This window comes from Rhodamnia argentea, chromosome 9, assembly GCF_020921035.1.
Source record: "Rhodamnia argentea isolate NSW1041297 chromosome 9, ASM2092103v1, whole genome shotgun sequence".
NCBI lineage: Eukaryota > Viridiplantae > Streptophyta > Magnoliopsida > Myrtales > Myrtaceae > Rhodamnia > Rhodamnia argentea.
The window spans coordinates 1,929,555-1,994,327 of NC_063158.1; the positions used below are offsets into that span (position 1 = coordinate 1,929,555).

The window sequence follows — 64,773 nt, forward strand, 5'->3', positions numbered from 1 at the left end:
AACTCACATAGTGTAGTTTATGTAGAGGTCGTGGAGATGTCACCGTCCGACTACGGGACTAAGTTTGATAGATTTTATATTTGCTTTGACGCATGCAAATGAGAATTTTTGGCTAGTTGTAGAAGAGTTGTAGGATTGGATGGATGTTTTTTGAAGGGGTTATGCAAGGGGGAGTTGTTGGCTGTCATTGGGAGAGATGCCAATAACCAAATGTATCTCATAGCTTGGGCTATTGTCAAGGTAGAGAACAAGGACACTTGGCCCTGGTTCTTAAAGAATTTGATTAACGATCTTGAGATAACTAATAGAGAAGTTGGGCATTCATGAGTGACCAACAAAAGGTAATGTTTATTGCTTTTGCTGATAGTCTTTTTTTTTTTTTTTAAATTATTACGGGACCGGCTAGTGCACATGGGAGTTCATATTAGACTCTTGTTATTAAATTTCTTTTTGCTTTTGTTGATAATATTTTTTTTAATTATTGCGGGGACTTATGTCGACATTTGCTGAGTTGATGCCATATGCTGAACATAGGATGTGTGCAAGGTACATCTATGCAAATTGGGTAAAGATCTATAAAGGAGACAAGCCACAGAAGTAATTTTGGTAGATAGCAAAGAGTGCCAACATGGCTAAATTTAGAATGGCTAAGAAGGGATTGTTAGAGCTAACAAAGGACAATTTTGAGGCACTATTTCGAACTAATCCTTAGTATTGGTGTAGGGCATTCTTTAGTGAAGAATTCAAGTGCGATATAGTCGACAACAACCTCAACGAAGCATTTAATGGTAGAATATTTGAAGCCAGGTGCAATCCGATCATCGGCATGCTTGAAGACATATGAGTCATGGTTATGAGAAGATTGTAGACACAAAGAGATGAGGGTGCAAAGTGGACAAGATAATGTGGTCCTAGGATTGCGAAAAAATTGGATGACAACTTGTCTGTTGCTAGGTTTTGTCTTCCAACATGGAATGGAGATAATGGTTTTGAGATGGTGAATAATAGCGATACGTATATCATTCACTTAGAGAGAAGAAAGTATTCATGTCGAGCTTGGCAATTAATTGAAATTCCTTATGTACATGTCGTTTGTGCAATCCAGTCGAAGCAACGGAACCCGGAGGAATAGCTACATGAGTATTACAAGAAAAACACATATCTTGGGTCTTACAAATTCATGTTGCACCCTCGCAGATCGAGGAAATTTTGGGAGCCAATAGATCGTGAAGAAGCTAATAGGAAAGCCAAAACGGAAACAAATAATAGATGCGAGGGAGGTCTCAAGTAAGAGAATGAGCATAACTAGTGCAAAGATGAAATGCTTCTATTGCCATATGGAAGGGCACAATAAGAAAGGTTCATCAACAACATCCTAGTGATGGACCAAGTGTAAGGTAGCTGCGGTTAAAGGGCCTATTGATGGGCCAGCTATAGTACCAACAGTTGGGCTTACTCATGGGCTAACACTCGGGCCTACCGAGGGGCCTACTATTGGGCTAACAGTTGGGCTTACTAAAGCGGCATCTACAGGCCTAACCACTGAGTCCACAATTGAACAAAAGAAAAGGAGAAAATATCTAGTAAGTTGTACAATTATTTGTGCTAGTTTTATTTTATGAACTTTACTTTGACTTTGTTACTTTTTTATGTCTTTCTTAGGTGAGAAGAAGACAAGCTACTTAGGTTGCTGAAAGTAAGGCACCACAACGGACAAGAGGGGCTCGTGGGAAAAGGATCAAGCAATGCGGTTATGACATCTATGCGGACTCATGTACTGGAATGACTATTATGTAAATTTTATAGGACTCATGTATTTCAATTATTGTTAATTGTATTTCATATCATTGACCATGTCATTGTTGTTGTAACCTGGGCCGAGGACCGAGCTTCTTATCGCTCAATGCGGCCTAACTCAAGAGTCTAATGATGTGTCAAAAGAGAGTGCTTCAAAGAAGAAAAAAACTGCTGTAGCTCCAAAACAACCACCAACTACTAGAGTTCGTGCGAAGAAGGTGCATGGAAGAACAATGGCAATTGAAGTATATGCACCAGGTTGAAAACCCGTACGTGATGATGATGAACCACTTGCAAGCCCAGCTTAAGAACCTGGACGATGGGTTAGAAAGAGTATAAGGATCACAAATCAAGTCAACAATCCATCAAAAGGAAAACAATATGGGGGGTTGGTGGATGTTGACCGAGTTTGATGTTGTTATGTCTTTTATTGTTGCTTTTTCACATGTTTGATGGGAGGTGAACCTTGAATGATGGTGGAAAACATTTCTGATGGATGTTTTTGTTTGTGAAGGATTAGTTGGCAAAACTGATGGATATTTTTATTTGTGAATTTTCGGTTGAATGTTAAGGGTAATGGAGTTTTTGTCAGTGCCTTACTTTTTCGTTGTTGTGTTGTTCTTGACTAATGTGAGGTTGTTGGCGTTATGTTGCTGGGATGATGTTGCTAGAGTTTTTGTCTGTGCGGGTTGGATTATGCTTACTGTAAGTAGCTGTTGGTGCACGTGCAGCTTCGAGCTGTGCATCAACAGCTGTTGGTGCACGTGAGCGGGAGCGCCTTGCATCACTAGCACCAGCTGTGCATGTGGTACAACTTATAGCAAAAGAAGCTATTAGTGCAATATGCTTGAGCTCTACCACTAGCAACCGCGAGCTGTTGGTGCAAACTATACCAAGTTCGACGGGAAAAGTGCACTAGAAGTGCTATAACTTGTGTACGGCGTTCATTGGTGCATAACTTTAAACATTTTAAGTGCATAACTTTAAATTGTTTCTTGAGTGCTACGCGGAGCAAATCTTTACTTGAGTGCTAGTAACTTTTTGCGTGCCTTAGTTGAGTGCCACGATCTTTCCGGCATTACAGCTTTTGAGCTCTAAGCTTTCCCTGTCGCCACGTCAACTGGCACTCAGTGATATTTTAAAGTTAGACTTAAATGGTTTTGTTATGAGCTCCAAGTTAAGTTTGACGTTCTGTGTACTTCCAAGTTCGATTGGCATTGAATTGATCATTATGTAACCACTAGTGGCACTAAAATGTCCATTTTCACTAAAACTTGGCACTAAATTGATCATTTTAAGAAAAACTTGGCACTTAAGTGATTACTTCAATAAAAATTTGGCACTGAAGTATTAATTTTTTAAGCACAACCGGCACTAAAGTGATCACTTTCAGCAAACCACTATTTCATTTGACAGCGTTTGCTGCAAAAATTGTAGCAATCTAGGAAATTATCAACAACTAACATATCATTCACAAACAAAGCAAATGGAGTTGACAATGCACAACAACTAATATCAGCAAAACTTGTAAATGTGCACATGTAGTGAATTCCAATCTCGACTTCAACCAAAAGTAGAGAGCAAACTCTTGTTCCATACAACAATTAAGGAAAAACATCAAACTAATAACACAACTACAAATTAACTTGTCACAACTTCATGTTTCATTTATTTTCAATTATGATAGATCGAGAAACCTATTCTCATTGGTCTCTTTACATTTACCCATGAAATAGGCTACACAACAAAACAATAAGACAATCAACGCTTGAGAACAAATTCTTTCAAATTTGATGCTTGAAACTTCCTTTTTCAAATGGTTAGCCAAAGATGCTAATGCGTTATTTTTAGCTTGCATTGACTGAATATCAACATCCTCCAACTCGTCCAATAATGTAGGAAATGGTTGATGTCGTTCTTCAAGAAGCTCCAATATCACCTCGGTCGCTTGTCCGGAAAATTTTACATCGACCCATTTGAAATATTTGCACTTCAAGCCTTCTCTATACCTGGTGCATCCATTGAATCGTCTCCCCGGATTCAACCGCGTCCAAGGTATATTTTATTGGACTTGATAACCCACAATAACAATAGCACTCACCTTATTTGTTTCGAAAAGAATTGGGGTTAGGCGGCCGGTGTCGCTCGTGAAATCCCCTCAAGTTTGGCTTTTTTGGCAAACCGAAATTGGGGTCAGGCGGCTGTGAAGTTAGGGATTTTCTTGAAGGTTATGACTCCGTATTTCCATATTTTTTGAACGAAAATCGGTTTTGACAATTTACCCCCAAATTTTTCCAAGTTTGAGTTGTCATTTTTTTTGGCAAACCGAAATTGGGGTGTGTCATCGTAAAAGGTAGGGATTTTCTTGAATTGGCTTATTTAGGGAGATTATGGGGATAACGTAACAATGATAAAAGCCACTTAAGGGTGAAGACCTCTCCATTTGCAAGTATGACAATAGAGGGTTAAACCCCATATTGGTCGCAACTATACATGTACTAAATCACATTTGATAGTTAATTTAATGAAAATTAACGGAGTTAATTGTACATGTTACTTTAGAGTATTTTTTTTTTTTTGGTAAATAATTTTTTTTCTTTTGAATTGGCTTTTTTAGGTTTGTACGCTACTAAAGCCGCTTGGGAAGCGCTATGAGGTTTCTTTGGGGTAAAATTGGGGATTTTTTCTTCAATCGGCTGATTTAGGGTTGTTATTTGGAGAACCCGATCCAAAACGACGTCGTGAAGGCTTTGCGTTGCTAACTGGACTCTCTAGCGGCCATGTCGACTTCACTTATTAATAAAATAAGGCCACGTTAGAATCTGGCAAACCAAATCGGACTTGGCACTAAAACGATTGTTTTTTCAAACACTTGACAGTAAAGAGATCCGATTGAAATCTTTGACATCAAAGTGATTTTCGTACACAACTTTTAACACCAAAAGTGTCCTTTTCCCCTCATAGTTGCTTTCTTTTGCTTGATTTGTTGCAATTGAGGCTGTGCTTTGCTAATGTGCTTTTTTTGTTCAGTTATTTAACTAAAACTACCAAGTTGGCTAATAAAATAAATTTCTCTATCTTAGGAGTAAAATTGCATTTGAAGAAATCCACTTATTAGATACACGGGATTGAGGAAAGACATATACCATAGTTGGTAGATGTGACTCTTCATATATTGCTTTCTTTTGCTTGATTTGTTGCAATTGAGGCTGTACTTTGTTATTGTGTTTTTGTCATTTAGTTATTTAACTAAAACTACTAAGCTGAAAAATAAAATAAATTTCTCTATCTTAGGAGTAGAATTGCATTTGAAGAATATCACTTATAAGATGCTTCGCAAGGACAAATTAGGTCGAGCAAGATTTATACCATGTTTGTCGGCGTGAGTTTTGGAATGGATTATTCCATGTACTCTCGAGCAAGTATTTCATTTGACTCTAATTCCCAATTGTAAGCCCTACGACCCGGAGTTGGGAGTATTACTTAAAAGTAAATTTTTGTTTATTTTTTTTTATCTTTATTGCACAATGACTTAATTAAACGGTGATGCGATTTTGGCTTCAATGTTGGAGATACACAATCAAGCAATTCTTTATTTTCTGTCACCTCGCTTTATTTTCTTGGTCTTGTTGATTTAGATGTTAATGATGGTCTTAGGTGCCTAGCAGAAGAATTCCTATGTTTTGTGGCATTAGAATTTTTAATTTTTTGGCTTAATTGGTTAAATGAATTAGATAGCTCACTTACGTTGCATGGTGAAGTGTGGGGAATGTTGCTAATGAAAAGATTCTAAACCTTCTTACGGGAGGATAGGGTATACTCGCTACTTTTGCCTATTCTAGTTACGTACTCCCACTCACTTTTATCTTCTCTTCTTTTTTTTAATTTTTTTTCTTTTCAAACCACATATGCATCTTAGGTGGAAAAAAATTGTTTATACCAATTTATCTATTCTATATACTAAGGGAGATTTCCATAAGGACAAATCACGTAAGTCACTTCCTCATTTCTTTTTCCCCTCTTTTGGGCTTTCATTCCTCTAAATCTAAGGGGTTTCTCTTTTTACTATACTTCTCCTTTCTGCCACTTCGTTTTGTCGAATTTCTTTTACTTTATTTTTGAAGCTATATTATTGTTATGCACTTCTTTTTCAATAAAATGACTCCTGGAGTGACAATATTTGTGTATACGGCGCCAACTTTGGTGTTGATATTTTCCTCTCCCAATCAAACGACGTCATTCGACTTACATACATGGACGAGATCGCTTCTACATTGATTGCAAAAGCGGCATCGTTCAAAGGAGGTTCATCAAAAAAGGGAAAAATCTTATCCTTGGTCGAACACTTACCCTTCCCATTGCTCTCCTTCTTGACGTCACTCTCCCCGTCGCTTTTTGTCACTTGCTCTTTGTCGGTCAATGCCTGTTGATCACTTGTAGGCCGGCGAGGTCGCTCGCTCACTATAAGTTTTCTTTCTATGATTGCATTGAGTCGTGCGAAATTAGGGCTCCAAATAGGGGTTGTTGCCATGAGTTGCGTAAAATTAGGGCTTGAAAGGGAAATTGGGATTGATGGTGCAGGGGGTGAGTTGCACAAAACTAGGTTTTGAAAGTGCTCATGGGGTCGTTTGTGCAGAGCTTACTGATTAGGATTCAAAAGGGGAGTCCACGATTCTTTGTTTGTACCTTTGTCTATGTGCTGTCATTATTGTCGTTAATGTGGGTTGTGGTCCATATGGGGTGTCCATTGTATTAAAAAATTTGGCTGAGTGTGATTGTCGTGCTTGTAGGTTGTCGACACCTAGTTTTTTATCACCTTTATTTCATTTTTTATTTATTTTATTCTCAAAAAATTATTAAAAAAATAGGTAAAAAATCATAAAAATTGAAAAATTAACTTTGGAAGCCTTGGCCTAGCCTTAGGAACCAATTTTGAACAAAAAATATTTTTCGTAATTTTTAATATTTTTTTGAATATATTTAATTATAAAATGCCCAAAAAAATCAGAAAAAATACCATTCGTGATCATAAAAATACAAAAAATAGTATATATTTTTATTTTAATTTTCTTCACTTGGTACTTATTTTTGAAAATTTGATTCGGGTCACTATGTTCCTTACAGTATAAACGAATCGAGTAAAATCCGCTCAAGTTTTAATTTGTAATTATTTTAATAAACCATGACATTGATATCTAGAGCCTTGAAATGCAATTGTGTATTTGCCTTCCAATTTTTCATTTTAACCAAATGGCTTGTTGAATTCTTTATAATTTAGTCCCGGTTTCAATATTGAAATTAAAATTTTCCTATGGACACCCATGAAACCCAAGACCACTACCTAATGTTTTCATCATTCTGAACAATTGGTGATGGAGCTCGGCTTGATTCGACCGTTTAGGCTTTGAATTATCGAAAATCATTACCGGGTCAAACTTTGAATTTGGGGTTTTGTGTAATCAACAGTTAACCCCGAGATACCTCTCTTAGATGTCAAACATGCTGTAGAAGCCAATTCCAGCTTCAATTTGATGGAAAAATGTCAATTTGGGGGTAAAAATGGTGAAACCGGGTCGAGCGGATCCGACCCGCGCGACCCGGCACTGTTCATCATTCTTCTATCACACACCAACAGCTCGCACACCCGTTTTCCCTCCCAGACACGGCCTTTGGACGACACCGCCCACATCACAGGATCTAATCTTTGTCCGCTAGCGCACCTCATCGATCGTACAGAGCAGCTGGCGTATAGGGATCCGTGAAAAAGGACGACTGTTTTGGGGAATGTCGAGTGTACGGGAGGATGAGCGGAGGTTTTGTATGACTGTTTTAATTTTTGGAGCGTTTTGTTCCGGGGCTTGCCGGCCGTTGGTTCCACCCGGTGCGTTTTTTTTTGCTCCCCTGTTTTGTTTTGTTTTTTTTAGCTTCCTTCCTTTTTTTTTTTTAATCAGTACACATCTTGTCGCTTTCCCCACGCCTACACTGTTCTTCTTTTTTTACTTTTTTATTTCTGGTTTTTTTCTTTTGTTTTTTGATGTTTTGTTTTTTTGGTGTTTTTTTTCCTTTTTTTACCGCGGCGCCGTATACCCCGCTGTCGCTCCTGTTTTACCTCACTTCGTTGCTGGTTGTCGTGGCGCCCGCTCTTTCTTTAAATGTATAATGTATATATATTTATATAAGGGGTTGGTCGACTACCGGGGCTCGGGCGTTCCGCATCTGGGAATTTCTGCATAGAAAATAATTAATAAGAATTTTGACGCAAACTACATCGTTTTAGGTGGTTTTATTGGTTGGACCGGGCCCGGGGGGTGACCGTTCGAATTATTTAAATAAACAATTCGGTATATAAAAATAAAAATTAAATTCTAAAATGGAAAATCATAAAAATTAGTAATATTGGAAAATCTAAAAAATTCCAGAAGGAAGACACATCAACTAGCCGACCTATCTTGGTTGTTTCAACTCAACCTTCAAAAATGATGTCGGCGGTCATCTCCAAAATCGAAATTCCAAAACCCCCCCAAAAGGAAATGGCCACAATCAACCGATCATACCTATCTTGGTTGTTTCACTCCCAAACCTTCGAAAATGACATTTCTTTATGGAATTCCAAAAATCCCAAATAGGAAATGTCCCATCACGCCACGACCTTCTTGGTTGTTTCGTCTGAACCTTTAAAAAAGTTGTTCCTTTCCCAGCTTCTTCCCTCTGCCTCTTAGCCTTGGGGCTATATTAGGGGCCTTCGATTGGAATTGTTGGCCTCTTCGCATTGATTGTGCTTTTTATTGACTATGACTGATAGGATAAGTTCCGACATGCATAAAGATCTTGTTGGAATCACTGTTAGGTACCAAAGGTATTTCGCGTATCGTTCCCCCCTCGCCTCCCCCGGGTCGGCCCCTCCGAAGTCGGTTTGCCTCGGTCCCTTCCGTTACTATTTACCCCCTTTGTTGGCTGCCCCGCCCCCCTTCGGCCCTCTTCCTTTCCTTTTCTTTTTGTCCACTATAAAAAAAATTGGTAGAGATGTCGTGCATGTAAGGGTCTATCCACCTATGTGGGGATCTCCATGTAAATTTATCGTGGATGTGGGTTGCCAAATTTACTGAGTCCATGTTATCGTGTATGTGGTCTCAAAAATTAATAATTTTTTTCTTTGGGTGCAGCTTTGACATTGCAGATGGGGACACAACTTTAACCATCATTTTTAACTATGGTGGGGAGTTCTATGTATATGGATGTAAGTAGGCATCTTATATTACTCTCGTAAGGGAAATAATGCAATAGTACCATTGCAAAGTGGGAAGTTTATATTATTGTGTTCCTAGGGAAAGCTTGAAAGATGATTTGAGATTTTTTTATGATGACAATGGTGTTTGTGTTGTTTTGTGGGCTAAATTAGTCTAAGATTGACCTCATTTTGTCTGATTCACGTGAGAAAAAGACCAACTGCAAAGGGTGCAGAAAGTGAGCCACCACACCGAACAAGAGGGGCTATTGGGAAAAATGATAAGACGATATGGTTATAGCCTTTTCATAGATGAATGTATCGGAATGACCATTTTGAATGTAAGTTTTGTAGGACTTGTCGTTATCGTATATTATTTTGTTGACAATAACTTAATATGGTTTCTTGTTATAGCTTGGCTATTTCTACATAGGTGCTTATCTCTAGAGGTAGTCCAACTCAAGAGTTAACCGCTGCACTAAAGAAACCAGCTTAAAAGAAGATGACAACAAGTGCTACTCCAAATAAGACAGAGGGTCCTCACGCCACCAATGAGCCTACTAAGAAGAAAGTATATGCGATAAGAGGGAACTTGTACTGCCAATTAGAAAGAGTGCAAGGATAATGAATCAAGATAAACTATCAAAATGAAAAAAAGGAACTGGGGGACTTGTGAAAATTGATTAATGGGAGGATGCTGGTTTTAGTTTTTTGTTATTGTTTTTTTGCTAAGAGGCTATGCACCTATGTGGATGGGGATATTTGACTTGATTTTTGTGCTTCACAAATATGTAATGACCAAGTTCTAGACTTGAATGTCAATTTTCTTTTTCCATTTCAATAGTTAGATTTTTTGTTGTGATTATTTTGCTGGTTATGGCTGAGTTGGTAGTTGTTTTGTTGGTTGTGGCTGAGTTGGTGGTGTGGTGTGGTGTTTGAAGGATGGTTATTTTAAAGGAATAAGGTAAGGTTGGTGCTTGTATAGGGTGTAGCAGCTCGCTGAAGCCTAGTGCTTCAGCTAGTGTAGGGCTTGCTAGTGCGGTGGTGTAGCACCAGGAGCGGTTGCTACTAGTTCATGCTACTTTTGTATTAGCTTCTTGAAGCTGTATAATTTTTTTTTAGAAACCAAAATTGCTATTTTTAAAAAGTTTTGGATCACGATTAGTCACTTTTTATAACTTATAGCACTTTAAGTGATCACATTTTATAACTTATGGTACTTAAGTGATTTCTTTCAAAAAAATCTTAGCACTGAAACGATTATAATTTACAACCAAGATTGTTAGAATTCCTTCATTTGGTAATGGTTTACAGTAAAATTTGTAGCAAACTAGTATCATCAAACCAGCAAATATTGTAGCAAAACCATACTTCTAAGACAAAAGCTAAGCAAACCAAGATTCACAATACACAACTAATCAAAACAATTTGTAAGTGCTCAAAACCAATGAATTTCAATTCCAACCTTTTGTTTCCAACCATACATAGCAATAACCCTCATGGTCCATTCAAAATTTCCAGCAAACCAACAAGAACAACCTTCTTGTTCCATTCAAAATTTGTAGCAAATCAACAATAGAACGATAGTTACAAATCACCCAATAAAAATACATATTCCATATAACATCAACTATTATAGATTGAGAAACTTCTTCTCATTGTTAACACTACATTTGACCATAAAATAGGCTACCCAAGACAACACTATCACAATGACCGCTCGATGAAACTTTCTTTCAAATTTCATTCTTGAAACTTCCTTCTTCAAATGGTTGGCCAAAGAAGCTAAACCCTTTATTTTACCTTGCTTGAATCAACATCCTTCAACTCGTCCGTTAACTTAGATAGAGGTTGATATCGTCCTTTAAGTAGTTCCAATATCACCTCTCTCGCTCGACCGGAGATTTTTGCATCGACCCATTTGAAATATTTGCATTTCAAGCCTTCTCTATAATGGCCGCATCCATGGAATCTTCTATCGGGATTCAATCGAGTCCAAGATGTTTTTATTGGACTTGGAAACCCACAAAAATAGTAACATTCAGCTTCTTCGCTTCGTTGGAACAAACTAGAGCCACCGCTAAAGCTCTTGCCCTTCATTTGTGAGCTCCTGCCCTCCATAAAAAGAAAAGAATAATTAGTTTAACCATGATGGAAACACACATACTGAACCTCATGAGCTAAAGATATGGCTACTCCTAACAGGTCACATTTACCACTAGCAGGTGACCCAAAAGGGGTCAAGGCACGTGAAAATTCATATGATATATATCGAAACTTGATCCGGTAACATGGAATGCTGCAGCAAAAATGAAGATAAAGATTAAGCTTGGAAAATAAAATTCGAGTACCTCAAACCTCTCGACAATGATTGCGTCATTGATTAACCTTCACATGCATAGAACCGGTTCCTCTTCCTCAAACAATTTCAACGAAACACAAATTCGAGTAGTTTCCTTATAATTCTAAAACACATAGACATAATTAGTCTATCTGCCAATACTTATCACCCCGCACCGAAATATAATTCAAATCCTCCCTTAATATACGAAGCACACATCCATCCCAAAAGAGACCAACATCATTAAAATGGAAACAAATTTGTGGTGAAGCACACAAGAATCCCGAGTTCACCGACTCTTGGTGAAGCAAATGCATATCTATCCACCATCCTCCGAAATAAGGCTAGAAAACTGTACAATTCATACATTGAGCAAACTAACGGAAGAGAGGATCGAACCATCACCTCGTATTTGGCGGCGACATCCCATTAAATTTGGGGCAACTTGAATTAGGCTATGGATTTGGATTCAATCGCCTTTGGGGTTTGACTTTTCTAACAATTGAACGATTTTAGGGTTCTTGTTTGGGGGAAATTGGATAAATGACATCGCTTGTGTTTTAGAAGCCGACTAGGATCTCCGACGAGCCACATAGGATTAGTTAAGTAATACAAAATCACCACGTATGATTTCTGGCAAGGCTCGCTGAAATTAGCACTGAAATAATCATTTAAAAAAAAAATGACACTGAAGTGATCAAAAAAATATTGGTACCAAAGTGAACGCTGTACACAAATATCATCACTCTAAGTGTCCTTTTGCTCTTCTTTTTCTTTGATCAAATATTTCCGCGATCATAAGGTCGCATAACTTAAACCGCATCTATAAATCTTGACGTTGATTTAAATAAAATAAGTTCGTGCAATTCATACACAACTTTGAGATTTTCATAACAACACAAAAATGTCGTAAATATGACAATGAATTTTCTATTTGCAGAATGAGACACGTGGTTATTTACAAGGTATTTCTTGAGAAATCATTTGAAAAATTTAGTTCTTTGATTTGACGGTGACAAAACATGAATGGCTCGGAATTAATCATTATAATAAGATTTCCAACTCTGAATTTGACAGTTTTCTTACATGTAATGTTGATTTTGGAGTAATTTTTTTATTGGTTGATAGAATAGTCCTCAAATATCTTACTTCAGTACTTTAATAAACTAAGAATAATAGATAGCATTTTAAATGTGGAAAAATTAAAAACGTTTAAGCAAACTACAACATCAATTTTTTCGTGATAAGAAAAGATTGGCCATGTTATGAATGTTTGTTAAATCTTTTTGGCAACCGTGACAACGTGTGGGTTGATGTTATGGTTTTCCAATAAGTAGGAACTACTTTTTCCATCGATAAAATGGTCATCCTTTGGTTTTTCCCATCGATAAAATGGTTATCTTAAGTAACATGTTTCTTGCTCCATTTTTGGGTCTGAAGTGTGCCTTCTACTCCTGTCTTAGTTGGTGATTTTGCGGCGAGGTATTTTGTCTCAATTGCATATTTTACGAGTTTATGGTTTGTTCATACACCATGAGTGGATTTTACAACGAGTCTTTTAAGTTAGGTTCCTCACAAGGCATGCCTAAGGGAAAATTTTGGAAAGATAAGAAAGAGGATACTTTAGTTGAAATCACAAACTTTGCATTCGATAGTTCTGTGCTTTCACCTCCATTTGTCCATGTCTTCCCGCCGTTCATTCGCTGAAAGCCGTTGGTCGGTTTCCTACGATGTTCTATTTTCATGGACATGCCATTCATCATTTGTATGAGCTTGATCGATTATGGCGGATGCACACAAGCTTCAGTGGACCAACAACCAAACCCTTATTAAGCCTTATTTGTGCATTTATCCCTATTAACATCCGCATGAGAGAGTAATTTTTCAAAACAGGAGGGGTGGCCAACAATTTCAGAAAACATTAGCATATTGGAGTAATCTACCCTCTTGTGTTGGTTGCTAAATCATCACCGAATCTCAAACAGTTTGGAAGACGAGGATAAATCCATACACCAAGCGATAAGAGTAATTCCTAATGAAAAAGGATATGATCTTCTTCTTGGAAACAGCTTGTTGTAGTATATGATGCTAAGGCATTTGGAATGTATCAATAACGCGTGTTTATGGAGAATCTCTCTCTTTCTCTATAGGGAATTTTCATCCTGTGACCATATAGACAAATGACAATTATAGATCGGGAGGATTCTTTAACTTATCTTTTGGATGATGAGATTCACTTTTATCTAATGTCTTTAGCACCTACCAAACTACAAGGGGCCGGCAGATCCTCTTCCAAATAATCACTCAAAGGGAGTCATTATCATGTTTGTATTTACATGAAGTCATTTATTTAATTCACCTTTCATATATTACTACGCTTCGATTTCACGGCAAATCTTAGCAGGAGTCTTGCAATATTTAAATATTAGGCTCTATCAGGATTGATTTTTATTTTTATTTTTCCTTTTTGCTTAACTGAAATCTTGCAGCTCACGCACTTCAATTCTTTTTTTTTAGGTTCGAAGCTCCTTAAACTTTTACAACACTCTAATGTTAGCATGTGTTTGATTTTACTTAAATCTCAACAAACACGTTGTTATACTATGTCTTTATATAATAGTTTAAACTTTAGAACTGATGGTGCTAATAACACAAATATTTTACATGGAAAAGCCATATCACATTGGTTAATATTTTAAGAGTTTGAATGAAACTTGTAAACCTTGCTGACCTTGTTCCTTTTCAAAGAAGCATAGAATACTAAATTTCCAAACTGGTCGACTCTAATCATTCCATGCAGTAATTCTTCGTGATATCTCTCTTAGGTAGGCATTATAAGAAGATGATACAGTCTCACTCATATGTTCTAATGAAAAATGAGCCTAATTGTAATCTTTTAGAATCCTTTGATTTGAAGCTAACTCGAGTACACTTTATTAATTGCAAACTGTTCTAATCTTTTTAGAGACGTATTGATCTCTATAATCTCATATTGCTTTGCTACTCTTTTCGAAAGAATTACGAAGAAGATTACACCTCAATTAACCAAATTGAATGAAAAGGAAAAAGTCAGCAAAAAGTGGGGAATACCCTGTCTTAATCCCCAACCTGCCACCTGAAACAAACAAGAAAAGTTCCTAACTTGGCATCCAGCACATCGTGCATTCTTGGATTACATACGGGCTGGCGTACGGTTTTGCTCTTATCTGGGAATCTTTATGAACTAGAGACTATGAACAAGTTGGCTCATTAACTCCTATATATAAATTGATTTGAGTTGTTAATGCTCACCATCACCAAGACACTAAGCAAAAGCACTATGAGGGTGTCTGTAGTGAAATACCCCATCTTCTTGCTTGTCCTAGTTACATTTTCACCTGTTTTTGCTACAAGAACACCATTCAAAAAGGATTAACCCTGCAAGAGACTTGTCCTCTACTACCATGACATCCTCTTTGGAGGCAATGATACGGCCAACGCGACATCTGCGTGGGCGACCAACGGGACCGGGTTAGGCCAATTCATGCTAGGCATGTTGGTCGTGTTCGATGACCCGATCACAAAAGACCAGCACCTACTCTCGACCCCAGTGGCACGGGCTCAGGGTTTCTATTTCTATGACATGAAGACAGCTTACAATGCCTGGTTTGCATGCACATTGGTGTTCAATTCAACTGAGTACGAGGGCACGATAAATATTATGGGGGCAAGACATGATGATGGAGAAGACGAGGGATCTCTCCGTCGTTGGAGGGATGGGCGATTTCTTCATGGCTAGAGGAATTGTTACATTTTAGAGTGGCGCGGTCGAAGGCTTCAAACATTTTCGCCTAAAGATGGATATTAAGTTATATGAATGTTACTAGAATGAAAGATAGCTAGTCCCTTATGCGTCTATTTGGGTGAATCTCATTTCTACTTCTACTTGCTTTTTATGTAACATAGCTAAATCTAGTTAAGAGAAAATTAAGTAGCTATCTGAATTTTGTGTCTCCGATATGATCTTAATTCTGTTAAGATTATCAATCTAAAGTAGCCCTTGTTCTTATTACAATATGATCCTTGAACACCCTCCCCACGCCCAGTTATCACAACACCCCCCTCTTTTATGACAATATGGTCCTCGAGTTCATTAAAAGGAAACTATTGTGGGGCCACAACACACTGCTTCTGCAAATTAAGAAAATTGGAAAAAAGTCCTACATCTATTGTACTTTTGCTAATTCAATCTTAAACCTTTTAAGTTTGTTAATTGAGTCCTAAATATTTTCACTTGTTGTCAATTGTGTCTATTGGCAGGAAATCACCGATGTGGACGTCGGCCGTCTTACATTGCACGATAGATGTTGATATGAATAATTTTAAGAACAATTTAATATGTATTTTCTCTTGGCAAATTCATCTGATATGGACATTCGAAGTCCTCTAGGACACATGTGTTGTCTAGATGGACGTTCTATGTCTTCAACTCGATAAATTATCGCGGATGCACACAAGCTGTCCAGTCCATGTGCATTAATAATTTTACAGTAAGGCTAGAAGCCCTGCAGTAACAGACATCCTCTCTCTCTCTCTCTCTCTCGTTATTTGTGTATAATTGGCTTATCAAATGGACATAGTAACTAAATTATTGTGTATAATTGGCTCAACAAATGCTTCATCAACGATATTTGTAACATGACACTTCTATTGTACAAATGATGGGCATAAGATAATCTTAGAATCGGTCATCTTGATTAAGTATAAAAACGTTGTAAATTTACTTTTACAACGTCAAAATGCGCCAACATAATTAAACAGTAAAAAAGTCGTAAAAACAATATGTGGTACATTGGGTGTACTTAATGAATTTTTCTCATTAACACAGGTTTCTATTAATTACGCGAAAATTACTAAGCATGTGAAAATGACATCTTAACATGTCCGGAGAGCATACTTACCGTAGCTCAATATCTATCCTTAGGCCATTTTCTTATATGACATCAGTTCCTCCTTTGAGTATGTAGTAGCATTTGTTTCTTTGAAAAACAAGAATGCAGTCTATTTTTAAATTCCTCAAAGGAATGTATATGTTAGAGTAATTAAATATTAAACCACGTCTTTATCTAATAACTTAAGCTTTTAGAGCAATTGGTAATGGTCCTGTTGTGCGGAACCAAGCGATCGAACAATAAAATAGGCAGAACAAGAAAATAAATCGGACACTAGATATACGTGGTTCGGTCGTAGAGACCTACGTCCACGGGAAGAGCAGCAATGAATTCCACTGTAGAACGAGCGATACACGGAGATTACAGATCACACTCGAGTTACTCAAACACTCTCGGTGTTTCCCAAGCCCCAATTACATCCAAGAACGCACACAGTGTTTAGTCCTCAATTCCTAGCGAAACAATCTCTCAAACTCGCAAAGGAATTAAAACAAACCTTAAACTTACAAGATTTAATCGGCTTCGACACTTGAATTCTTGATGTAATTCTGCGAACAAAACAAAGTCCCAATGTCAAGCACTCACTTGAAAATGGCGCTTCAAGAACTCTCGTGATCCAACTTGCAGTGAAGGATATATACGAAACCAACTCTGCACCCAAATCTATATCTTCTGGAATATGAATGTCCACCGCCCAAAGAAGTCCCATGTTGGTCAATGATAGAAATCCATACTGATTTGGATTAGGAAATAAAATCCAAATCTTTTCCTTTAATCTTTCCTAACCGATTACCACTTCGCAAGGGTATATTACTTATCCACAAGTTACCAGAATTGCAAAACCTGCAGTTGCTGGTTTTATATCCCAAAAATCACCTTCGTGCTTTACTATTATTCATCCTTGTCAACGGTTTTCTTTTAATTCCACGATCAAGAACTATATTTATTCGAGCTGATTTTTATCTAACGAACTCAAACTCGAGACATATTTTCAACAGGTCCCACAAAATTTCATATGGTATCAGGAGGTCCCAAGTTCAAATCTTTCTAAGACCCTACCTATTTGTCTCCCTAATTAAATATTTCTACGAACAGTCTGGCATAATATCTAATTAGGTGTTGGTTCTTGATCAGTAAACCGTTAGAGTCAACGTCTGTGCACTAGGTATGTTCAGGCAAATATTGGAGCCTATGAAATTTAATGGCTCACATGAGTTGAGTTGCCCATGCATCGGAAGCATGTAAGAATTTTACTAACTTTAGCAAATCTCCATTCTTGTTAGAATTAGGAATGATCCACTAGAATTTGATACATTATCAGTTTATCACACGTGCATATGCCTTTATTTGATGGCCCTTGTCGGCTGATAGTTGAGATTAATTTTATCCCTCTCTTGCAAACTAGGCGAGGGAAAGTTAGGAAAACTACATGTCCTTTTCACTTTTGGCCTATATACTTAAACTTATTGTATTGATACTAATTTAGTCATAAATCTTTCAATTAAACTAATTTAATTATAAACTTTTTCACATTTGTATTATTTCAATTCACCTAACCAATTTCAGACGAAAATTGTTGACGTGAACTTTGTTTTATATTGTTTAAATAATGTTTTTTTTATTTTTTTTCCTTTCCCTTTTGTTTTTTGCCCGTGGCCGTTCATCGGCCACGGGCGAGGGCAAGTGCAAGTGAGGCCCCCTTGGCGAGGCCGACCCTTGCACCGGCCAAGGCGGCCTCGCTGAGCCTCTCCCGTGAGAGGGCCAGCCTCGCGTTGAAGAGATTGACCCTCACTCAAGTCAAGGTGAGGCTCGCTAGGCCTTGCCCTCGCCTAGGCGAGGCTCGTCAGATCCGGGGAGAGGGAAAAGAAAAAAACATTCTTAAATAAAATAAGTTCACACAATTGATACACACCTTTGAGATTTGAATAATATGTGGTTAAAGATGATTATTTGCACAAGAGGTACATAAGTTGTTAATAGAATGTATTTTATTAATCAAGTTGATTCATTTTTCAGGTTTACTTATTTTGTAGGATTTTCATTTTTATTTTGAAGTTTTGCATTTCTCTTTGATATGAAATGAAGATCTTTCTTTCAAAAAAAAAAAACATGAAAAATCATTTGAAAAATTATTCTTTTGATTTGATTGTGACCAGAATTAATGATTTTATAAGGTTCCCAATTTTGAATTTGACACGTCTTCTATATAAAAAGGTAATTTTGGAGTTATTTTTATTAATTGATAGAAGAGTCCTAAAATATGTTGAAATTATAAGTAGAGTTGCAAATGCAGAAAAATAAAAAAATAATTAAGCAAACTACAACATCAAATTTTCCGTAACAAGAAAAGATTAGCAATGTTATGAATGCTAAATCTTTTTGGCACCCGTGACAACTTCTGGGTTGATATTCTGGTGTTCCAATAAATTGGAACTACTTTTTCCATTAAGAATCTTACATAACATGTGTTTTTCCCCCCATTTTTGGGTCCGAAGTAGGGGTGTGCATGGTCCGAGCCGGTCCGGTCCCGATTGGAACCCAGGCGGCCCCCATATTTTCGGGACCAAGGACCGGACGGGACTGCGGTCCGGTCCGGGCGGTCCCGGTCCGACTATCCCGACTCGGGGAGATCGCTAACTATTGAAAATCTAGTCAACTTAATAAACTATGCCATGGTAAAAACATGGCGACTCCCTATGACTTTTATGATAAGACGCCAAAATGTTCGAATTCAATACCAAATCCAGCCATTAAATGATAAAAACATCACCAACCGCACTCAAAAAAACGATGAGAGAAAAGATGACTCAAAAACAAGATGGAAAATAAGACTAAAAAGTTGAGGGGAGACTACCACCGGTGGGTCTTATTTTTTTTTGGCAATTGTATATATTTATATATAAATAATTATATATTATGGCTGGTGTTCCGGTAAATAGGAACTACTTTTTCCATTAAGAATCTTACATAACATGTGTTTTTCCCCCCGTTTTTGGGTCTGAAGTGTGCCTTCTTCCCCTGTCTTGGTTGGTGATTTTGCGACGAGGCATTTTTTCTCAATTGCATATTTTGCGAGCTTGAGATCGGATTGTGGTTTTTTTTAAAAAAAATTATTTAATCCTAAACCGTTGATTGATAAAAATAAAATCGTCCGCTCTTTAATGGACCGACAGCCAAACCCTGATTAAGTTCTATTTCTGCACTTAAAGTAATTTTTCAAAACAGGAGGGGTGACCCAACAACTTCAGAAAACATTAGGGGATTAGAGTGGTCTGCTCTCTTGTGATGGTTTCTAAATCACCATAAAATCTTATACAGTTTGGAAGACGAGGGTAAAACCATAGCATATCAAGCATAAGTTAATGTTCTTCGTGACCTTATTTGATCACTCACTTGAGTTCTAGGAAGTCTATGAGAGTGTTCAGAGTAATTCCGGAAAAATTGTCCAAAAAGTCTTGAATTTATTGCACTTTTGTTAATTGAGTCATAAACCTTTTAATTTTGCCAATTGAGTCCTAAACATTTTCTTGTTTTGCAAATTGAGTCAATTTGGTAAATTTTGGCCAAAAATAGTTGACGCGAATGCCGGCAGTCTTACGTGGCATGACCGGCGTTGATGTTGATATTTTTTAATATATTATTTTGATATTTTTGTTTTTTTTTTTCTTTAAATTTTTTTTAAACTTTGGCCATTTCAAACATTTTGACAACTTGCCAATTGAATCCCAAACTTTTCAATTGTACCAATTTTATCCTAACCCTTTCGAGGATTTGCCAATTTAGTCATAAAATTTTTAACGAACTACTAATGTAGTCTTTCCGACTAATTTTGACTAGAAATCGCAAACATAGTGGTCTAGTCAGCGTTATCCATCTTGCATGGTGCGGCCAGCACCGACGTATAAATTTTTAATTATTATATAATTTTTTTAATTTTCTATTAATTTCTTTTATTGATTTCTTCTTTTTTCGTCTCCTCATAGGACTAGCGGGCCCATTAGCAAATGGGCGAGGGCCGGTGAACCGGGCGAGGGCCTCAAAGCCCTCGCCGGATCTAGGCTAGGCGAGGGCTCACGAGCCTTGCTTAGAGCATCGCGTCCCTCGCCCATACTTATTGTGGTTGGCGAGGGCCTAGGGTTCCATGATGCCCTTTCTTTGCCATATCTAGCAAGGGCTTGCAAGCCTTAGCTCGAGCTGGCAAGGGCGTCACAAGCACTCGTTGCCCTCATCTTGGGGTCGGCAGCCCTGCTTACCTTGTGAAGAATACAAGAAAAGAAATATAAGAAAAATAATAAAGTTAATAAAAATTTTATCAAATAAAAAATTATCCATATTAATACCGGCCATGCGATATAGGAAGGTCGACGCTAATTGGAGCACCACATTAGCGATTTTCAATCGAAATTAATCGGAAGGACTACAATGGTAATTCTTTAAAATGTTTATTACTGAATTAGCTAATCCTCAAAATATTTAGAACGAAATTGACACAATTGAAAGGTTTAGGACTGAATCGGCAAATTGTCAAAAGGTTTAGGAAAAAATTGACAAAATTGAAAAAATAGAACTTAATTGGCCACCGTATAGTAGGCTTAGGATTTTTGGAACAGTTTTCCTCCATTATTAACACCCACAAAACTTAGTTTCTTCCGCCGACCCACCACAACCCTTTCGTTCGGACTCTGCAGTACCACCTCCGACCGCTCCTATCGTGGAGTCCCCTTGCATTACCTTCTTTGTCGCCCCAACGACTGAGCTTGACAACGGCATCAAGCTCATTGCCAACGGTGGATGCACCGCCTCTGGACGTTGATGTTGGACCTCCAGCAATAGGATGGATGCCAATAGACCTGGAAATGAAGTGAGCCGGAAGAAGGGCCCTTTGGGTATCGCCGGCAAATGCCAAGCTGTGACGAGCAACACAAAGGAGGGATGGCCGAATTTTTTTCAAGTTATTTCTCATCTCAGCGGGCTGTAAAATAGAGGATGAAATGTGGTATGAGCCTAATATTAGGATTAGACAAACAAACACAACGAAATAGAGAGTAAATGCAGAAAACAAAAGAAATTGAGATATACGATTTATTCATGGTTTATCCTTGAATTAGGGCTACAAATGATTTCACTATAATTAGCACTTCGTATAACTCTCAATCACAAGATAAATAGATTATATAATCACTCAGTAGCTATTCATGGGCCCAAACCAAAACTACCAATAACATATGGGCTAAAACTATGAAAGCTAGACCGCCCCTTGTGACCCCTGAGGCGGTCCCTTGCCGTTTATCGGAGAGCAGGACTCTTGTTCTTTCATGGGTATGAATCACATTCTAACACTTGAAAATTAATGATGATTTTTAGTGTATTTTCCAAAAAAACTATATAATTTGGAATATATATGCAAGCGTCTACCAAAAGAAAATCCGAAACAGGCCACGAGGGCGGGTTGTTGGGGGCATTCAAAGTTGCCGCCAAACGTCATAATGATGATAAATACACGTGGGATTTCATTCACATGGGGCATCAAAGAGGGTATTGAAGCAAAGCAATATAAATTAAACTCGTAGTGTCGCAAGTGATGTAAATTATTGTATTGTAATTTGTAAGCTCAGTATAAACTAATCATCGTTGCCTTTGTTCTCTGTCGCCTCGCAAACTTCGCTGGCCGCTAGTTCGATTTTGTCTGTGTCTTACAAGTTATATTTTATGTGCTAACGTCTAATAATGCCCAATGTCGGAACAAGCCCCACTAGACAGGAAGGAGAGGAAAGAGAGGGGGGGGGGGCAGAGGAGGGGAGGAGAGAGAGAGAGAGGGAATTGCACTATATTAATGTCGCTAAAAATGTGCCCTCAGGGACGGCCCACGAGGATATCTTATAAGATAGGAATATACAATCTGACAAAGAAAATTATCAAAAAAGTTTTAAATTTATTGTGATTATGCAAATTCAGTCATTCCGGCTAATTTTAGGCAAAAATCGTTGACGTGGCTCAATCAAGATTGACGTGCTCAATTTTTAATAATATTTTAATATTTTCGAAATTTTCTATTTTTCTCTTTTGTTTTTCTCTTCTTCTTCTTCTTCTTCTTCTTCTTCTTCTTCTTCTTCCTCAAGCCAACTAGCGAAGCTCGTCCCCGCAAGCCATTGGAGAGAGTTAGCCGTGCCCGCCCCTAGGAGGCCGGCCTCGCTGTCATTGGGGAGGTCGAGCCTCACCTAGATCTCTAAAAAAGAAATAAAAAGAATATAAAAATTGAAAAGATATTAAAATCTTATTAAACATTGGCCACGTAGGTGCCGGCCGCGCCATGTCAACGATTTTCGATCGGAAAGACTGAATTGACATAAATATAAAAAGTTTATGATTGAATTAACAAACAAAAAAACTTAGGATTGAATTGGCACAATTCTAATAGGTTTAGAAACTTTTTTTGTTACTCTCCCCAATCTGACATAATACTAGTGGCTTATTTTTGCAAGGTAAGCTCTATGTAAGCTGATTTACTGATGAAACAATCATCAAATGCATGCTCGGGCTCGGGGGTTCTATTTTTACCTTATAACGACTGCTTCGACCATGTGGTTAGCTTGTACCTTGGTGTTCAACTTGACTGAATAAAAGGGCACTATAAACGTCATGTTGCCGGAACCGGAGATTTCTTCATGGCAGGAGAGATTATTGATCTTGAGACAGACGATTTGGTTCTATTTGAATATTTTGGACTGAAGATGGATGTGCGAGTGCCATTACGAGCAAAAAATACAACTACTTAAGTTATGCTTTGGAATTGTAGGACTTAGTAGGAAGTGCGTGACTAGGGTTTAGGAATAGCAGAGAGGATATCTCTTAAGTTGCAATGCTAGTCAGTAGGTTTCCAAGTAATGCTTATCAAATTGTCATCTTCAAATAAGATGAGAATTCTGAAAAAAAAATTGAAAGAAAAAAGATGAGAATAATGGGGAAGAGAAAAATCGTAATTTTTTTAAATATCTAGATAATTAAATAATAAAGAGTACATGTGCATAGATTTTATTAGATGATTATCTAAAGTAACATATCAATGAAGGACATGCACAATCAAAGAGAAAGATCTATGCCTCCATCAAGCCTATTTTAGCCAAAAATCGCGGACGTGAACGCCGGTCTTCATACTTGGCGCAGCCGATGACTCGACATGATCATTTTAATGATTTAAAAAATAAAATTTTAATGATTTTTTTTCTTTTTTGTGTATCCTTTTTTTCCTTTCATTTTGGCTAGCAAGGGCCAACAAGCCCTCGCCGGATCTTGGCGAGGGCCACATTGCCCATGGCCGGCGAGGCCATGAAGGCCCCGGACGAGAGCCACGAACCTTGCTACAAGCCGGCGAGGGCTTGCTTGCCTTGCCTAGTGGTTGGCCAAATTGAAAGGAAAAAAAGTAAGAAAAATAAGCAAAATTCAATTTTTTTAAAGAAATTACTTAAAATGTCCATGAGTAGGTTGGTTGGCATCCACTCCAATGATTTCTGGCTTAAATTGCCGGGATGGACTCAATTAACACAAATGTAAAAGGTTTAGAACTAAATCGATACAATTGAAATATCTAAATTGGCATCAATTTAATATGTTTATGATTTTTTTGGTATTTTTCCTTTCAAAAAGTGACAATGGTTTTTAGCGTGATTTCGGAAAAAGCTATAAAGTCCAGATGATGTGTTTCTGAAAAAAAAAAATCTGAAACAAGCAACGATGGACGATTCTTAGGGGTATGTAAAGTTGTTGCTTAACCTTATAATGGTGCTAAATACCTATCGGATTTATCGAGAGGAGGCATCACGAGTATATATTTTAGCCAAAAAATATTACATATTTTCTGTTGGAGTTGGCGAAAACGGGGCTCTTTTTTTTTCTCACCCCAAACCCCAAAATGATTTGTTATCCAACGAAACTTGTCAAACTTACAATTAGGGTTTTTATTTAAGTCCGTATGGTTGGGATTAAGGATTTAGGTTTTTTAGCCTGTTTTTAGGAATTCGGTTTTATTATCTGTATGTAAACTAAACCGAATCAAAGTCTTTCAATTTTTTTTCTGTGTCTCTCGGTTTCGATAAATCCCTTCATTTTCATGTTGTAATCTCTATTTAAACTAAACCATCAAACCATCGCGATACCATCTTTTGACTTGGGGCTATCCGGTGGTAGGTGAAGTGATTAGAAAATGTATCAATAATGAGCATCTTCATAGAGCCTCTCTCTTTAAGGGGAATTCTCATATTAACCACGGACAGATATAGTCGATAGTAGGGACGTTTTTAGACTCTATTTGTTTCATAGAAAATAACTTCTCAAAAGACGTTTTTCATATTTTTTTTATGTTTGGCTCACGGAAAATAAACAAGTCAAGAAAAAAATTATCAAAAAACACATTCAAAAGTGAGGAAAATGTTTTCTTCTTTTTGAGATGAGGAAAACATTTTCCTCATCTTTCCCTCCCTTTACTCTTTCACATTTATTTTCTTTTTAATTATTTTCTTTTCCTTATTTTTTGTTTTCTTCTTCTGCCGGTAGCCGGCCACGACAACGGCCGGCAACTAGCCACTAGTGAAGATGAGCCTCACTAGCCTTAGGTGAGGCCGAGCCTTGCTAGAGAATGGCGACACCGAGGCTCGAGCTCCCTAGAGAAAGGCGACGCCGAGGCCTCGCCCAATCAGCAAGGCTCGAGCTCACCAGATCGGTGAGGCCCGAGGCTCCACCTCGCTTGGGACCGGTCATCGGCTATTGTTGTGGCAAGCAACCAACCAAAGCAGAAGGAAAACGAGAAAGAAAAATAAAAAATAAAAATACAAAAAAAGAAAAGATAAAATAAAAATAAAAATGATTGCAAGCTCAAAATCAAATCGAATTTGTCATTACCAAATGATGGAAAATCTTTTCTAGTTATTTTTAGAGTTTAGCCAATCATTGGAATATCATCATTTCTTGGAAAATATTTTCCAGAAATGCGATATTTTTCACGAAACAAACGAAGCCTTAGACCGGGAATGTTGGTATAAATCTCAGCCCACATACATGGACCGAGTGTTGCAACATTTAAATTACTAGGTTATGTCCTGATTGCCTTTTATTTTTCTTTAATTTAATGTAATTTGGATCTTGCAGCTCACGCAGACTGACATTTTCTAGATGGAAAAAAACATCCCACTTTGGTTTTGTAGGCAATTTAGTCATCTTTCAGCATAATTTAGGATTTTGCATTAAAACTTTTGAACCTTGGGGCCTTATTATTTTAGTTATGAAATCAGAAGAACAAGATGCATTTCTTCTAAAGAAAATGACCCTAATTGTAATCTTTTCAAAAGCCTTTGGTTTTGAAGCTAACTTGAGTATATTGAAAAGCCGGGAAAAGTGTCAAAAAAGTCACAAACCTATTGCATTAGTGCCAATTTATTCCTAAAACTATTTTTGGTGCCAATTCAGTCCTAAACCTTTTGCATTAGTACCAATTCAGTCCTAAACATTTTATTGGTGCCAATTCAGTCTTAAACCTTTTGCATTAGTGCCAATTTAGTCCTAATTTTTTGTATATATGCCAATTGAGCCAATTTGGACAATTTTGATCCGAAATCACTGGAAGTGGGCGTCAATTATCCTATGTGGCACAACCGACGCTAACGTGGACATTTTAAATGGATATTTTTTAATATTTTAAATAATTTTTAAGAATAATTTTTAAAAAAAACCAAAAAATGCTTTAAAAAATTATTAAAAATATTTAAAATAATATTTAAAAATGTCAAAGTCAATGCTAACCATGCCATGTAGGACAATCCACGTCCACATCAGCGATTTTCGGTCAAAATTAGCCCGATTAACTCAATTGGCATAAATACAAAAGTTTTAGGACTGAATTGGCACAAATGCAAAAGGTTTATGACTGAATTGTCATTAATAAAAGTTTGAGGACTGAATTTGCACAATTGCAAAAGGTTTAGGACTAAATTGGCACCAAAAATAGGTTTATTACTTTTTTGACACTTTTCCCGAGAAAAGCCGACTAGAAGTATTGATCTCTATAATCTCGCATTGCTTTGCCACTCTTTTTCGATTGAATCATCAAAAAGTTAAAACCTTAATCGGCCAAATTGAAGAGGGAAGGAAAGAGTTAGCAAAAAGTGGGGAATTAAACTGCCACCCTGTCTTAATCCCCTACCTAACACCTAAAACAAACACTAAAAGAACCTTTGTGCATTCTTGGATTATGTACAAGCGGATATCTAAGTTCTTATTCGGGAATATTTATGAAATATAGACAATAAACAAGTTGGCTCATTAACTCTTATATAAGTTGAATTGAGGTGCTAACGCTTATCATCACCGAGACATAAAGCAAAAGCACTATGAGGATGTTCTCAGCCAAATATCCCGTCTTCCTCCTTGTCCTAATTGCCTTTTCGCCTGTTTTTACCACAAGAACGTTCAAAGAGAGCAAACCATGCAAGAGACTCGTCCTCTACTACCACGACATCCTCTTCGGAGGCGACAATGTGGCCAACGCGACATCCTCACGGGTGACCAACGCAACTGGGCTCGGCCAATTTGTGCACGGCATGATGATCGTGTTCGACGACCCGATGACGAAAGACCAGAACCTACTCTCGACTCCAGTGGCACGGGCTCAGGGTTTCTATTTCTACGACATGAAGACAGCTTACAATGCCTGGTTTGCATACACACTGGTGTTCAATTCGACCGAGTATAAGGGCACGATCAACATTATGGGAGCAGACTTGATGATGGAGGAGACTAGGGATCTCTCCGTCGTCGGAGGGACGGGCGATTTTTTCATGGCTAGAGGCATTGCGACATTTCGGACCATGGCGACTGAAGGGATCAAATATTTTCGCGTGCAGATGGATATCAAGTTATATGAATGTTACTAGAATGAAAAATAGTCAGCCCCTTATGCGTCTAAAATTATGAATCTTATTTGTACTCAGTACTTGCTTTTCTTCTCACGGATCTATCTCTATTTAAGAGCAATTTAAGTACCGTCGTCTTTATGGGAACACTGCAAACTTTTACCTTGTGTTAAGATCGTCAGAACATCTTAAGTAGCACTTTTTCTTTATCACAGTATGATCCTCGAACTCATCTTTTTATCACAACGTGCCCCTCTTTTATCACAATGTGGTCCTCGAATTCGTTAAAAGGGAGCAATTGTGGGGCCAAAACACACTTTTTCAGCAAGTTTCTCTTGCATGGACATTCGAATTCTCCTCCAGGACTCATGGGTTATCTAGATGGACCTTCTATGTATTCTGAAGTAAGCAATTTGACATAAGCCTTTGTAACTTGATCAATTATCGCAATGGACACTGTCCGTACCTAAATTTCGGCTATCATAATAAATCACTTATCACATAGAAAATTAGCAGTCGGCCCTGATCCCTGAACAAAAATATCATCAACATAGCATTGATTTGCAGTATAGGCACTAGGAAAATTTTTCATATAAATTGCATTTAAGTCAGTCCGGCCATAAACTACTTTGGGTTTAGCTCAGAATGCTGAAAAAATCACATTGCGATAACTCAAATATTTTCATTCATGCATGTTTCCTAATTTACAATTTCGTATGTTATGTGCATTAGGACTCAAGTTCATTATCATGAAAAGTTTTAGGACATATTATGTTTGTCTCAAAAGATATAAAATTATACATGGATTTTTGTAATCGTTCTTATTGATCAAACAAAATGATTACAATAATTGGGAAAATTGTCCAAAAAGTCCTAAACCTATTGCACTTTTGCCAATTCAAACCTAAAACTCTTAAGACTACCAATTCAGTCCTAAACTTTTTCACTTTTTGCAATTGAGTCCATCCGGTCAATTTTTATCAAAATCACTAATGTGTACACTATCTTTTTTCCATGACACGACCGGTGCTGAAGTGGACAATTTTTAATAATTTATCTATTTTTAATATTTTTTTGTTTTCTTTTTCCTTTTTTTTTCTTTTCTAGTTTTTTTCCTCAATGGTTGGTGAGGGTCATCACGCCCTCTCCGACCATGGACGAGGGCCGTGACGCCTCACCAACCACGGGTGAGGCTAGCCTTGCCCAAACCATCGTGGCCGCGAGGGCTTCACCCAAGGGCCGTGACCCTCACCTACGGTTGGTGAGGCATCGTGGCCCTCGCCCTCGACTAGCGTGGATCGGGCGACCATTGCTGGTCGCTGAGGAAAAAAAATAGAAAAGAAAAAACAAAGGAAAAAAGGAAAAAGAAAAGAATAAAATATTAAATTATAATTAAAAATTATTCATGTTAGCGCCGACCGTGCCATGTAGAACGACTGACGTTCACATTAGCAATTTTCTGCTAAAATTAGCTGGATGAACTCAATCGACTAAAAATGAAAATATTTATGACTGAATTGGCAAACTTAAAAGATTTAGAAATGAATTGGCAAAAGTACAATAAGTTTAGGAATTTTTCGACAATTTTCCCACAATAATCCATGTATAATTTTATACATTTTGAGACAATCATAATATAAGTCCAAAAAATTCTCGTGATAATGAACTTGAGTCGCTAAATTTTCATTTGTGCATCTAAATTCTAAAGCTTGCGATTTTGATGGGCTTGAATGCTTAGTAAGTTTTAAGTAGACGCAGAGTGCCACGTTGCTGTTTCTATTATTCTTTTCAATCTTACATGGCCGTTCATGAAAAAATGACATCTATGACAAGCCGTTCATTTAAACCTAGCGGAGCTAACGGAAAGGATTAAATTGGACATTATGACAAGTTTCAAATTTTAATGCACAAGATAAAGAGTTTTAGGATGGACATGTTTAAGACTAAAAATGCATCATTAAGACAAGTTTTAAATTTTATCTGTGTCTTACAAACTGTATTTTATATGCTAACGCCTAATAATGCCCAAGAGAAACCAGCCACAAAGGTGGGTTGTTGGGGAATATTAAAATATATGATTAATGTACTATAATAATGTCGCTAAGTATGTCGGATTTCATTCAGAGACGCACCACGAGGATACATCTTGGCAAAGAAATATACAATTTAACATGACTCACGTGATCTATTTTTGCACGGTAAGTTCTATATATGCTGATCCCTGAGCAATCGTAAGTCTACTCACCTCAACCATCACTACCTTGCAAAAAGAAACACCAAATGGCAGAGCTCTCAAAAAACTATGATGTCTTCTTCTTCCTCATCCTTCTCTTGCTGTCACTTACCTCACAACTTTCACTAGCTAGGCCTTCCAAAGAACCCAAACCGTGTAAGCACATTGTGCTCCACATGCATGACGTAATCTTCAATGGCAATGACTCGGCCAATGCGACTGGGGCTGCCGTGACTGGTCCGGTTGGGCTTGGCCCTTTTGGCTTTGGCCAGGTATTCATCTTTGACAATCCGATGACCAAGGATCAAAACCTGTTGTCTCCACCGGCGGCCCGAGCTCAGGGTTTCTATTTTTACCAGATGAAGACTGCTCCGAGCACCTGGATGGCGTTTACCTTGGTTTTCAACTCAACCGAGTATAAGGGGACTTTGAACGTCATGGGGTCCAATTTTATCCCGGCAAAGACTAGGTATCTCTCGGTTGTCGGTGGAACTGGAGATTTCTTCATGGCGAGAGGGATTCTTGAGCTTGAGACGGATGATTTTGTCCTGTCTGTGTATTTTCGAGTGAAGATGGATGTTAAGTTGTACGAGTGCTATTAGGAACTGAAAAACTCAGTGGCCACAAATGCTATGTAATTTTAGGATTTATAAGGAAGGGCGTGGCTAGAGTTTAGGAGTAGCAGAGGATGTCTCTTCAAGTTGTAATGTTGGTCAGTAGCTTTCCAAGCAATGCTTGTTGTTGTTGTTGTTGTTTTTTTTTTTTTTATCTTCATAAATATGATGAAATAAAGATGCTTCAATTGGTCAAGCATTTAACTCGGTCTCATTGTTTCGCGACTGTCCACTACATACTGTTATAGATAAGGAAATACTTTCGCAAGATTATTTGATGCACAAAGAGATGTGATATATTATTGTGGGGTGTTTTAGTACTACTTATATGTTTAAATGCGCCTACTCTATGGACATTAGTTCGAAATGTCGCCTCACAAAATTATTTGAGTTAGTTTGCACCTAAATCTACTAACCGTTGAATTTTATACCAGTTGGGACAATTGCAGAATAAGTCCTAAAACTTGTCACAATAATATCCTAGATCATATAACTTTTCTTTCCTATATTTAAATCCTAAATATTGCAATTTCGATGTACTTAAACCTTTCATTAATTAACTTAAAATGTTGCAAATAGATTAAAAGTGCCATGTGACCTTTCTTTTTTTTTCTATCATTCTTTTCAATCATATGCGGCCATTGTAAAAAATGACATGTAGGCTCCATCCATTTCACGAGAAAAAAAAATTTAGGAAAATATTTTCTGAATTTTGTAGTGTTCGGTTTACGGAACATAAATTAGTCAAGGAAAATATTTTCCATCCATAAAGTGTGGAAAATGAATGCTTCTTTTCAGAAAGAAGAAATTATTCTCCCTTCTCTTTCATCCCTACACAACTTTACATTCATTTTATTTTTAATTATTTTTATTTTATTTATCTTTGGGTTTTTATTTTTATAATTTGTTTTATTTCTTCCTCAATTTGCCACCAGCGGCACGATGGTCGGGACGACCGCTGGTGGAGCAATACGAAACGACAACTGAAGTTGGGCTGGGCAGTAAAGATTAGGATTCTCTAATGGGAGACTATTTTATGGAGTTCGAAGGCGTTGAAAAGATGTTTTTTTTTTTCCTGAATGAATTTAAGATGTTAGCTAATGGAAGGTGCAGTTTGTTGTCCAACATGAAAACTCAGCATGCAAAAGTGTAATGTACTAACAGAATTATTGTTAGGTCCTCCGTAGAGACGAGAGATTACTTGCACGTTATCGTTGGATGAATGACATTTGTGTATGGAGATAATACTGTAATCGAATTCTTCCACTGTGAACCATCCAATGGTGAGTGCGTAACATCGCCAGTGAATTTAACCCGAATCCTTCGGGTAATAGAGGATGCAACGGGGTCTGAGGTTAAAAAGTAACACGTGATTCTTAGTGTATTTTCTCAAGAGGCTACAAAATGGAGAATATTAAACTAGATCCCACTAAAAATTCTGAAACAGGCCAAGTGGGTGGGTTGGTGGGGGCATTTCAAATTTTTGCTTAACCTTATAATGGTGTATGAAACCTTATAATAGTGCTAAGTAGCCCTGGGATTTCATTCAGAGGAGGCGTCACGAGTCACAAACAGGATGATAAAAGACTCTTATCTTAAATGCTGGCAGCTAGTAAAGCCAAAAGCGAAACAAGCCCCAAGGCCAAGGGGCGGTTGTTGGGAGATTATACATAAATCTGACATGACTCACGTGACCACTTTTTGCATGGTAAGTTCTATATAAGCCGATTGCTGAGCAATTGTGTTCACCACAACCATCACTGCCTTTTAAAAGAAACACGAGATGGTGGAGCTTTTGAAAAACAATCATGTCTTCTTCTTCCCCATGTTTCTCTTGCTCTCACTTGCCTCACAACTTTCATTAGCTAGGCCTTCCAAAGAACTCAAACCGTGCAAGCACATTGTGCTCCACATGCACGACGTGATGTTCAATGGCAAAAACTCGGCCAATGCGACCGAGGCCGCCGTAACGAGCCCGGCCGGGCTTGGGCCTTTTGACTTTGGCCAGGTAACCATCTTTGACAATGTCATGACCAAGGATCAAAACCTGTTGTCTCCCCCGGCGGCCCGGGCTCGGGGTTTCTATTTTTACTATATGAAGGCCAGTCCGGGCGCCTAGATGGCTTTCACCTTGGTTTTCAACTCGTCCGAGTATAAGGGTACTATCAACGTCATGGGGACCAATTTTGTCCCGGCACAGACAAGGTATCTCTCGATTGTCGGTGGAACCGGAGATTTCTTCATTGCGAGAGGGATTCTTGAGCTTGGGTCAGAGGCTAATATCTTACATGAGTATTTTCGAGTGAAGATGGATGTCAAGTTGTACGAGTGCTATTAGGATTTAAATAAGTCACTAGCCACATGTGGTTTGTATTTTTGGGATTTAGGAGGAAGTGCGTGACTAGGGTTTAGGAATAGCAGAGGATGTCTCATGAAGTTGCGGTGTCGGTCAGTAGCTTTCCAAGTAAGGCTTGTCGAATTGTCATCTTCAGATAATATGATGAAACAAAGACGCTTCAAATGGTCAGGCCTTTAACTCGGAGTCATTGTTCTGTCAACGTCCATTTTACATGCTGCTATAATAAGTACACGACTCGTTTACAAGATTGATTTATTCACCAAGAGATGTGTACCACGTGGTTGTTAGTTTATATATATATTCGATCCATTAAAACTTAACTGGTCTAACGAAAGGATTAAAGTGAACACTATGGCAAGTTTTTAACATTTAAATACACGAAATAAGAAGTTTTTAGGACTAAAATCATCATTAAGACACGTTTTAGAACTCGTGTGCAAGTATCTCCTACCATTTTGCACTGTGGATATACATTCTCAACTAGCGATGTCGAGATGGATCGACGTCTTGATATCAAATGGCCAGCATAAAGACTGATCCAATAGAAATTTGACACCGATCGACGATCACAATGGTCGATCAAAGATGACCAAGGACTGATCGACGATGGTTGATAGTTGACAAAAGGCAATCAATTATTGCCTGACACTTTGAGACCGATCGTAACAACATGAGAGACTAACACTCCATTTTTTTCGCAAAAAACGTTATGTTTCATAAAAATATTTTCTAATAAATTATTTTTCGGGAAAATAGACAATATTTTTCGATGTTCGGTTAAAACCTGAAAAATGAATTGAAAAATATTCTTTGTTGTTTGGTATGAAAATAAATTTGATTTTCCTCCATGCACTATTTTAACAATTCCTTAATTTTATTTTTTATTTTATTCTTATTTTATTATTATATTATTTTTCTATTATTTATTTTAAAAATCAAATTTTTAATTACTTTTAATTTTTTTCTTTTCTCTTTTCTTTTCCTTTTGCTTTTCTTTCCTTTTCTTTCTTCCCTTCCTCCACTGCAATCCGTCGACAACGGCCGTTGGCGAGCTCAAGCTCATCGGGAGGCTCGCCCGGAAGAAAAGAAAAAAGAAGAAAAGGAAAGAAAAGAAAAGAAAAATGATTAAAAATAAAAAAAAATTATTTACATAAAAATATAAAATCATTAAAAAAAATTCAAAAGCATGCTGATAGAGAGAAGAGAGATATAGGTCTCCACGAAAAATAATTTTTTCTTTTCTAAAAGAGAAAATAATTCTCCCCACTTTTTAAAGGTGTTTTTTTTCATTGATGGAAGATATTTTCTTTGATTTATTTATTTTCCGTGGACCAAACGCCAAAAATTTTGAAAATGTTTTTTTGAAAGTTATTTTTCGTGAAACAAACAAAGTCCAAATATAGTGTAGGAATTAGCCAAATGTGGACTAATGACTAGTCATCGAGGTCATTAGATACACTTTTAACACATCTATAGAGGAATATGAGGCAAAAAGTGTTCTTGGGAGAAATTTTAGACTTCATTCGTTTCGCGAAAAATAACTTATGAGAAAATATTTTTCGGATTTTCTAGCGTTTGGTTTATGGAAAATAAACAAGTTAAGGAAAATATTTTTCACTCATGAAAATATCACCACAAAAGTGGGGAAAATAATTTTCTCTTTTAGAAAAGAGGAAATCAATTTTCCCTCATCTTTCGTTCCTCCACTCTTTCACACTCCTTTCCTTTTTAATTATTTTTTTATTTTCTCTTTCTTTGTCTTTTTTTTTCTTTTTCTTTTTTTATTTTTTCTTCTTCTTTGAACAGCGACCTCGACCTCGTCGGCTTGTGGCGAGGCAAGCCGTGCATTGCTCAAGGTTGACGAGTGAGGCCAAGCCTCGCCGGATCTAGCATGGCAAGGCTCAAGCTCATCTATGGCCGGTGACCAGCCAAAGAAGAGGGGAAAAGATAAAAAAAAAAAAAATTGAAAAAACAAAGAAAAGTGGATAAAACTATAAAGAAGAATTAGAATTAAAAAAAATTAAAAAGGAAAAAATAAAAATGAAATTTATTTGAAAGAGTATAAGGAGGAAAATCAAATTCGATTTGCTACGCCGAACCGCAGGAAACATTTTTCATATCATTTACACGTTTTAGTTGCGAAACGAACTGATCCTCGGTCTTCAAAACGTCTCCCAAGGAATAAGAGACATTTTGAATGTCAGCTCTTTGCTTTCGAAATCTGAAGCCCAAAGCCCAAAAATATAAGGGTGACATTGTAATTGCATCAAAAATTGAAAAGGGAAAACCAGACGGTTGAAACTGAAGCAGATAAAGGCAGAGGACGTATACTGGCGCTACATTCGGATAACTTATCTCCTTCCTTCTCTTTACTTCATCACTTCATCGACTTTTAACGTCTCTCAGACCCCGGAGACCAGCCGAGCAACAACGGGGACAATGCGAAGCATCACGCTCTCCGACAGCGTCCTCAAGTCACGATCACTGCCTCCATCTCCGCAACCTCCGAAGCTCGCGACCTGTTACCTCTTCTCCCTCAATTCTCGCTTCAAGAATCAAGCTTTCAGGCGCCCTCCTCGCGACCCAGTACCCATTTTCTGCAGGTAATCCGGGAAATTTTTGTTTTTGTTTTTTTTGTTATGATTTTGGATGCCTCTCTTCGGGAATGTGCTTCATGGGCGTGGCATGGCATCTTGGAAATTTATGCCAAGTGTTTGTGATCTTTCTGCTATAGTGAGCTCCTAGGAAAAATGATGGTGCTTCTTCCTGTATGCTCAGAGTGACCGAGCGAAATCAGTTCAATCTGATGGTTGGCTATACTAAGTTGTAATGATTTTTGAGATATTTGCTTGTTTCTTTTCGTTTGAAATGGACTGATTGGCATGCCTTTCGTTGGTGCAGGAGAGGTTGGACCGCCAGGAATTGTGAAGAATGGTCTGGTCACTTTCGGCTAAGAACGTCTGAGAACTGTGATGACTTGGTAAGAATCTTCAGGACCTGAACTGCGAATTTATATGCTTTTTCCTTGCTGCATTTGATAGAATTAGTTATTAAGTGCAATATGTAGTAAATCATGCTAACAAGTTCTCCCTTGCTCATCCATCTTTCATCACATTTTTCCTGCATTGGAACGATGTGTTTCGTGCTTGGGGCATAATTGTTTACTCTGGAGTTGGGATGTCAGCTGATTTTTCTCAGTGGACATGCTTAACAAATAAAAATGTGTTTTCTTGGCCGTCTTTAAATTTTAATCCAAAATGGTCCTGTCGATACAGACCACAGGGTCCGTTGGTGATGAGAACGGTGGCGCATTAGAAGAGTCATTGCATAACATGGGCAATTCTTGTGTTGCGCCTATATTTTCGGGAATGAGTAACTCGAACAGACGAGATCTTACAGCCAGAGATTTTCTGTTGAGTAGTGCATCATTTGAAAATTTGGGAAAGTTTATGTTCCTCTTCGGCTTGCTCACGCTTCAAGGCTCCCAACCAGCTATTGCCGGAGACATTGCCAGTGGTTTGCAGTCACTCCCTTACTTTCAGGACCTTGGTGATATTAGCACAGGTTTTGCCTCAGTTAGGGAAATCTCCCTTTAACTTTTGAATTTCAATATCAAAAAGCTCCATCTTTATGCGTAGTTATTAATAAGGAGATGCTTGGTGGCTCAAAAGGTTCAGAAAATGAGTTGCATCTTGGGATTCTTAAGCATACAAACTGATTCCAGAGCCTTATCAAATTTCAGATCAGTTCTATGACTGATATCACAGCTGCTGCAATAAGGATGACTGTCACTTTTCAGGATGTGTTCCTACTCGACAATTTTGTGCAACATTATACTTTTAGCTAAAAAATACGTAGTAACAGTTCCCTTTAGAACATGCATAGATTTCCCTTTTAATTCAGTGATCTGATTAGTAATTGGATCAATCATCTTAACCCACCATCCAATAATCTCCTATTTGGCATTACCCACTATGTTTTACTAGACTTAATTCTTTGGATAAAATTACATCATCTACATTAATGGAGCGCTCTTATACATTTTCCCTTCATGCAGGCATTCTTGCTTATCTTTTTCTCAGAGCTGGGAGATAAAACCTTCTTTATTGCGGTGAGACCAAGATCTTATCTCTTCACTGGCTGAGTTACTAACAAATGGTACTGATTTGCTTGTCATAGTTTGAAGCCAAATCCTATCCTCAGAAAAGCCCTTCTTTCTTAGGATTTAGGAAGAGAAGTGACCTGATTAGGGTGCTTGTTTAAATAAGCCAATGAAAATATTTTCCGTGAACAGCATCGTGGGAATTCCCGTAAGGCATTCTCATGTGTCTTTCTTCAGTCTGTGAACCCGAGAAAGAGGTATGTCTAAAACAAACCAGAGATTTTAAGTTGCCCTTTTTTTTTTTTTTTGGTCGGAACAAGCTGCCCTTGTTAGGCCTACAGGCCTAACATAATTTTTGTGCAACTATTAGTAGTTGATGGATTAGTAATCAATTAAGGGAAGCTTTGTTGGGATTTACATTTCTGCTGAAAAGAACATTTTGCTCAGATATGCGATACCTAATATAGGAATCTGGACTAAGCTTGAAAGTAAAATGGTAAACAAATTAGTCATGGGACAACTAATCCTGCTTCTGGGTGGCATGAACCTAAGAACTAACTGGATTGATATGTTCCAGAAATGATAAAATCTGCCAATTTCAGGTATTGTCTAGGTTAGCCTCTCTCTTCTCTCTCTCTCTCTCTCTCTCTCTCTCACACACACACACACACACACTTGCACGCATGCGCATGCATATGCATGTGCATATGCACACAACATCTCTCCCACATCTCTCCCATCTCACTTTCAGTTAATAATCTGTTCTTTTTCCACTGATCTCTTTGTAAGTGCTTACTCCTGTGTAGCTTTGGTGGAGTGCAGTACCTCTTAATTTGTCTTCTGGCTTTCTGCAGGCTCTTTTAGCAGCTAGGAACTCTGCGGGCATTGTTTTCACTGGGACATTCGGTGCACTTGCGTATGTTACTCTGCTTCTGCATGGTGATTTAGATGTCTTTTGCATTTTCTTTTGCTTTTTGTGATTCTTATTTGAGATATACAGAGTAAACTCAAGAAACAGCAAGTTAGAAAAGCAGCCGTCTCTAACTAAATAGTTTTCTCCCATCTGCACAAGACCTAAATCGGCCACCCTCTATCCAAACCATTTGAAGTTGGTGATATTCTCATTTTCCATCTCTTATCTGTCTTATAGGTGTAGTATCTGTACAAACTTACTTAACTTGTTCCTGCCCTTAGTAACATTGGCAAAGCAGAAGTGTCTTTGTTGATCCATGCTACTAATTTGCAGTAAATAGATCATATCTTGAGATAAATAGCCATGACTTACATTAGAAGGTGACAGCTGCATCTTATTTATCTAAAGCAGTTGGTTGCCAGCACTACCAAAGTCCATGTCAATTGTGTTTTATGTCGAAGAGACCATAGAAATTCACTATTTTGGGATTAAAAGAAGTGCTTATTCTTCTGGACAGGATAATGACTATTATATCTGTTGTTCTTGGAAGAACCTTTCACTATGTTGATGAAATCCTTCCGTTCAGGTACTTCAGTTTCTGCTTCTCAATCCATTTCCACAACACATGATGACTTGTCTCTTTTCCATTTAGCTTTTGTGTGAAGTTGATTATGTTGCTGGAGAAGTATAATGTGTAGTAACGGCATCACAGGTTCGGTGAGAATGATTTGCCTGTTGATGACATTGCTGCAGTTTGTCTCTTGGTAAGTTTTGGATTGCTGCTGATATCATGAAATTTATACTATGTTCCTGCTAGTTTGCATGCCTTCTGTTAATAAAAAGGGACTGTTTTTGTTGAGAAATGAGCTGCATCTGTGCCCTAATTTCTGCATATCAGGTATATTTTGGTGTTTCCACTCTTATTGACACCTCCTCTGGTGATGGTCTTAGGGCAGACGATGAGCAGAAAGAGGTGAATTGAATGTCGGTTTCCCAGTTTGTCGAGCCTTTTTCTGATGTTGCACCTATAAATATGCTCTTTTACTTTGTGTTACTTTCTCTAAAGGTGATATCACTTTGTTCTTTTGAACCAGGCCGAATTAGCAGTTTCGAAATTTTCTGGAAATGGTGCTGGGATAATAGCAGCTGCTAGTACCATTGTTAGTACTTTTGTTTTAGTCTTTGTCGCTGAATGGGGCGACAAGTCGTTTTTCTCCACAATAGGTGAGTGCAAAGTTTGAACTGTATATAAATTTGACCGGTCACTCTCATCGACCCAACATATGAATGCATACTTCAAGGCTTTAGTTCCCAATGATACTGTGTATTAGGCTAGTCCAGTTCATCTATTTCTTGTCTCTCTTACTATTCACTTGTAGCTTGCCATGATCTGATACATAACATTGCGATGTCAGCTGCCTTCAAACTCTAGCCTTTCCAACTCATTCTATTGTCTCATCCTCAGAGTCGTTTTCTGCTTCATTTGAAGTTTAGAATCTTGACTTTCTCTTTAGTAATTCGACATTTCTCTTGCAATATAGCCCTTGCTGCAGCTTCTTCGCCTCTTGGAGTCATTGGGGGAGCTTTGGCCGGACATGGGGTTGCAACTTTGGTAAATTTTTTTCCTAATGGAAATCATGTCTTCTACTTACTAGCTTCTGGGTCAACTCGATGTCTTATCTGTTTAAGAAATGATAAGAAAGATCGTTCTAAAACATGACTGAAGAAAACAGTGAAAATGCTAGTGTTCAGTTCACTGGTAACTGAGTATGCGGGACTTGTCGGCAGTTTGTTCAATCTGATGATTCTGAATGCAATTCTTGCAAATCAGAAGTGCTATGCATGTTCATGGTCAGATGTAACTTTGAGGCAAGGTTATATGCGACTATGGAGACAATATTGATTCTCGTATGTTTGCAAAATTCATTCAACCACTTGCAAGATTATAATGAATCTAAAGATCGCGAATTTGTTTCACAAACTTTGTGCAGATCGCTGTACTCGGAGGTTCATTGCTGGGAACATTCTTGTCTGAGAAGGTATGAAAACTAAAATCACTTCTCACTCAATTTACTTAATCCCTTTGCTGCTAAAGCAATATTTTTTGGAGGGGGTTCATCTCTTACTCGATTCGCCGTCCTCTATTCACTGTACCAGGCCATCGCCTACATCGGAGGTACTCTTTTCCTGGTCTTCGCCGCGGTGACATTTTTCGAGATCGTGAGTTAGAGATTCTGGCATGTTGCACCCAAGCAAATTAGCAAACGGTTATCAGTTCGAGGAAGTTGTCGGAGACACCCTTGCATGGCTATTGGTAGGGCAAATTGCTTAGTGAAAGAGTGGACTACCATTTCTTGGTTAGACATCACTTCTTGTTGGGACAAGGATTCTGATCATTCTTTTGCCAGAATAGTTTCGCCGGGATTTTCTGCCTCGCAATTTTAACGTCGAAATTCAAGCACTTCATCTTTGCCGTGTGACTAATTGCACCTTCAAAACTTTCTAATAAATCTTTTTCATTTGAGCCAATTCAATCCTTTTAGCCAATTTTGATCGAAAATTGCTAATGTGGCAAGATCGGCGGTGATGTAACCAATTTCTAACAATAATTTAATATTTTTTTGGATTTTTTTAATTTTTAATTCTTTTCCTTTTTTCTCTGGTTTTCTTTGTGGCATTAGCCAACGAGGGTCGTGATGAGGCTTACCTAGCCCTCGCCAATGCCAGGCGAGGGCCGCAACGCCTCGCCTAGTCTCCCCTAGACCATTGCGGCCCCGGCCCGTTGCCCAACAGAAAACCAAAGAAAAAAAAAAAAGGAAAAAAGGACAATTCTAAAAAAAAAGATAAAAATTACCAAAATATTATTGTAAGTTAGCTATGCTAGCGCATGCCGCATCACTTCAGCCACGGTCGCGTCACTTCAGCGATTTTCGTCCAAAATTGGGCGGAATGACTGAATTTGCACAAATGCAAATGTTTAAGGCTGAATTGGCAAACTTAAAAAGTTTATAATTGAATTAGCAAAAATACAAAAGATTTATAAGTTTTTGGACAATTTTTCCCGCACAGTTCAAATAAACCTATGGTAAGTTTTGAGTTTCCGGGTCTTTTCACTTCCATGTTCATCTATGTATCGATCCGAGAAAGTGCATGAAACATTCGTATCAACTATCAATACCCAAATCCCATCTTTCCTAGTAAGGAATAAAGATCGAAGAAGAAGAATCTCAAGATGCAGAAAAACAAAAAACAAAAAAATAATAATAATAATTGGGAGGTTGGCAAGATCGAAACCGACGTGGAGCAACTCGCCACCATCCATCCACGACGTTTTTGGCATATTGGAAGAATAACGAAGATTGGGTCTCGATTAGAAAGAAGATTCAAAGAAGAATAATTTAAAAGATCGGAATTTTTTGGACCGCCTCACGTTATTATTCTCCTTTTCATCTTTGGGTCGTCTTCTTCTTCTTCTTCTTCCCACCACCATCCAATTTGGGTCCGTACATTCCTCATCGGTCCTCCGGAAAAAGATACTTTCTCTCTCTCTATCCTTTGCTCCCATCATGCCACAAATTGCGTCATGCGGTAGCATTAGTCAATTGGACTACTCTCCTCGATCACCTTAAGAGATGATGTCCTTTGAGTGATTGATTAAAAACATCCACCGCAAAATCAATTATGACATAGCCAATCGGAACAAATGCCGTCGAATCGCGTCGTTCCGGCCCGGGGTAGCATCTAGCGCGTTGAAATCTTGCGACGAAGCTGCTCGAGTTCTGAGTCGGTTTTCAATTTTCGGGAGAAGCTCTAAGAGGGTCGGAACCTTGGTTTTTCCAGATTGGTTGTCCTCTCAGCATTCTTTTTGGTATGACAACGGGGAGATCGATAAATATGTGATTGTACCTTGATTTAGAGATCTACAGCTCAAAAATTGTGGGAAAATTGTCTAAAAAGTCCTAAATTTATTGTATGGCTGCCAATTAGTCCTAAATCTTTCAATTGTGCCATTATAATCCTAAACATTTTGATAATTTGTTAATTTAGTTCTAAATCTTCTTAAGCTTTGTCAATTTAGTCATAAACCTATCTTGCCGTAAAGGGCTACATTAACAAGTAATTAACGAATAAATCGGCAAATCGTCAAAAGATTCATGTATGTATTAACACAATTAAAAGGTTTAGAGTTGAATTAGCCGGCGTACAATAGGTTTCGGACTTTTTCGATAATCATCCCCTCAAGCTAGTCGGAACTCTATAAAACCTAGACCAGGCTCAGGTGGTTCTCGATGATGAGAGCTCGGATTTCTTCGCGGATAGATTAATTCAGGGTTCGGTTTTAGCTCCAGGACATGCTATGGTGGTAAATAATGCAAGTTTTTCACCTCGATCCTTATAACCTAAAAACAAACGAGATAAATATGGGCAGCGCCCAAGACACATCACACGTGCGGTCCGAACGAAGATGAATATTACAAGGCATATTCTTTCTCAAGAAGTACAAGGAAAGCACACGGTCCTTGTCCCCTGCCTACTTTCGTTGTCCCAAAAGTCGACCATGCGTTATGGGACGGGATTCAGATAATGGCAAATATCGTAGAAAGTGAAGAGGAAGAGGGGGAGGTAAAAAAAAAAAATGCCACCAAGGATATAAAGTAGCCAGCATGGGCGTAAAAGAATCGGGAACCACCTGGACCGCCCAAAATCGAATCGGACCGGCCTAGAATCAATGGGTCCCAAGGAAATCGATCTTGTTCCCAATACCCAATAAACTGGAACCGGTGGGTATTGATCTGCTTTTCGGTTCTAGATGTGGATCCGCCCACCTACTCACCCGGACCAAACCGGTAAATATGTATGTAATATTCAAGAAAAATTGAAATCGAAAACCGCATGCTGGTTCAATGGATCTACTCGGGAAATGGTCCCACCAAACTTCACGCAATTGGTGGCTTGTTTTCCAGCAAGCCATGAACAGGTCCAACCAAGCTTCATTTTTTTTTTCTAGCTAAAAAGAATGTCGTGTTTGGAAAAAAGTCAAAGCAATGAATACTTTACTTTCCCCTAAGTACTTCGAACAATGAGTAGATTGAAGAAACTAAAAAGGGGCAAATGGCAGCAATTAGGATTTATAACTTACAACAAATGAAGGCGATCGAGAGCGAGAGAGGGAGACGAGGTCGTGAGTTGTGTCTACGAGGGAGGGTTCGGAAGCGTGACCGTGAGTCGATGGGAGTTGAGATGGGAGAGACCGATATGAGACGGGAAGCTTTCTCCCCCTCGACACTTTCCGAGTAATGTTAATACTTTTCTATCTCTTTACAGGGAAAAATTATTTGGGCGAGAAAATCCTGGTACGGCATGCGTTCCAAAGGAGGGAGAGACCATGAGTCGATGGAAGCGCGACCGTGAGTCGATGAGAGTTGAGAGGTGTGAAGCCGGACGTAGCTCACCTATGAAGAACTCGCCGGCCATGGGGCTCGTGGCGAGCCATCGGCGGTTGCGGTGAGGTGGCGGATTTTGTAAGTGAACTTTGAGCACACCGGTATTAGGATTTCGATTATGACACTCAAAATAGAAAAAGGAAGATAATTTCAGGGCCATCCATTTGAAAGGAAAAGAGTGGTGCAAAACCAAAGCTGAACCGGAAGTTGGACTTCCTTGCACGTCTCAAAATCTCAAATCACAGGCAAAAAAAAAAAAAGAGAGAGAGAGAGTGAGAGAATAAATACCCTTATGGTTTGATCTCCATATGCCATTGAATCGCGATGCCCTAGACAATCAGCATGAGAACATTTGACCCGATAAAAAGAGAATATGATGTCTTTCGCTCATAGACAATCGCACTTCAATTTGCCTGCGAAGGAGGGATGAATGCGGCTGACGCCGTCGGATGGAGGTTACTTTCTCGACTTGATTGGATCACCGTGCGCTTGATCTCGGCCGACGTGTATCCATAAGATGTGCCGATTTCATGTGGATTTGCTCAAGTTTTGTCAAATCGAAAAGTTTAAAATATGAGCCAAGCCATATAGGATATTTTAACAAAAAATGGACAATTACGTTTTTTTTTTCTTTCTTTTTTCTGTGCAAAATATCCGATGTCATGCCACGTCGACATTGTACGAAACATTGCGTTAGGGTTTTGCTAATCCACGCGCGAGCGTAAATCTGGGGGGTTGAAAAAATCCGACCGACAACGATCGAACGATCCTTAAATCGCGAAAGCTTTGATTGAATTTAGCCTCACCGGGGAATGTTCATGGGGGGAGGGGAGGGAGGGCCACGTGCACGCGACAGCGCACCACCATGGACGGTGGCGAGGCGCTGCCCGCGCCCGCCCCACAGAACAGGAAACTCGAAAAGTCGGCGTTGACGATGACGACGAGGATGACGTGTCGAGGTACGGGTCGTTTGAGGCTTCTCGCGGTCGTTTCGCCACGCCACCAAACTTGACCTTCCGAACCCGACGAAGCTGCCCTCGAATATCTCTTTCTTTTCTTCTCCTTTTACTTTTTTTTTATAATAAATTTTAAAAATTGAATTGCAATTTTAATTTTTGGCTTTTCTGACTGCCTAGGACCACTTCGTCCTTTTCGGCATCTCATCATGTGCCCGATGCGAGATCACGCGTATTTCTTCCAAAATGACATCGATTCGCTCAACTTTGGACGTGGCTAAAACGCATGTAATTTACATCATAAGGTCTGCCAAAAAAAAAAAAAAAAAATAGACCGAGATAGACGGAACTCGAGACGCGATTTGTTCAATTGAAGGGATGTCAATGTTGTGCCCCAAGTAATGGAACCGGTGAATCGATCAAGATGATTAGGATTCACAATTTTATGACGGCGTCGCTTTAGATATATCATAAGGAATAAATTGCTCGTGATTTGAGATTTTTAACATATAGGTATCAAATGTTCTACAAAAAATATAAAAAAGTAGCTTATATAGCTAATACAAAGAAACAAAAGAAGGTATATATTTTACTTAAGTTTATTAAAATGTGATTAACATATCATTCGCTGCTAAATGTATTGACCCGACATTGTAATTAGTCCGTAATGACCGCATTACTAGCTTCCTTCATCAGTATCTAGTATTGTACAATCATAAGTTTATTTTAAATCAACTGTTGTAATCGGCTTATTTAATTGTGTTCATGCGAAATAATCTGCGAAATACATTATTAGGAAGTAACGAAAGATGGAAAGTAATTGATGTTGTAATACTAAGTTGGGAAGATCTATGTCCTTATCACATGTCGTGCGATTCGAAAGTTTCCGACTCATTGCGAGAACTTCCGCCGCTCTCTTCTCTCTTCTCTCTCTGCCATCGGTGCCGGGGCGCCATAAAAATCGCTGAAACCTGATTTTGGCAGCGCGAAACAGTCTCGGGTCGTCATCATCGTTTTTTGGGTCTACCCTGTTTTCCCCGAAGGAGCCGAATTCGATCCGTGGCAAATCCATTCTTCTGAGGTCTTTCTGCTAAAGCTCTCATCGTCTCTTAGTATCGCGCCCCTAGTGTTCTTCGAACTCCCTAGCGATCAATCGCTTCTCGTTTCATTTCTTTTCGTTTTTGGGTGAGTGCTTGGTTCTATTTGGAAGAGAGAAAGGACATCCCAACTCGACGGAGTTTGGGCAGCAGCTTGGTTTCGGCTTTGCAGCGAGTTTGACGAAAGTTTCCTGCTTTTAAGCACTTCTTTGTGGTTGGTGCTGATCATTTTGTCTGTGGGTTTTTGGTGTGCGTTTTGTTCTTGAGATGCTTCTGTATGAACCCTTTTATGCGTGTGCTTGGGCAATCCAAAGATCATGGCTTTTGCTTCTCTTTCTCTTTCCCCGTTTTCTGAGAATTCTGAAGAAAGATTTTTTTCCCCAGTCCGTGGGTTAACGACCAAGAAAGAGTTATTATGTCTCTGAGAGAAGTTTGATAAAATTCATGCTGAATAGAATGCTATCGGTTGCTCAATAGATTTGCTCTGTATTGGTGCATTACCTGGACAAGAGAGATCTATGTCTAGCAGTTATGTTTTTATCTGATTTGGTTCTTTCTTGCTTGCTTTGTTGTGCTTTCTGGGCGGTCATCACAAAGCGCTTCCTGTCTGAGTACCTTTGACATGCCATATCAATGTGCCAATTCTCTTATGTGCGACTGATGGCGATTTGCATGTTTGTAGACATAGTCGTAGAGATCAGTTTGGAACCTTATGAGGACATCTCCGAGTTCATCTAATTTACTAAGGAGGTCATCTTTTGCATTTTTTTGAAGATCTTTGGATCGCTGCTTTACCTTTTATTTTGTTATTAGTGGGCCATGTGGGTTTGAGATCTTAAACTGGAAGACTATGGAAAGGCTGCCACAATTTATTATTTCCATCTCAAAGCTATGTAGCGTTCATTTTAGTTGAGGCAGTGAACTATTCACTCCCATGTGGTTCGTGGCTTAAGATAAATGTTTCGTGTGTAAGATGCCTTTCCTTTTTCTTATTCTAAATGCATTGATTTTTATTCTAATTTGCAGATTGATTGAATCGGCTCATGCATTGCGATCTCAGCCTGATACTCTTTTTTTTTTTAAATTGGCTAGCGAAAATCTTTAGAAAGTTTGGAGCTTGATCTTGTTGTGCTGACTTTGGAGTCAGATGGCAGATTGGTTGGTTTAATATTTGTATGAAACTCTTTGCATTGCCTTGCCTTGCCTTGTTTCCTTGTGTGTTTTCTGTACCATGATGCAGTTGAAGTTCCTTAGGCTGTACGGCGCATGCTAGTGGTTGGTCTTATTTTTGAGATTTTAAAAGGGGAGTCCGTTCCTTCTGGCAATGTAATCATATTCCTTCGTTTGCTCATTCATGGCTTCTCACTTTTTGTGGATATACTGAATGCTCAAAGGTGGCCTTGCCCATTTTCTTTGGCATATGGAGTTTCTTCGAATGAACTGCTGGGATTTGAAAATTGTATAAGATGTGACAAGGAGTTGGAGTCTGCCTGTTAATCCATAACATGTTACCTTTGTTCTCATTAATGCTTTTAGTTTTTCTAGAGTGATTTTAAACACTGAACTTCTTAAATTTGCTAGTTGCTGTGAACTAATTAAAGCCTTCCAAAATTCTCCCGATCAATGTGTCTAGAACTCAAGAGGATGAATGAGCAACATTGTGCTTGGTTCTTTGTTACTTGATGTCTCAATGTGGTAACCATCCTAATGTTACCTTACCAATCTTGCTCTGTCTCTCGACTTTTTGCTTATAGGATGATCTACGGATTGGGTTTCATTTCGCAACCTCAGCTCTCCTTTGAAGGATCTTGGCTGGTCTGAAGTGCTCATCAATAGCGTAGATTCTTATCCGAGGAAATGGATCGCTGTGATACTTCAGGTTTCGTTAGCGGAGGAGGAATGCACTACTTGATGGACATGTAATGTAGATAGATTTTTTCTTTTTTTCTTTTTTGCTAATTTAGACATTACCAGAAATCAGGCAGGCTGCCACACACTGTTTAGATCAGACACGTCAATAGTCATCTCATGGACCCTAGATTTCAGCACTTGAGGTTTGCTGCTAATTCTTCTTCAAATGCGTTCAAGACATTGGGCAATTTACCTCATTCCCGAGGAACGGGGGTTGAATATGGTACTGACACCATTTTACAACTTGATTCCCCTGCTTCACTTTGTCTCTTGTCTGCCTCAAAGGGAGTCAAACGCAAGTGGAAAATGATTGATGGCTCCATCAACCGGCAAGTTGGCTGTCCCTTGTCTCTTGGGCTAGGTCGGCCTTCAAGTTCCTCGGACAGCAAGGGAAGTTCACGAACTGCCTGCACTACAACATCTTCAGCTAAGGAAACTGACGAGGAATCGTCCATGAATCTTGATCTGGATTTCACTCTGAGTATTGGCAATGATAAAGCACCTTCCAGGAAGAAAGTTGCTAGTCCTGGAACGAAAGATTTGGAGTTGCAACCTAAGGTTGACCTGGAGTTGAGTCTTTCTACTGGGCCTTCTGAGTCTGATATAACCTGCATCCATCCAAATTCTTCTCAAATATGTTCTGGCCTGGAGATTCCCTTATGCATTGGTAGGTACACAAATGTGGATGAAAGATCCACATCGGGTTGCTGGAAATCAGTGATATATTTGGATCCTCTTCACAAGGTGATCACAGATAATAGCTTATTTCAGAACCAGGTTTCTGAAAAGACAGATTTGGTCCCTGCTGTTCCAGACCTATCTTCAAGCGTAATATCTACTCCAAAGAGTTCAATCACCTGTACCTCTGCCCAGGGAAGTAGTACTTCAAAAATTTGCCAGGTTGAGGGATGTGGCAAGGGGGCAAGAGGTGCCTCAGGGCGTTGTATATCCCATGGTGGTGGTAGAAGGTGTCAAAAACCTGGTTGTCACAAGGGGGCTGAGGGCCGAACTGTGTATTGCAAGGCCCACGGAGGGGGTCGGCGTTGTGAGTTTCTGGGATGCACCAAGAGTGCGGAAGGGCGCACAGATTTCTGCATTGCCCACGGCGGTGGTCGGAGATGCACCCATGATGGGTGCACTCGAGCTGCACGAGGGAAATCGGGCTTGTGTATCCGGCATGGTGGAGGCAAAAGATGCCAGAAAGAGAACTGCACAAAGAGTGCCGAAGGTCTGTCAGGTCTTTGCATCTCGCATGGAGGCGGCCGCCGCTGCCAGAATGCAGGGTGCACGAAAGGGGCACAGGGGAGCACTATGTTTTGTAAGGCTCATGGTGGGGGTAAGCGGTGCACGTTTGTGGGTTGCAACAAGGGTGCTGAAGGGAGCACCCCCTTTTGCAAAGGTCATGGTGGGGGAAAGAGGTGTGCCTTCCGAGGTGGGGGAGTTTGTTCCAAGAGTGTGCATGGTGGCACCAATTTCTGTGTGGCTCATGGGGGTGGGAAACGTTGCGCTGTGCCTGAGTGCACAAGAAGTGCGAGGGGTAGGACCGATTTTTGTGTACGTCATGGTGGGGGCAAAAGATGTAAATTTCACGGGTGCAGCAAGAGTGCTCAAGGAAGCACGGATTTTTGCAAGGCGCATGGTGGTGGGAAGAGGTGCTCTTGGGGACAGCCAGGGTCCGAGTTCGGGGATCAAAATACTGGTTCATGCAACTCTTTTGCTAGGGGAAAGACAGGTCTCTGTGCACTCCACAGTGGATTGGTGCAGGATAAAAGAGTCCATGGTGGTTTCAGCTTGGGGCCTATATTACATGGCCAGAAAAAAGTAATGCTGCCTGAAGAGATGGACGAGGATGCGAATGCTGAGGATATGAATGTCGATGTTGGAAATTTCTGCGATTTGGACTTGAACCAATATGGGCCCGGTAGTTCGAAATCACCCATTGCGCAAGGCCTTTCTGCCACGCCGGCCATTGCTTCGGAAGGTAGGGTACATGGTGGTAGTCTGATGGCAATGCTCGGTGGTGGCATGGCTCTTGGCTCGGACAAGGACTAAGCTTAGAGACTGATGCCACCCGAAAGGGGATAGTCATTGATGGTGCCACAAAGGTGGATGTAAGCACATTATCCACTCCCCCCTCCGTATTATAGTTGCTGAAGTTCCCCTGCATGTTTTCCATCTCCATCTGCCAGTTCTGGTTTGTCTGCATTAGGTCATAAGTTTGGTCATAATGATTGAAACCCTGGAGCAAAACTAAGGGTTATGAGCTTTGTATGTAGGCAATAGCGTCTGGAAATTGTGGTCTTCATGAACTCTCTTGTACATATATGTCATTGTCCTCAGGTCCTTATGTGTAGTGTTTCGCAATAACAGGTATGGCATTTTCACGATAAGATGGCTCTTTCTCACTGTCCGGATTCACTGCTTGCGAATTAGTGTTTCGGTTATTTTTAATTGCTTCATTGTATGTTACGAAAAGTTCAGTAAAGTTGGCTCCAGGTATACTCTGTTTCTATGGTGGTCCTGTTTCTGCTGGTTTTGGAATTTGTTTCTTCATTTGTAAGTTTCAAATTTGAGCATTGAAATTCGTGACGAAGCTGCAAATTACATAGACTATTGTCTGTCGTAAACGGTGAATGTGGCTTTACCCTCTCCAGTTACACAATCGGAAGGCTATAGTTTCAGCTGTTCACGAGCTTCATGAGGACATGCTTGATGAAACTGAAGACTTTCTGTGAAGGTTTGACGATTAATCTTGTGTTATTGTATCGTTGTGACCAATACGTTGAGAATATGTTCATCTGTCTGAGACACTAAAACGGGGCGATTCATGCCGAGCCCCATCGGTATGAAAATCTGCTCATCTGTATAAAACCGGTCAAACCATGTCGAGCCCTGTCGGTTTTGAGTTGATCGGCCACCCCTAAGGAACCGGCGGAAAGTGACCAACAATTGCGTACAGACTAGAGAGGGAGCCGGCGTCCTACGGCAGTCCGCTATAACTTCAGTTTCTTCACTTGTATCGTTCGGTTTGATAAGAATGCGTAATATGCAATTGTTTTATGGGTTTCTATATAGCTAGACGTTTGAATTAGTATTCTGTGGTCTCTTTTATTTTGTTTGCACACAGATCATTTGAGTCTTAAACTTTTCAACATTTGGCCAATTGAGTCCATTCGACTAATTTTTATCCAAAATCACTTACGTGGATACTAGTCGTCGTACGTGGCATGATCGGTATCGGCATGATCGGTGCTGGCATAAATATCTTTTTATAATATATATATATATTTGTTATCCTTCTTCACTTTTTACTTTTTTTCCTTTTTCTTTTTTCCCCTTCTTTCTTTCCTCTAGCCTCAGGCGAGGGCGAGAGATCAACGTATCTTAAACTTATTATATTTTTTATTAATTCAGTCATAACCCTTTTAAGTTTGCCAATTGAGTCTTAAACCTTTCAACCTTTTGCTAATTAAATCCACCCGACTAATTTTTGCTCGAAATTATTGACGTCGTAGTCGACTGTTCTATGTGGCATGTCCGATGCCGATGTGGATAACTTTTGATAATACTTTTATATTATCTTTTTTCATCTGTTATCCTTCTTTACTTTTTACTTTTACTTTTTTTCCTTTTTCTTTTTTCCCCTTTTTTACTTCCGCCGACCTTAGGCGAGGGCAGCCATTCTCCGGATCGGCGAGGACGAGGGCAACCCTCGCCTAAGATGGATTTATATGATCATATTTCTAATGAGTTTACTCACGTTCCCTTATTTATTTTATTTTATTTTTGGATAAGTGCACTAGAAGTCCTAACTTGTCATGTAATTGCAAATGAGTCCTAAAACTTTAAAAAAGTTCAATCAAGTCCTAAAACTTGTCACGAAAGTGCATTCAAGTCCTAAATCTTTCAAAAAGTGCATTGAAGTCCTAAAACTAGTCACGAAGGTGCAATTGAATCCTAAAATTTTCAAAAAATGCAATCAATGAAAGGACTTGATTGAACTAATATGACTAGTTTTAGAACTTAATTATACTTTTTGAAATTTTTAGGACTCGAATGCACTTTCTTGACAAGTTTTAGGACTTCCAATGCACTTTTCCTTTTTTTTTTTCTTTTAAATGTAGAAATTCTCACTCAATGGAATATGAGGAAATCCCACCAAGCGACAGCTTCCAGTTTCTCGAATTTTCCCAAATTAGAGGTGGAGAAGCTACTGTTTCTGTTTGAAGTATCCCGGCACCATTAGCTAAACATTTCCCTTTGGACTTACCGCATCTTACTCATCAACTATGGTTGGCAAGTGGGCATACTTTTAACTTCAAATGGTATTACCAGATTCTGGATTCTGCACCCATGATCATCCGTACTTAGGAAAAACACTACATAGATTGTATTAAGCAAGTGAAAAAAATAAAATAAAAATCAGAACTTGTTCCATCCGTCGGCTCTTGTACTCTGATTTTTACATAGTATATGTATTATGTTCCTGAAGGCTCGTGGTTCTGGTTTACAAGAAACTTCATCTGTAACCCATCCTCGTTCAGTATTATGTGAAGTCAACATTTGTTTAGTAAGTCGTCTCAGTCTCTCCCAGTTACAGGGCCTCGGACTTGAACCTGGCCATCTTAGAGAGCTCTTCAACTGCTTCAACCAAATGATCCAACCTTGCCACGAACTCGATGAGGAGTGACGTGAACGTCACGAGCGAAAGCGATGCAGTGCTCTCGAGGGCATTCATTCTCGGCGAGAAATCCATGTTCAACGCACCCTCTTCTTCGAAAGCGTCGACTTCTCTCGATGGCCACGAATAGAGCCTCCTCGACTGCTTCCTCATCATCTCATGGTACGTCTCGGGCTGCTGCACTGCAGGCCCCGAGTTCTGCTCGCCAGAGCTTTCATCAGGCTTCAGATTGAGCGGCTTGCTGATGGATGGTCTTTCGGGCGTGTTGATGTGGGATGTGAGGAGATAAGAGTGCAGGTCTATAGCGCCCTGCAGCTTCTCGGCAGAGGAGTGAACTCTTTTTAGGAGAGAAGTCTTGAGTGTTCTCTTCATGGTGCTAATGTCCTTCCCCAAGCTCCTCATCAGCTCCGCCGCTTGACTGGCGACGTCTTGAATCTCTGAACGGAAGGCAATCCGGAGATTGTATGGAGCCTGGATTAATTAATGGATATCAAATTATACATAGGTCAGAAATGAGTTGCCTAAGCTGTAACTAACAGACGTCTTAATACGTGCAAGGCTTCAAACAGGTTAGTTTATCAGACAGTATTACCTTAAATTATGCTTTAACTGTGCTCATATGATGTGGTTTTGAGATTCCCAGGCTTCATGATGCTATGACTAGTGACTACCCAATTTTGGATTGGAGAATTACTTACAGGGTCATGTTGAGCAATGGAAGCCAAACTTCTTTACTCTATGATCTCTCCTTTTCAGGGAATAGACTTTGTGTGCAGGTCAGAGGAATCTTTGCATAACTACAACAGTTGCAGCAGAATACCGTCGATGATGCTGAGACTATAGAATATATGCGGCGAACGCGATCACAATGCGAAGCAAATCTTTTGGTCCCTTTTGATGACTCAAGTCACAATCCAATATTCTTCTCTCTCTCTCTCAACCGAGACAAACAACAGAAACAAATACATGTTGTGTTGCACTAAGTATAGTAAAGAGCATATTCCTTCCTGTTAATTTCCTGAGAATTCTTGAAGTCCTGAATACTAAAACCAGTAAAGCCGAGGTTTTTCTTCACCGATTCCTAGTTGTCAGCCACTCGACGGACAATTAGACCTTAGGACGATGGTTATGTTCTGATTCCTCCCTAGTGGATGGTGTATATTCCATTTCCATCTGATAACATGTAATCGAGACACCAATGCTGGAAAGCGAAAGGAAAAAAGAGAAAGCCGACGCGGTATGCACACACAAACCATACCTGAATCTCTGAGTGCAGAACACCATGAAGAGCCATCACCTCGTAAGCGCAGTACCTCAAGACTGCCCCGACTTTGACATACTCTGACCACGGGTAGAAGAAGTGTCGGAATCTTCCATGAGGTGGCTCCCATTTTGCCGAAATTGCCTAGAACATTGGAGCGACAAAACATCTTGTGTTAATATATGTTAAAGATCGCAAAGATCAATTTGAGAAATGGATTAGGTTAGGAAGGTAGTACCAAAGAATCAAGCTTCGCTGAGGAGTTCAACGTTGCACGGCATTTCCGGTAAGCAGGCTCATCGGGAAATTCGTCCATGACTGTCTTGGAAAACTCTGGATGGTCTGAACCGTCGTCTTCCAAATACTTCTTCACGCACTCTAAACAAAGAGTACAACGCCATGTCACTTTCGAAGACGATGATTCAGTTCGCAACATAGTATCAGCGATATTCAAAGTAAAGCGAGGCCTAAGAGGATATTAAAACAGGTCCAGAACAAGGCCAATGCCCTCTAGATCAACAGATAGAAAGTTCTTGGTCCATGTAATTCACCTTCTAGCGAGTCAGCGACCGAGTTGAAGCTCTTGACCAGTTCCTTGTGCAGCTGCTCTCCGGCCCAGATAGGATGAACAAGCACATTGACTATGACCGCCACAAACCCTCCAATGGCAATTGAGTAGAGCCTGTTCATCGCCGTCCTTATCGGGCTTCCCATTCTATAACCGGATACTATTATCAAGCAGAAGGTGAAGAGTATGACCCTGAATCCGTACTCATACGGAACGAGTGACGGCCACAGTTTCAGGAGCGATGTAGTAGTTCCTGTACCGAGAAATAGGCCACAAAATGTTTCAATAAATTGGACATCTGATTCATTTGATGTCGCAAACCAGAGATGCATACCAACGAGGAAAATGCTGATGCCAATTATAAAAGGTTCGGCAACCTGGCCGGCACAGAAAGCGAGCTGACCAGCCATGATGGCCAGAATCCCCGCGAGCAAGCTGCCGAGCGCTCGGTTGAATCCTCGGTTAAAAGTAGCACCTTGAAAAATTTAGAAGAAAAATTCATACATCAGAAACTCGTTATATGTATGATCAACACCTCGGCTACTTAGCGCGTACCAAATCAGTATAATTAATCTGTTTGTTTCAGTTAAGCAAAGGATGTCTACTTTGTCCTTGGAAAATCTGTTGTGCGGATTTAAATTTAGTCATAAACCTTTCAATATGATCCTAAACATTGTAGTGAAAATGAGATCAAGCCCTCTTGCCTGAATTTTCTAACTATTGATCCAGTCATCATAATCAAGTCCCCTCAGCCCGAAGGCAGGCGACCCTACATGGACAATTTTAGACGAATGCTTAATTTTCTAAGTTTTCTGTTTTTTTCTTTTCTTTTCTTTCCTTCTTTTCGACAGATCCTCTTCAAGCTCAAGATCATCTTCTACCTTTGGATCGTCCATCGCCCGTTACCTTTGTGCGCTTGTGGCAACGGTCGAACTCTTTGAGGACCCCCGCCACGGTCGGTCAGCATCGGATTCAAGTTTTGTGAGCTCGGATTCAAGGGTGCGGCATCGTGTTCTTTTTTCTACGATAACCTCAATTCATAAAAGCTATAAGGTAGATGTCATTGTCAATGGAGCGAAGGTTTTCAAGGCACGACAAGTTGAGAATGTGGCCAAGATGATTGGTCATGCCACGAACCTTCTAGGATTCGAGAGTTTCATGAGTAGTGGAATACTCTCAAGAATAAAATCGGTAAAGTACAGTTGTATCCATTCTTGTAATTAATGGGTTTCTTCATGACTACTCTAAAAAAACTTTCAAGGTGGTAATGGGTACGGTACACTTGTATTCATTATTGTACTTAATCGGGCCACTCGTTAGATACAGAACCGCTAGATTGAGAAAAGATCTGTGGCTGTAGTTAGAGGTGCTAAGGTATAAAAAGGGGGAAGGTTCTCACAAATCCAAAAAGTGCTGCACGGTCGCGATTTGCGGGGTACGTTGGCCCGTGACAGATTTCACGGCATAAACGTACATTAGGCAATCTTTCCAATAGCTTAATTACCATTTATTTGGTGAGCAGCAAGAGGATGAAATATAAGGAGTTGCATGCATGCATGATTTGTGGCTTACCAACTGTATATTCGAACATGATGGCGACGGTGAGGATCGACCAAATAATGTTGGTGCCGAAAATTTCATAGGGTGCGCGGAACAATATCAGCAAGGACACAAGCAGAACAGCTAGGCCAACTTTGAGAGCAAATATCACTCTGTTGCTATCTTCCTTGCAAAACTCCAAGACACTCTGCAACCACGCTTTGCATGAGAACCCATGGTCGTACGCGAACTCCTTCCCGCTTCCTGGCTGGTTATTACTCTTGGTAGCCAAAGGAATGTCGATTTCGACACTACCCTTTTTCCCTTTCATCCTTCCGAAAGTTTCCAGATGATCGTGCTTCAAAATCCTGGCAATTTGCAGTTGACTTAAGTCCAATACTGAGAGTCCTAGATGAATGAAGAGACCTCAGTTGCCTTGCCCCAAGAAGTAAACTTCGTTTTTATAGATGAATGAACGTGAGCTAGCAGCAGTAGTAGGAGATAGGCATTAGAAGATTTGTGCATGACATAGATTTGGAAAGGACAATCTGATTTAAAGGAGTGGGTTGTAGCTGAGTTGTTGGGCAACTAGGGGAGTGAAAGCATGTCTAGTCAGGAGTAGATGCATAGCGGAAGAAGAATAATGCTACAATAATAGAAGAGACAACGAAGTAAGAGAAAGAAGGCAGAAAAAAGGGCAAAAACATCTCCAGATAAGGAGATGCTTAACCTCAATAATGCTGCGATGGATGGAGAATTAGAATCTCGGAAGCATGTCTCGATCGCCGGGTTTGCTTTGCCGAAATAGCTTTGTTGCTGTAACTTTCATTTTTGGGTGAAACAGATTGATATGGTGGGGAGATGCGCAATTTCGCCATGCATGAATACATGGACGACTTATACGATTTTTCGAGTCCCAACTTTTCGGTCCGATAAATAGTCTAGTGTACGGACATAAGTTCGGAGTTTGGTTGTCGTAATTAACCATATGTCACTAAATAATTTGAGTTAATGGCGGAAAAAACCTAAACTTTCTTTAGATGATCCCTCACAATGCCTGGAAAAGGAAAGGAGACTGAGCAAGAATGATGGAGAAAACAAGAAGGCCAGGACTCTTCCTTGCAGTAGCAAGAAGCGACCTTTTTAAACTTTCTTCATGTGAGAATTCAAACCACTGACTCTCTCACACCTATTGTTAGGATTTGGTGAGCAATCAGAACGAAAGATTTGGTGAGCAATCGAACGAAAGAGAGCGTAAAAGTGAGAATGAGAAATCGAGATACAATATTCATCTTGATTCACCATTAAATTAGGACTACATCCAGCAGAAGATTCTACTATGATTAGCACATCGCCTATCTCTATTACATCAATTAATTACAAACGAAAAGGAGTATCAATAACAATAACTGTTTATGAACTCAAACCCAAACTACTAATAAAAGAGGGGTTAAACTATAAAAAGCCTTTGGTGTTCAGGATATGCTGTCCCCTTGAGACCTCCGCTCGCTCATCGGAAAGCGAGATCCCGTGCTTTCCTATCGATGGAGGGTATGAACCTCGCCCCAATAGTGATCGGCAAATTGATTAATTTCATCACTTTGTACAACAAAAATGTTAGGATAGGTGCACAATCGCAGCGAAGTAAAACGAGCAAGAAAGAGAAAATTAAGACACGAGATTTTAACTAGGGTTACGTTTAGCAGAGGATTCCACTACAATTAGCACCTCGCACCTCCCGTTATATCACTCAATTACAAGCAAAAAAAGTATGTATAACAGTAGCTATTCATGAGTCCAAGCCCAAACTACTAATGAAAAATTATGAGCTTAAATCATAAAAGCATGTTGGTGTCCAAGGGGCGCCGCCCCCTTGAGACCCTAGCCATGGCGGCTCCCCCGGACCTCCGTGCGGGACCCACGTGTTGTCCTGTGGCGGAGGAGTATGAACCACACCCCAACATTCTCCTGGTTTGTGAATACTTCCTATGCTTCTTTAGACCCAACATAGTTGTACACTATTTAAACTTTTCTAGATTCACCGCCTTGGTAAAAAAAATCTGTACTATTCACCTGTGTGCCAACTTTTTCTAGCACTACAACTTTTTGTTCTACTTTCTCTCGGATGAAGTGATATTGTATGTCGATGTACTTTGTTCTTGCATGAAATGTGGGTTTCTTGTGTAAAGCCAAGCTCTTTACATGATTTGTGCATCCAGATCACTTCTTTAGCAGTATGAGTAAGAACCATATACTCGCTCTCGGTAGTAGATAAAACAACCGTGCTCTGTTTTTTGCTCATCCAACTCACAGCTTCATCGAATAAGGAAAGAATGTAACCGATGGTCGACCTCCCGCTATCAATATCACATCCCCAATTAGCATCAACAAAACACTTTAGTTCTAACGCTTGATGTCCCTTTGAGCTTTTCATGCTTTCATAACATAACTCAAAGTCGGATGTACCACGAAGATAACAAAAAACCCGTTTTGTTGCTATCCAATGTTGTTTACCCAAATTGGACATATATATGCTCAATACTCGCAATGTTTGAGCAATATTTGGACGAGTACATGTCATAGCATACATCAAGCTCCCAACTACACTTGCATATGGAACTAATGTCATCTCTTCAACTTCCTCTTCGGTTTTGGGACACTGGACCGCCGATAACTTGGAACTCGTGGACAGGGGGGTCTTCACCGGTTTACAATCTATCACGTTGAACTTTAATACGCTTTCAACATTGTTCTTCCGATCGAGCCACAACTTCCCATTCTCACGCTCCCTTTTTATCCGCATGTCCAAGATGAAGTTTGTTGGGCCTAGATCTTTCATTTCAAACTGTTTTGCTAATAGTCCTTTCACAGTGCTAATTATTCTCATATTATTCCCAACTAGCAGCATATCATCAACATATAAGGTTAAGATAACAAAATCATCATTTAACCTATTCACATAAACACAATGATCAGCATTATAACGAACAAAGCCAAGGTTCAAGGCATATGAATCGAACTTCTAGTACCACATTCTTAGAGATTGCTTTAGGCCATACAAAGATTTGTTCAATTTGCAAACAAAATCTTCTTTTCCTCCGACTACAAACCCATCTGGTTGTTTTATGTAAATATCCTCCTCCAAATCACCATGTAGGAATGCTATTTTTACATCAAGCTGCTCTACTTCCGGATTGTATGCAGCTACTACAAATAAGACAAGTTTTATGGAATTTAATTTAGCAACAGGAGAAAAAATTTCACTATAATCGACTCCCTCTATTTGTGAGTACCCCTTCGCAACCAAACAAGCTTTGCATCATTCTGGGAAAAGTACACTAAAAGTACTATAACTTGTGTATAGCGTTTACTTGAGTGCCATAACTTTTAAAACGTTCACTTAAATGCCATAACTTTCAAAAATCGTTCACTTGAGTGCTATGTCGAAGCAAAATCGTTTCACTTGAGTGCTACAATAACTTTTTCAGCATACCACGTTAGCTTTCCAACGTGCTACAATAACTTTCCCGGAGTGCCACGTCAGCTTTTCCAGCTGCCACGTCAACATGGCACTCAAGTGAACGATTTTTGAAAGTTATGGTACTTAAGTGAACGTTTTGAAAGTTAAGGAATTCAAATGAACGCCATACAAAAGTTATGGCACTTCTAGTGTACTTTTCCCCATCATTCTCTATCTCCATTTGTTGACATCTTCTTCTTGAATGCCCACTTGCAACCAATTACCTTCCAATCTGTAGGTAATTTTAGCGGACTCCATGCTCTATTTTTATCTAATGAGTTCATTTCATCTTTCATGGCTTTCTCCCACTGTTTGGCATCTTCCACGCTTCTTGCTTTCTTAACAATATTTGGATCATCACCTGTAACAGTGTGAGTACAATTTTCATTATCGGCAAATAAGGTATACCTCTCGTGTGGCCTTCTCTACTGTGTGGACCTTCTTAAGACCGGTTTAGGTGGTGCTTCAACTTCAAACTCAGTATCAAAATCTGCAATATCATCCTCCACATCAGGCTCATCAACTTCAAAATCTGAATTTTCGGTTTCAGCTTGTGTAGCCTCTGTCTCTTCTTGCAAATCAACATATAACTCAACCGTCTATGGCTCTTCAAGAGCCCGTGAAACAATCCGATTTACCATAGATTATCTGAACACGACATTACTGCGTTGTAGATAATACGTTTAGTATCAAAATTCCACAGCTTATACCCTTTAATACCATCCTTGTACCCAATGATTGTTCACTTCTCCGACTTGTTCTCAAGCTTATTTCTCTTTTCGTTTGACAAATGTACGTATGCTTCGTAGCCAAACACTTTAACATGGGATATGTTTGGTTTCTTCTCGAACAGTGCCTCAAACGGTGTCTGATCCTTCAAAGCCGATGTGGGAGACCTGTTCTTCGGATAAAATGCAGTAGTCACCGCTTTTGCCCAAAATTTAGCTACTAAGCTTGCACCACTCAAGATACTCCTTGCCTTCTCCATGAGAGATCGATTAAGCTTTTTTGCCACGTCATTTTGCTGAGGTGAATACGGCGTTGTTTTCTGCTTTGCAATGCCACCGGTAACATAGAATTGATCAAATTTCGCTAAACAGAAGTCTCCTCCATTATCAGTCCGTAAAACTTTGATTTTCCTATCAAACTAATTTTCCACCAAAGCTTTGAACTCACGAGATTTTTCAAACACATCATATTTTCTCTGCAAAAAATATATCCACACATGTCCGGAAAAGTCATCAGTAAAAGAAACATAATATCTTGATTTTCCAAACAATGCTATAGGTGTAAACCCGAAGACGTCACTATGGATTAAATTCGTAATCCCTTTCTCTCTCTCTCCTACTGATTCAAAAGATACCCTATTCTGTTTCCCATGTAGACAATAGTTACAAAATTCAAAACCCATAAAGCAGCTTGGGATTCCATCCACCACCTTCTTTGAAGTAAGGGTCACCAATCCTTTCTCACCGATATGACCCAATCTCCGATGCCAAAGCATTGCGGGATCTTCTTTGACCTACTTCGTGATATAGCTCTCACCATTGATCATTGTGCTTCCCAGTAATTTCCACAGTTTTCCTTCTTGTTCCCCTCTAGCGATTACCATAGAACCACGAGTTAGCTTGCATGAGTATTTATCGTTGGTGAAAGTAATACCAGCATCCGCCATAGTTCCCACGTAAATAAGATTCCTGGTAAGACCAAGGATATGCATCACATCTAAAAGATTTTTTGACTATCCCATCTTTCATCTTCAGCTTTACCATTTTGCGACCAATAATATCAAGCGTCGTACCATCTCCCATCCGCATTGTACCTCCCCGATATAGCTCATAATAGTAGAACCGGTCTCTATGATGCATCCGTGAAAAGACGGTCCAGTATCAATTATCCATGCAACATGAGATGAGTTGCAAATGAGAGACATGTCTCCTCCATTATTGTCATCGTCCTTCTTTGTATTAGAGGATGGTGCCTCATATCGCTTCTCTGGACCCACACTTCTTCTTCTACAATTCTTTTTCAAGTGTCCAGCTTTTCCGCACTTCCAATACTTAATTTCTGATAGATCACGGCTTTTAGATCTTCCTCTGGACTTATTCCCGTCAACAAATCTGGATTTAGATTGTTCAGTGTTCCTTCCTCTTACGAAAAGAGTCTCATTTGTTGCATTATCAAAACTTGCTCTCCTTACCTCTTCAGACAATAATGCAGATACAACGTTCTCAAAGGATAGCGCACTAACACCAATGCCAATAGAAACAATTATATGTTCCCATAAATTCGACAGTGAAGAGAGGAACAGAGCAAAGTACATGCTTTATCTTCTTCATCCGGATTAACATCAATCGATGCAAGTTGTCCACATATAGTATTAAAATCGTTCAAGTGTGCAAAAAAAAAAATCACCTTCACTCATCCGAAGATTATAAAGTCGTTTCCGCAAAAACAACCTATTCACGAGTGACTTGCTCTGATAAAGAGTCCCCAGCTTCATCCATAGATCTTTCGTCGTCTTCTTAGAGGTCACATTCACCAAGACGTTATTAGTGAGACATAGCCTTCCGATCGCTGCTAATCCATGCCTTCAATTGATTTGATGCGGACACAATCTCATCCTCCTTCGCTTTCTCCTTGGTAATCACCTCATGTTTATCTTCTTCGATCACACACCACATATCCCCGTCCACTAGCAAAGCCTCCATCTTCAATTTTTCATAACTCGAAACCCTTTCCTACGAACGTCTCCACTTCAATTTGCGATTGACCAGCCGCCATCTTCCCAAGATTCGATTTTTTGGATCTCTCTTCACCAAGAAAACCCTAACCTCAAACCTATGACCTATGTAGGACAACCCAAAAGCTTCGGAATTAGAATCTAGCTCAAAGGTTGAGTGGTCTTGGGTTCTCTCATCATAAAAGTTAGATTAAAGGTTAAGGCTTTTCCTCACACTTATAAATCGACCACCAGCTCCTTCCACAATCGATGTGAGGCAACCCGAACAATCTCCCCCTCACACATCGGGCCGGGGGTCGAAGCGGTGGACAACTTGCATCTCTCCCGTGTGACTGTTGGGTCTAGACTTGTTGGTAACCTAGGCTCTGATACCAAATGTTAGGATCGGCTCACAATCGTAGCGACGTAAAACGAGCAAGAAAGAGAAAATTGAGACACGAGATTTTATCCTGGTTCACATTTAAATTAGGGCTATGTCTAGCAGAGGATTCCACTATAATTAGCACATTGCACATCTCATTACTTCACTCAATTACAAGCGAAAAAGAGTATATATAGCAGTAGCTATTCATGAACTCAAGCCTAAACTACTAATGAAAAATTACGGGCTCAAATCGTAAAAGCCATCTGGTGTCCAGGGGGCGCTGCCCCCTTGAGACCCCTACCGAGGTGGCTCTCTTGGATCTCCACCCCTCAACGTGGAGTGAGACCTACGTGCTTTCCTGTCGCAGGGAAATATGAACCACACTCCAATCAAAAAATCCCCATCCAACATTCGCTTTATGGGAAGCTCTCTGCTTCTGATGTCACATGAATGATTAAAACTTCAAAGCATATCATTCCTTCTATTGATTTTTTTTCGTTATCTTTGGTTCCAATCCCTGAGGTCTCTACACATTCCTACTTATTCCTGTCATGGCATCTATGCTTTTATTCTTCCTTTTTTTTTTTTTTTTTTGGGGTCCTTTCAACATGTCATTATAATCTTTACAAGGCTTTTAGTTATTCTTGTTCTTGGCAGGAATGGATAGATGCCCATGATATTATTTTTATTTTTATTTTGTCCTTTCTCTATTTTGGGGGTAAACCTGGTCTTACCCGAATGATGTTTTGCTCTAACATGTCTGAACTTGATCTCAGATTTATGGACTCTACGTCAGCAAAATTCAAGCTAAAGGATCCTGTAGATTGAATATATTCATCTGGTCGGTTTAAACTTATGGATTTCTCCACCTTATGCAGCTAATGGCCCCTGTAGTTCTTGAAATCAAGAATATATTCTGAATACAGACGAAGATGATATGTCCATTGCTTAGCTGTTTTCTCTTTTCCTTCTTTTTTTCCTTTTTTTTTTCCTCTTTTAGTTTTCCCTTTCTTCTGTGAGAATGTTTAGTTGACGTTGATATGGAGGTGAACGCGAAGAGAACATTGCTGACCATCATCAAAAGTGCGATGTCAACTGTCGCACTATAGCCAATCAGAATCTACACTCCCCGGTTAAGACCTGCCTAAACGATGAAGATTCCACAAAATAAGCAAATGACCAGAGAAAAAGAACCAATTGCATCTTACAATCCGTTTGTTTAAACGATTTCAAAAGAAATTGTTTTTCGACATTCTGGTATTTGGATAACGAAAAATTAATCGATCTACTAAAAACAATTTCTATTGGCTGAAAACAACTAAGTTAAATTGGGGAAAAACGACTTCCTCTTCTCGCAAGAAGAAAAAGACTATCCCTAAATTATCCAATCAATGAAAATTAACCGTTTTCCTTTAAAATGATTTCCCTAAGAAATCTTATACATTATCATAAAGTTTTCTTGAAACAAATGGACCTTTTTAGATCATTTCTTGCTATAAGCAATCGAGGGAAAAGTTTAAGATACCGTTAGCAGTAAAATCTATTTTTTTTTTTTGTCAAACAGTTAAATCTAATTTGATAGGCATTAGAATGGCATATGTTCATGTAATAACTAGGACCCTATTTGATCCTTGGGGAACCGACCACCGTCGTAAGATGTCATACTAAAAAAAGAAAAAAAATCGTCGTAACTCTTATGCGAGATATCGGCACACAAAAACTTAAAAGTTTTTAATTAATAATCATTTATGTGGTACGGAATTTGGTATAAGAGTTACGACAAAAGTGAACTTGAGTATGGCAAGTTACGACGATGGATCGGTTTCTTTTGAGGGGCAGTAAAAAAACTATGTCGGTAGTGCATTAAAATTCATAAGATTGATGGTAGATGAGCAACGGTCCAGATTCAATTTGGAAACTTGATGCGGGAGCATAGGACACTGTCGAGAAGTTTACAGTGAAGACGCTGATTGCGCAAGAGAGTTGCCGATTCAATGATCAAGTTATCGATTTCATGGTCGACGATGGGCTATCGAGATACCGATACTCCCTATCGACTACCTAATGACTAGAGGATGTTCTCATTGATTTTTATCGCTCTTGATGATCTTCAATGGTGACTATTCCGCTTCCAAGGATGACAAACCAATTTAGAGTCTAAGTCTAATTACTTTGCAATTGGTGAAGTGCCTTTAGTCCTAGTTTTAAGAGTCCTAAATATATTGTATGTTTCAAGAGTCAAAGTTCAAGTTTCTAGGTGTTTTAATGTTTGTCTATTTCTTATGTAATTATCCCTCTATATAGAGAGAGGCAAAATCTCAAATGTAAGATAACAACTTGAATATTTAGAATATATAAAATTTGTCTCTCTGTGAGCAAATATCTATTCCGGCTTCAGTATCATTGGAAGTTGGATTCCTTGGTGGTGAGCCAAAAAAGCACTATATCAGTGATATTCTATAAGCCTTTGGTGATAAACTTCTCCTACCCGAAGTCATATCTCCTCGGGTGGTGATATTATGTAGGCTTGGTGGCAAACTTCATCAATCCCGATCGTTATCATCGGTTGGTGGCACCTGTTGTATGTCTTGGTTCTAATCGTATTCCATCAAACATTTGCATTTGCCCATTGACATCCTTCCACACACCATTTGTCCTATCCATCCTTCCATCAACATCACTCCCAACATCTCTCGCCCGCCTCGCCCCCTCATCAAAGCTAGCCAAACTAGTCTTGCAGGTCTTGTTGAAGGCTGGTCCCAAGAAGAATTTGGTATGTTTATAGGTTCAAAATAAGGAAATCTACTAGGTCCAATTTAGTCCCTAAGTCAAGCCTCGAACCCAGTTCTACTAGGAACTAAACCGATCAAATCAGTTTCCCTATAGTTTCAGCTTTCAACATGAAACGTATTCTCTTGTAGGGTTAAGTGCATTGGAAATTTTGAAATTTTTATAGAAGTGCAATTTAGTCCTAAAACTTATGAAAAATGTAATCAAGTTCTAAAACTTATCAAATTGATGCAATCGCGTCTTTCCATTAACTCCGTCTAATTAGATTAACTGAAAATGCTAACATGCCATTTTTAAATATTTTCTCTCTCTATTGTGGCATTAACCTTACTAAAGCATGACATATAATATTAAAACGACGTCGTTTTGGTCTAAATCCTAATTTTTTACACAAAATATCAAGTAAATAAGATTAAAATTAAAAAAATGGTATTTTTGGAATAAAAAAGGGCAAGGACAGCAAGCCCTCACCACCATAGCGCC

General features: G+C 39.2%; 5 protein-coding genes and 2 pseudogenes across 6 annotated transcripts; 6 read left to right on the top strand and 1 right to left on the bottom strand.

The window, feature by feature from the left end:
- The first annotated feature begins 14,682 nt into the window (after positions 1–14,682).
- LOC125316630 lies at positions 14,683–15,229 on the top strand (annotated as a pseudogene).
- An 11,444-nt stretch (positions 15,230–26,673) lies between these two features.
- On the top strand, positions 26,674–27,216 carry LOC115740798 (dirigent protein 6-like). The gene has a single exon (XM_030674391.2). The coding sequence runs from the start codon at positions 26,674–26,676 to the stop codon at positions 27,214–27,216; it is 543 nt and encodes a 180-aa protein (XP_030530251.2).
- A 2,259-nt stretch (positions 27,217–29,475) lies between these two features.
- On the top strand, positions 29,476–30,093 carry LOC115740799 (dirigent protein 5-like). Its single transcript, XM_030674392.2, has one exon. The coding sequence runs from the start codon at positions 29,476–29,478 to the stop codon at positions 30,028–30,030; it is 555 nt and encodes a 184-aa protein (XP_030530252.1). The 3' UTR covers positions 30,031–30,093.
- Positions 30,094–31,802: 1,709 nt separating this feature from the next.
- Positions 31,803–32,455, top strand: LOC125316573 (annotated as a pseudogene).
- Positions 32,456–34,713: 2,258 nt separating this feature from the next.
- Positions 34,714–39,852, top strand: LOC115740814 (GDT1-like protein 1, chloroplastic). Its single transcript, XM_030674410.2, has 12 exons — positions 34,714–35,007; positions 35,300–35,381; positions 35,677–35,976; positions 36,459–36,512; positions 37,358–37,419; positions 37,934–38,002; positions 38,129–38,180; positions 38,315–38,389; positions 38,511–38,640; positions 38,958–39,028; positions 39,408–39,455; positions 39,574–39,852. Exons 1-12 carry the CDS (start codon positions 34,841–34,843, stop codon positions 39,643–39,645), a joined length of 1,182 nt encoding a protein of 393 aa, XP_030530270.2. The 5' UTR covers positions 34,714–34,840; the 3' UTR covers positions 39,646–39,852.
- A 4,773-nt stretch (positions 39,853–44,625) lies between these two features.
- On the top strand, positions 44,626–49,229 carry LOC115740812. 2 transcript variants are annotated; one of them, XM_030674408.2, is made up of 3 exons: positions 44,626–44,897; positions 45,596–45,663; positions 46,668–49,229. In XM_030674408.2, the coding sequence occupies exon 3, from the start codon at positions 46,942–46,944 to the stop codon at positions 48,874–48,876; it is 1,935 nt and encodes a 644-aa protein (XP_030530268.1). In that variant the 5' UTR covers positions 44,626–44,897; positions 45,596–45,663; positions 46,668–46,941; the 3' UTR covers positions 48,877–49,229. The 2 variants fall into 2 exon arrangements, with proteins under 2 accessions (XP_030530268.1, XP_030530267.1); XM_030674407.2 differs by lacking the exon at positions 45,596–45,663.
- A 1,724-nt stretch (positions 49,230–50,953) lies between these two features.
- LOC115740813 (aluminum-activated malate transporter 9-like) lies at positions 50,954–55,450 on the bottom strand. Its single transcript, XM_030674409.2, has 6 exons — positions 54,907–55,450; positions 53,669–53,809; positions 53,318–53,587; positions 53,005–53,144; positions 52,764–52,910; positions 50,954–51,976 (listed from the first exon to the last, which is right to left on the bottom strand). The coding sequence occupies exons 1-6, from the start codon at positions 55,202–55,204 to the stop codon at positions 51,419–51,421; spliced, it is 1,554 nt and encodes a 517-aa protein (XP_030530269.2). The 5' UTR covers positions 55,205–55,450; the 3' UTR covers positions 50,954–51,418.
- Between the last annotated feature and the right edge of the window lie 9,323 nt (positions 55,451–64,773).

Bases quoted from the DNA above. Each gene is read 5' to 3' on its own strand.
- LOC115740798 (XM_030674391.2), top strand. From the start codon at position 26,674: ATGAGGATGTTCTCAGCCAAATATCCCGTCTTCCTCCTTGTCCTAATT.
- LOC115740799 (XM_030674392.2), top strand. From the start codon at position 29,476: ATGGCAGAGCTCTCAAAAAACTATGATGTCTTCTTCTTCCTCATCCTT.
- LOC115740814 (XM_030674410.2), top strand. From the start codon at position 34,841: ATGCGAAGCATCACGCTCTCCGACAGCGTCCTCAAGTCACGATCACTG. The intron at 36,513-37,357 runs GTGAGACCAAGA...GGCTTTCTGCAG, and splicing joins ATAAAACCTTCTTTATTGCG to GCTCTTTTAGCAGCTAGGAA. The intron at 38,181-38,314 runs GTAAGTTTTGGA...TCTGCATATCAG, and splicing joins TTGCTGCAGTTTGTCTCTTG to GTATATTTTGGTGTTTCCAC.
- LOC115740812 (XM_030674408.2), top strand. From the start codon at position 46,942: ATGGACCCTAGATTTCAGCACTTGAGGTTTGCTGCTAATTCTTCTTCA.
- LOC115740813 (XM_030674409.2), bottom strand. From the start codon at position 55,204: ATGAAAGGGAAAAAGGGTAGTGTCGAAATCGACATTCCTTTGGCTACC. The intron at 53,588-53,668 runs GTATGCATCTCT...TTCTCGGTACAG, and splicing joins CATCAGCATTTTCCTCGTTG to GAACTACTACATCGCTCCTG. The intron at 52,911-53,004 runs GTACTACCTTCC...CCAATGTTCTAG, and splicing joins CAGCGAAGCTTGATTCTTTG to GCAATTTCGGCAAAATGGGA.